Below are 72089 nucleotides of genomic sequence, written 5' to 3' on the forward strand. Positions count from 1 at the left end.
TGTACATGTGGTGAATGCTTGTAATAGATAGCTGTCTTTCCTTTTCCTCTTGTTTTAATTTGCGATCTTGATCCTTACTACATTCAAGAAATCAGGTTGTCCTACTTAAAACATTTATTTTTGGTGTAAGGTTGTCCTTTGAACAAGGTTTGAATCAATTTCTCAATATTATTATAGTTGAGATTTGTGATTAGTTCTGATTTATTTAATCTTTCAGTTCTTTAATTTTTAAATTAGCATAGTCCTATTCACCCCCCCTCTCTCTAGGAATGAGAGCTCACCCTTATCACAGACAGATTGAGGATCAATAGGCAAATGATTAATGCAAAGACTCTGTTCATTAAATCTTCTTAGTAGAGGCATTAAATCGTCAAAAGTGTACAGCTCAGATGGTGGCCTCAACTGGGTGGTTTCAAATTCTATAGTCATATCGAGCAACTCGTCCATCTCTCAAATCATATCATCATTCAATTCAGGGGAGTGGTCTAAACATACCTCACAAAAGTTGGAAGGGTTAGTTGAAAGTGGTTCATCCTCCACATTTAAATTGGTCATGTCAGATGGGTGGAGTAGATCACTATAGTCGACAACTTCATGAACCTCTTGATCATTGATATGGGCTAAAGTTGAGATTGAATCTAGGGGGATTTGAGATATACATTCATGATTGTCATTCCAATACTCATCATCTTCCAATTCAGTGCAGTACACACGTGGAATGGGATCACTTTCCTCACATTCTATTCCTAGATTGGATTGAGGCTCGAATAAACTAACCTCTTCCTCATCATTGGAACCAAGTGTGTCATGTGAGTGAAGTGTGTCAGTATCATTATATTTAAAATACACCCACTTCTCTTGATCATTCCTTTGAACCATCATCGAGATCGACTCTTCAGGAAATTGAACCATATGCTCATTAACACAATCCAACTCTTCATTCTCAATTTCGGTATTCTCCATAATCGCATCACGTGAATTCCACTATTGTATATATTTTATAAGTTCTTGAAATCTTTGGAGTGTATTTTGTTGGATGATTTCTAGAGTGTATATAGAATTCTGAAGTGAATTCTCTTGGATTGTTTCTTGTTGGATCTCAGAGGTATAGGACCTAAGAGAATTATCACTATAGTGCATTGTTGATTCAACTTCCCAATTTTGATGTTTCCACTGATCATAAGTAGAGAGTTGGTAATGAAGAATTGGATTGGGTTGAGGCTGGGGTGAACTATCCTTCATTAGCTTATCAAGGTGCAATTCAAGCGTTTCTATCATTCTTCTGATGCCTAGCAAAATCATCTGTGTAACCTTGAAGTGACTCATCTTGGATCGTTTCTGATTGGGTTTCAAAGGTAGAGGACCCAAGAGAATGTTTACTATAGTGTATCATTGGTTCATCTTCCCAACGTTAATGTTTCCACTGATTATAGTCATATGGGTCATAGGTGAGACAATCTGATGGTTGTTGGTATATATTATCACCCATAATATAATCATGCATTATTTTCTTCTTGTCTGATGGGTGATAATAATTCTCACTCCCATAGTTATGATAACCCCAACACTCACGTACTGTTTTCTTAATCTGTGTGGTGTAACTATTCTCTTGCATATGATCACGTAAGGACTTCTTAACCGATAAAGCATTATATTCCTGTCGGTTCTCAATGATGGTTTCAGAAAAATTTTAAGATGTAGGTTGTTTTCTAACATAATCATCTATCAGCCCTTCACAATTTCTCACATTTTCTAAAACTAGCTCAGCATATTGACATTCCCACTCTTGCATATACATGGTGAAACCCTAATCCTGAACTAAATCCTAAAAGAAAATAAAAGGAAAATACTATAGCAATATGGAAAATAAGTAGAGGAGAAGTTAGAAAGAAGTTACCAGATTGGAGAAGATCTATGTTAGGATCCTGTAAAAGAAAAAGGAAAGTGAATTAGTTTCTCTAAAAAAAAAAAAAGAGATAAGAAAGCAACCTAGTTTCTAAAATGAAAAAGGAAAGTTTCTAAAAACAGAAAATAAAAAGTTTCTAAAAAGAGAAAAAGTTAGTTTCTAAAAACAATTAGGAAAGTTTCTAAACCTAGAATTAGAAAGTAGTTTTTAAAAATAGAAAAGGAAAGTTTATAAACCTAGAAATAGGAAGCAAGGTTAGTTTCTAAAATAATTCAAAAAACCCTAATCCTAAAAATAGAAAATATTAAAACCCTAATCTTAAACTAATCCCAAAACTAGCTAATCTCAGAAAAACACAACCATTAATACTCGACAATGGTGCTAAAAACTTGTTCACATCCCCAAGCGTACGGTCGCGATGTAGTAATAATCTCTGTGAGACTGAGGTCGAATCCACAGGGACTAAACTTGTGTGTCTTCTGAAAGTAACTAGAAGTAAAACTAGAAGAAGATGAAAACCTAAATCTGAAATATTTGAAAAAGTGATTTTGAATAAGGTAATTAAAACTAGTGAATTTAAAGGTGGGAACTAGGGTGCCAAGGATCGACTTGTAGCAATTGGGAAGCTACCTTGCATGATTCAAGGACAACTGGAATCATAGGCCTATCCTATCCAATTGGTAAGAAGAGATTTGTCAGATCTCTGAACTTCTCATGGATCTAATCGTTAATAAATGAGAGTTTTGTGGATTTGGAAGTGATTCCATCACCTAACCATGCCCAGGAGACAAGGCAAACAATAGGATATACCAATTCCACAACCAATCATAAGAGAATTGTGAAGGTTAGGAAGGATTCCTTCATCCTACCATGCCCAAGGGACGATAGTGAACAACAGGATTTTCTAATTTCATAATCTCAATTTAGGAAAAGAAGATATTTCAAGCTATTGCAAATCTATTATAATTTGTCACAACAAACCATTAAAAACTAAAATTATTCCTTATCATCAAACTAGAATCCAAGAGAGTTTAAAAAAAAAACATGAATAAAAATAAAGCAAACATTCCAATCACACTACAAGCTTCACCTCTTAGCCTTATCTAAGAGGTTTAGCCAACCATAGATATGATTGAACTAAGAACTCTTAAACAAAACAAAAAAATCAACTAAGGAAGAAGAAAAACTCTCGGACAGTGCTCCACCCTTTTGTTTCACTCCTCAAACCCTAGAAGATGCCTAGGAACATCTTAGGGACCCCTATTTATAGTTTTGCACCTCCAACTTTTACACCGAGTTGGAAAAATTCAAAAATCTCCTCAAATTTACTCAGTTCATGTGTTGTCTGCGTAACCTTAAATTGGTCGAGAAAAACCTTCAACTGATCGAGGGCACCTTCGACTAGTTGAGGATGACGTGATTTTAAAGGATTTCATTGCTAGAGTTCGAGTCAAGGAATCTTCAACTAGTTGAGGGACTAGTCGAAGGAGGCAGATTATTAGGATTCCTTTTCTTCACTTCAAGTTTTTAATGCTCTTCATTCCTCACTTGGTTTTCGTAGATCTTTGGCATGTGAATTCTTCATTTTTTGTCTCATCAGATCGATCCTTGCTTTGGTGATTCTTAGGCGTTAAATCCATGCTTTTAGCATCCTTTTCAATCCATGCACTTAAATTCATCTTAAACACAAACATGATTAAAATAACATTAAGCATTATCATGTTCATAAAATCAAGATATAACTGGGGAAAAATATGCAATATTTGAGTCTCAACATAGGTTCATGCTATTTAGCATTACACTAGCCATCTCTTGAAGAATTCTATTTTTTTCTTTCAACAATTCCATTTTGTTGAGGTGTTTTAGGAGTAGAAAATTCATTCGATCTACCATAATCATTGCAGTATTTCTCAAAATTGTTATTTTCAAATTCGGTACTATGATCACTTCTAATTTTGACCACAGATAACTTTTTTTTAGTCTGAATACATTTTAAAATGTTTTTTGACTTCATCAAGAGTATTTGATTTTTCTCTAAGAAAGGCTACCCAAGTATATCTAGTGTAGTCATTAACTACAGCTAGAAAATATTTCTATCCGCCTCTACTCTCCATTCTAGTTGGTCCAACTAAATCCATATGGAGAAGTTCAAAAGCTTTGGCCATGGCTAAGGAGTTCATTTTCTTGTGACTACTCCTAATTTGCTTGCCTATTTGACATGCACCACAAACTTTTTCTATCTTTTTCAGTTTAGGTAGGCCACGTAAGTGATATCTTTTGCTCAATTTATATAAATCTTTATAGTTTACATGTCTAAGACATTTATGCCATAGTTCAATCTCATCTGTTTGGACCATGTAACATGAATGGTTTGTTGAGCAAGAGTTATCAATTATATAACAATTTTCAGACGTTCTGTGACCATTTAATATTACACTTCCTTTCTTATTTATAATCTCACATTCATGATCTGAAAATTTTAGACTATGCTTATTATCATAGATCTGGGATATGCTTAGAAGATTATGTTTTAATCCTTTAACATATAGAACATTTTCGAAAAGAGGTAAGTTAGGAAGTTATACATTACCTTGACCAATTATCTTGCAGTTGCTTCCATCTCCGAATGTAACTAAGTTGCCATTTACTTCGTTGATGTTTGAGAATATATCCTTATCGCCCGTCATATGTCTCGAACATCCAATATCCAGGTACCATATTGAATGGCTAATAGCTTTGAAAGTTGTGTGGGTAACAAGACACTTAACATTTGGAACCCATTTCATTATAGTTCTAGGTTTAGTAGGATCTCTTGTTTTACATTGTATTTAAGAGTTAAGATTTATCCTTTTTCTATATACTCCAGTCTTATCTGAGTTAGATTTTAATAGCTCTTTAAGCAAGTCCATAATTTTTTCAGCTAAAGGAGGTTTATTATTCATTTAATGTTTATAAACATTGGTATTATTTATTACATTAGAGACTTGAAAAGATTTTGAATTTTTGAAGTCATTCCTTTTGTAATTAGAATCTCTTAGAGTCTTAGCTTTAAAGTTCGAGGATTCTCCTTTTACAAAAGTAAGAGTAGAATCCTTAGATTTTAAAGAGTTATTTTTAATATAACCTAGACCAAAATTGTCACTACATCGCCTTGATGAGATTAACAAATTTGCAAGTTTTTTGTCACCAAGGGCATATTTCCAAGTATCCTTTGAACTCTGAAGGGAAGAAACCTTAAGCTTTAGTTTCTCATTTTCAGTTTTAAGTTTTTGCAATTCAGAAGACTTAAAATTCAAATCTAATTTTGTATTTTCAAAACAATTGGAAAAATGAGATTTTTCTAAAACAACTTTTTTAAGTTCTAATTTTAGATTAACATAATTTTCTTTTTGAATTTTCAATTTGACAACAATTTTACAACTTTCTTTGTATAAGGCATTATAAGCATTTCGAAGATCATCTTCATTTTCAGGGTCACTTCTTAGAGTTTCATGGTCAGATATATCACAACTATCTGAAGAAGTGACTCTGGTTATCATCATAAAGGCTTTCAAATCGTTTGTATTTTCTTGTTCCGATTCATCAGATTCAAAATTAGTTTCAGACTCTGATGATTCATCCCAAGTAGTTATCATGCCTTTTCTTTTAGATGTGTCCTTTATAGGACATTTAGAGGCTAAATGCTTATATTCGTAATAGCTAGAACATTGATTGTCTGTCACGCCCTAAACTCAGAAACTGAGCTCAAAGAATTCTCGATCGCTAAATCCGGAGCTGACAGCTTCCGTAGTACCCCATTCTCGGCTCTCGACACCCATATGCCAGATTTCGGTCCTAGGATCCTACAAGGAGGATTTTTAGTATGATTTTTTTTTTTAAAAGAGCATAACCACAAGCATAACTAAGTCACAAAACAACATCACCACATATCCACTATAATAAACCATTTGAGTACATTACGAAAGGGAAATATACAAGTATATCAAAACTCCAGAAAGATCGGCACATGCTCCTACCTTCGCATAGCTATGTCCTCGCATCACCTACACGCAACGGTCATGCATAAGCTTACTACGAAGCTTAGAGGGTGGTGTATGTGTGTGCAATGCATGTGTTAATCATACAAATATCAGAGTAAGTGGAAGTATTGGCAAGTCTATGAATGTTGTCAGCCATACCAAGGCTATGCGATGCAAGGCCTACGTGACCAATGTCATATACAAGATGCAACGCAAGCTTGCCAGTCCTCATCAAGATCCACATATCAGTACAATTCATCTCTGGAATATCACCGGGGTCTAGTACACTCCACACTGGCTGCTGCTTCCATAGCCGTATGACCAGCGAATGGAAAAGACCTCACTACCCACCTAGCCAGTAGTATGCCAATACCTACCCGGTTCATCGATAACGGACACATTTACGAGCTGGTCAGATTCAACCTAACTTACACCCCCTCACTCAGGCGATAAGGCTACACCCCCTTCACAACCGACCACAACACAGTGGAAGATGCGGCCTATTGGTATTCGGCACTCGTGTGCTCATGTATCCACTCAGCCTAGACGTTGGAGCATCCTCCTAGTACCATAAGGGTTCAGAGACTTTCACCTAAGGACATCTTAAATGTCCACATTAATAAAACTAAATATTTTCAGTATCCAATCTGACCATCCACGATATGCCTGTGGAGGACACAGCCCTGATATTGCTAGGGCACCAATTGATCATGTTATACAAAATGCGAGATGCATGAGTCATACCATCCAGTCATGTATCAAACCTGCGTGTACCGCGCAATCATATGGGACAACTCCGTCTCACAAGGAGTCCCCTAAATAACTCAGTCCAACGACAATGCTATGATCAATCATTCCTTATAGCAGGCATACAAATGATGTATATGGGTATGTATCATGATGTAATACTAAGTGTGTTCTCAGTGTGTCCTACTAAACTAAGTACACCAACATGATTATTAGATATAAACAATAATCGGCCTAAGTACATGGTGGTGTGCACAGAGGGACGGTGGACTAGCCCAAACATCTAGATAAGCTCTAAACAGTGGTTCACTTGAATAGAGGTAGTATACAAGGCATGCTGCCCAGTAGGCAATGGGCTTGCCCAACGGGCTTAAGAAAGGTTACCATTGTGGGCTTCTCACTCCCCAACGATTTCTCTTAGTGTTAGGCCCACTTGGCCTTAGGGTTGCATCATTTAGATGGGCCCAAGGCCATCTATATCTCAAGAGAACATTTGGACAACAAGATCTGTCCACTAAATATTTTGCAAGTTATACAACACCCATTTACAAAACACGCTAGGTGGTCCTCATTACATGAAAGGTAAGGCCCATATAAGATAGCCCATAATAGATGACTCACTTAAGGTTTTGAGCCCAACAACACCTGAGAGTTATTTTTCAAAGTTTAGATGTTTTATTCAATGCTTTGGAAAAGTGGTGGACCCCACTGACGTGACCCCACATAAATTTTATGTCAAACAGACTTTTGGCGCAAGGTTGGTTCTGGGCCATTTTCAATTCAAATTTATGATCATATGGGACCCACATCTAGTGAAAGGAATGATCCATCTGGTAGATATATGTGTAGACTTTAAAAGGTATAAGGTGGGCCTCATTGGTTGGGTGTATATAATTTACGGTGATGTCCCAAACATGGGTACTTGGAAGAAATGTGCAGGAAACAGTGCAGAATTAGTTTTGGCCCGATTTTGAGTATGTCCCAAGATCACAAGGGACCACCTTTCAGTATGCTGTTAGCTGCCCTTATTAGTACTATACATGTAATTCAAAAATTATAATCTGGGACCAACTAGTAGTGCACACATGATATTTGGTATAAGGCCAAACATGAGTATTTTCATTTTCTGCATAGAATTTTCTGCACAACTGTGCCTTGCCCCATTTTAGGATCCACTACCTGGTCATGTGGGGTCTGATTTAGCCCAATTAAAATATTATTTATCTATTCATTGGTGTAGGTTAAAGGTTCCAAGTGTTGGTCTACTCATATCTCTAGCGTGTGGTCGACTACAGAGGCTAAAGTTGGTACAAAACACAAATAATCAGACAGTTTTCAGCAATGAGGGTCTATCACAACTTAGGGCCCAATTTCTAAACACTTGGGGATCATTCCTGACACAAAGATGGGACAACCCAACTCACTTATATAAGGATTTAACATCCCCCCAAAGTGGTACCCTTAACTACAAAGTGTGAGGCCCACCACAAGGTGTGAAAATTGTCTACATGTAATGCAATTCCGTACTTAAAAATATTTTAGCAAACAGAAAGTGCAAAGATATTTCAACATACACATCCAGTAGCACATGAAATATATTGATCAAATCTCTATAATCAGATTCGCTGTTGAGAAATCCGAGCCAATGGATGGTTTTGGAATATATCATTTAGGCTGTATAAGGGTTTCCAACCATACAAAGCCTTAGATCCATCGGTACAGAGTTTTCTAAATTCTATTATGAAAGATTATGACCATAGGGACCGTACATATGATCAATAACTATCTTAAGTAAGTTAGAACAAATATCAAATACATCTGGCCATTGGAATCACAGATATGGCCCACACAAGAATAGTCATAACAAGCTCCCTAATAGATCTTTCCTATAAGGCCAAGATCTCACCCGTCCGAACTCCGATTGAGGCTTATTATATACCGTTGGAAAGATTGTTCGATTTTTAACAAATCCAATGGAGCATATATTTTTAGTACATTCATTAAAAGAATTAAAAATGGATCCGTTTTAGGTAAATCGAAATCCTGCATATGCCGCTGGACAGCAGCCAAGTAAACTTGATGCTACGGATGATTAGACTATTGGATGGCTACGAAATTTTTTCTAGAGTTAGCTCATATTGTGGTCCATATTGTTCCTAAGTTTCAACTCCGATCTTTGTATACCTGATTTTATACAATTTTTAGGAGTTGCTGTCAAGGTACAAAAATAGGATCCACGTGTGTGACCCACTAGCTTAGAATCAAGCTGACATTTGTGTTTATCCCTTTGTTTGGGCCTATGTTGTCGCACCCCAAACCTAGAAATCGGGTTCACAAAATTCCTGATTGTTGAATCTGGTGCTTACAGCCTCCGTAGTACCCCATTCTCGGCTCCCAGCGTCCATACGCCAGGTTCCCATCCTTGGATCCTACAAGGAGGATTTTCCAACATACATTTGTCTCATAAGAAGCATAACCACAAGTATACCTAAATCATAAAGGGAACATCATCATCATATATCCACTTATATAAACATTTGAATACAATGCTAAAAGAAAAATACATATGTCAAAAATCAAAGCCCAGAAGACCGCTGCACGCTCCAAGCTCAACGTTGCTGCAACTTAACGCCACCTACACGCATCTATCATGCATAAGCTTATAGAAAGCTTAAAGAGTGGTGTAAGTATGTGCGATGCACGTGTCAAGTATCCAATACAATGCCATAATCATACAATATCAAAAATATATGAAAGATCATGAATCATACGATATTAGAGTAAGCAGAATTATACTGGTAAGTCCATGAGTGCTATCAGTCGTACCAAGGCTATGCGATACAAGGCATGAATACTAATGGCCATATCAAGGCTATGCAATGCAAAAAATAATAAGACAATAACAAATACTAAGGATGCAATGCAATATGTAAATCCTGATGAGCCACGAATATCATCAACCTCATCTAGGCCATACATCAAACCTGCGCATATTGCGTGATCATGTGGGGATAACTCCGTCTCACAAGGAGTCCCATAAACATCTTAGCCCAATGACATCTACTTTAATCAATCATCCATCACAACATATATACGAATGATGGGGGTCCATAGAAGGACGGCGGATCTAGTCCAAATATCAAGATAGGCTCACTGATTTAAAACACGTCACGATAGTTAAGGAAAGAATCCAACTTATAGCCACCACAATACCAGACGATGCAACCGATGTAGGACAAAGTTTTGCCTTCACTGTGTGCACAGTAGCCTGCCAATCACTGGTAGCTCGCCCAGCCTCCTCAGGCCCTGCCCACATCAGTGTCCGCCCAGGTACGCTCGCCCGTATGTGATCACAGTGATGGAGTGTCACAATATCCCCCACCGAGGGTAGATCCGAGTCTAAGTACAATAAGTGGGCTTCCTTACCCTCTCTATTGTGTAATAAACTAGACTTTCCTATGGGCCCAATATATACACAAGGTGGCTCCAAGGTGTAGGTATCATGATGTTGTGCTATCACATACTCATAATCGATATCGATAATCAGTATCGATAACCGGCACTGATAATTGGTTTAGACAATCGGCCTCAGTATTCGGCCCCGGTAATCGGCCTTGTTAATCGAAGTCAGCCTTGATAATCAGAATCGGCCTAAGGGAAGGTCACAATGTGGACATTCAACCATCATTGATCCCAAGGCACGGCTTGCCATAAACATCATTATATAAACTATGGTGGAATCACACATCACAATAGACCTTATATACATCAAGGTGGGCCTCAACGGATGGGCCTTATACACATCAAGGTGGGCCTCAACAACGGGCCTTGTACATATCAAGGTGGGCCTCAACAGACGACCACAAATACATCAAGATAAGCCTAATCACAGGGGCCTTATGTATATATCAAGGTTCATACATCCCCAAAAGAATCATATGGAAGGATCATTAGGACCATACCACAAATAGCAATAGAGATAATAATTTTCACGGTTAAATAATTCACAGGGCCCACTATAAAGTTTATTTTCCAACCAATCTAATCATAAGGTCATAAAGACCTGGATTAAGAGGGGAAAATAAATATCATATTGGTCCAAACCCTGTAGTCCAAGGGTTTTTAATGGTGGACATTCAAACTCACTGTTTTCTGTAATGTGGTCCACTTGATCCTAGATTTGTCTTATTTTTAGTCTCAAGCCTAAGACGAGCTTGCAAAAGAGGGTTGGATGGTTTAGATGCAACACATGCATCATGGTGGGTCCGATAAGGATGGACAACATAGATAAAGCACATACCTCAAGGTGGGGGCCACAATAATGGAAGGTGTGGAACACATATAATCAGTGGGTCCCACGTGGGACCCATCATAATGTTTATTTTCCATCCAATCTGTTGATAAGGTCACCAAACCTAGATGAAGAGAAAAAACAAATTTCATAATGATCTAAAACTTCTGTGACAACCCAAAAGGGTTTCAATGGCAGACGCTCAATCCCCACTTTTCCCTACCGTGTAGACCATCTGAGTGCCTCATACGGCTGATTTTTGGAGGGGGCCCACTGCAAGAAGGGGCCCACCAAATGCACGGTGTGGATGTTCTACACACATCACAATGGGGCCCATGGCTGGGACCGTGGTCCCTGCCCGCCCCCCAAACGTAGCAGCATCCTGCTACAGCATCCAGCAGCAGCAGGCGCTGCATGCTATTTTTTTGAAAAAAATAGTTTTTTTTTGTAGTTTTTCGTATGTAGGGCCCGTATTAGGTGAACCACTCCATCCATTGCATTTCATGGCTCAAGACCAACCAAATGAACCCAATATTCAGTATGTTTTGGCTCAAGGTGGGTCCTAGTCGATTTTAATGGTAAAAATCAATATTTTCTATGTTATGGCCCGCCAGAAAATCGAATTGGGTTCATTTTTCAGCTCAACGTCTAAAATGAGTTGGGGAATGGAATGGATGGCGTGGATTGGGTTCATACATTAAGGTAGGGCCTGCATGAGCGGTCACCTAAATACCTTAAATATATAAATATACTATTATTATTATTATTATTATTATTATTATTATTATTATTATTATTATTTTGTTAGTCGGTTAGCACCACGCGGTCAGTGCACACTTCACTGCATGGCCACGTCCAGCGTTCCTAGACAACACATCTATAAGGTAGGCCCCACCTATAGTTGGCTGCCTAGATGGGCCACCAATGGTTGGATGGTGTGGATAAGACATACATCAAGGTGGGGTCCATCCGAGTGGGCCACACAACCAAATCATCATATAAAAATGAAAGAGAGAGAGAGAGGGACACGTGTGATGGAGGGCTCCGCCACTATGAGCCCTCCCTTGCATTCAACCAAACATCAAGTGGGTCCAAATACATATGGGCCCACCAATCAAAGATCAATGGTGGAGATTCCTTCTCCACTAAAATGGAAGGTCTATAGTCCTCTTTTCATGTAAGGAAAATAAACATCATGATGGGATCCATGGAGAATGGCCCCATCATGGAATGATCATGAGAATCAAGGTAGGCCATCGGCCACATCTAGGGTCCAAAATGAGATCCATACTATCAATCGCTAGGACCCACTTGGCTCTTCATAAAAAAATGAAATCTAGGCCTGTAGAAGCACCCCCACCTTTTGTTCTTCTTGGTCCGATGGAACGTCGATCTCCTTGTGTCTCACTTTGATGGAGGGTGATAAGAAATGAAAGGCTAGGATGATAGATCTTTGGTGAAAAGTGGGCCACACACAACATCTCACTTTTCTCTCTTTGGAAATGCTTGGACATCCATCATTTTTATCTCCTTTATTGCTTGGAAAATGTGAAGAGAAAGAGAGAGAGAGAGAGAGAGAGAGAGGGTGGTTATAAGAGAGGTGATGGATGTGAGGTGATAAGTGTACTTGACATGTACGGGTGTGTAAGAGAGAGAGAGGGAGAGAGTTGACTTTGGGGTTGTTCTTGTACTTGACATGAGGTGATTGATTGATTGATGGGACATGTGTAGAGATTATCCAGGGATTGCAAACGCGCAGTATTGTTCTTGAAATAAACACGGGTCCACATCTCCCTGCCAGGGTATCGGATTGGTATGCAAGACGCGGCGTTGGAACCGCGGGGACGGTGCTGTCGCAAAGTACAAGTCTCGAACGAACTGATTCTAGAATACGGGAAGCGACTCAAGGTTGCGCGTAAATATCGATTACAGATTACAGGTTGTCGAAATTCGATTAGGAGGATTACGGGAGTCTACAGAATAATACGGACGAGGATACGAGCCTTACAGCTCTCCCCATCTAATAAAAATTTTGTCTTCAAAATTTACTATCATGTAGGACAAAGCAAGGGAAGAGGAAACATCAACTTATAAAAAATCTATGAACAAATAGCGCTCTCTAATTTGAACCTCGCGCTCTCAGGATGCCTCATCAATGCTATGATGACCCCACTAATCCTAGATCTCGGATCAGAATGATCGAAGCTTGAATACTAAGCAGCCTCACAATCTCAACGGTAGGGAGCTATGTAAGAAAATCTCTAAGTTATTGAACTTGGGGATCTAACCATTATAAGTTCTCAACAATCATATAGTGTAGGCTAGCTATCAACAGATATGTGATATTATCTTCAGATATTCCCAAGTTATGCTCTTATACCATCTTATGTCACACCCCAAACCTAGAAATTGGGCTCACAAAATTCTCAATTACCGAATCCGGTATCGACAGCCTCCGTATTACCCCATTCTTGGCTCTCAGCGTCCATACTCCAGGTTTCGATCCTTGGACCCCACAAGGAGGATTTTCTAATGTACATTTGTCTCATAAGAATCATAACCACAAGTATACTAAAATCATAAAGGTAACATCATCATCACATATCCACTAATATAAACATTTGAATACAATGCTGAAAGGAAAATACATATGTCAAAAATCAAAGATCCAGAAGATCGTTGTACTCTCCAAGCTCAACACTGCTGCAACCTAACGCCACCTACACGCATCTATCATGTATAAGTTTATAGAAAGCTTAGAGGGTGGTGTAAGTGTGTGCGATGCACGTGCCAAGTATCCAATACAATGCCATAATCATACAATATCAAAAATACAGGTAAGATCATGAATCATACAATATCAGAGTAAGCAAAATTATACTGATAAGTCTATGAGTGTTATCAGCCATACCAAGGCTATGCGATACAAGGCATGAATGCTAATGGTCATATCAAGGCTATGCAATGAAAAATATAATAAGACAATAACAGATGCCGAGGATGCAATGTAATATGCAAATCCTGACGAGCCATGAATACCATCAACCTCATCTAGGCCATACATCAAACCTGCGCATATCGCACAATCATGTGAGGATAACTTCATCTCACAAGGAGTCCCATAAACATCTCAACCCAATGGCATCTACTTTAATCAATCATCCATCACAACATGCATACGAATGATGGGAGTCCACAGAAGGATGACGAATCTAGTCCAAATATCAAGATAAGCTCATAGATTTAAAATGCGTCACGATAGTTAAGGAAAGAATCCAACTTATAGCCACCACAATATAGGACAATGCAACCGATGTGGGACAAAGTTCTGCCTTCACTGTGTGCACTGTAGCTTGCCAGTACAGTAGCCTGCCAATCACTGGTAGCTCGCCCAGGCTCCTCAAGCCCCTCCCACATCAGTGTCCGCCCATGTGCCCTCGCCCACATGTGATCACAGTGATGGAGCATCACAATATCCCCCACTGAGGGTAGATCCGAGTCTAAGTGCAATAAGTGGGCTTCCTTACCCTCTCTATCGCGCAATAAACTGAACTTTCTTATGGGCCTAATATATACACAAGGTGGCTCCAAGGTGTAGGTATCATGATGATATGCTGTCACATACTCATAATCAGTATCGATAACTGGCACTGATAATCGGTCTCGATAATCAGCCTCGACAATCGGCCTTGGTATTCGGCCCCGATAATCGGCCTCGTCAATTGGAATCAGCCTCGATAAATGAAATTGGCCTAAGGAAAGGTCACAATGTGGACATTTAACCATCATCGCCCATCAAAGTGAACATTTAACCATCATTGCTCCCAAGGCACGGCCTGCCATAAACATCTTTATATAAACTATGGTGGAATCACACATCGCAATGACCTTATATACATCCCATAGGGCCTCGACCCATGGGCCTCAAATACATCAAATGGGCCGCATCACATGGGCCTTATATATATATATATATATATATATATATATATATATATATATATATATATATATATATATATATATATATATATATCAAGGTGGCCCTCAACGGACGGGCCTTATACACATCAAGGTGGGCCTCAACAATGGGCCTTGTACACATCAAGGTGGGCCTCAACGGACAACCACAAATACATCAAGATAAGCCTAATCACATAGGCCTTATGTATATATCAAGGTGGGCCTCATACATCCCCAAAACAATCATATGGAAGGATCATTTGGACCATACCACAAATAGCAATGGAGATAATAATTTTCATGGTTAAATAATTCACAGGGCCCACTATAAAGTTTATTTTCCAACCAATCTAATCATAAGGTCATAAAGACCTAGATTAAGAGGGGAAAACAAATATCATATTGGTCCAAACCCTGTAGTCCAAGGATTTTTAATGGTGGACATTTAAACTCACTGTTTTCTATAATTTGGTCCACCTGATCCTAGATCTGTCTTATTTTTAGTCTCAAGCCTAAGACGAGCTTGCAAAAAGGGTTAGACGGTTTAGATGCAACACATGCATCATGGTTGGTCCGATAAGGATGAACAACATAGAAAAAGCACATACCTCATGGTGGGGGCCACACTAATGGAAGGTGTGGAACACATACATCAGTGGGTCTAACGTGGGACCCACCATAATGTTTATTTTCGATCCAATCTGTTGATAAGGTCACCAGAGCCAGATGAAGAGGAAAAACAAATTTCATAATGATCCAAAACTTCTGTGACAACCCAAAAGGGTTTCAATGGCAGACGCTCAATCCCCACTTTTCCCTACTGTGTGGACCATCTGTGTGCCTCATACAGCTGATTTTTGGAGGGGGCCCACTAAATGCACGGTGTGGATGTTCTACACACATCACAGTGGGGCCCACGGCTGGGACCGTGGTCCCTGCCCGCACGCCAAGTGCAAAAGCATCCTGCTACAGCATCCAGCAGCAGCAGGCGCTGCATGCTATTTTTTAAAAAAAAATAGTTTTTTTTATAGTTTTTCGTATGTGGGGCCCACATTAGGTGAATCTACTCCATCCATTGCATTTCATGGCTCAAGACCGACCAAACGAGCCCAATATTCAGTATGTTTTGCCTCAAGGTGGGTCCTAGTCGATTTTAATGATAAAAATCAATATTTTCTATGTTATGGAATTGGGTTCATTTTTCAACTCAATGTCTAAAATGAGTGGGGGAATGGAATGGACGACGTGGATTGGGTTCTACATCAAGGTAGGGCCTGCATGAGTGGTTCACCCAAATACCTTAAATATATAAATATACTATTATTATTATTATTATTATTATTATTATTATTATTATTATTATTATTATTTTGTTAGCTGGTCAGCACCACACGGTCAGTGCACACTTCACTACATGGCCACGTCCAGCGTTCCTGGACGCTAGACAGTTTGGACAACACATATATAAAGTAGGCCCCACCTACAGTTAGCTGCCTAGATGGACCACCAATGATTGGATGGTGTGGATAAGACATACATCAAGGTGGGGTCCATCCGAGTGGGCCACACAACCAAATCATCATATAAAAATGAAAGAGAGAGAGAGAGAGGGACACGTGTGATGGAGGGCTCCGCCACTATGAGCCCTCCCTTGCATTCAATCATACATCAAGTGGGTCCCAATACATGTGGGCCCACCAAATCAAAGATTAACGATGGAGATTCCTTCTCCACTAAAATGGAAGGTCTATATGACCTCTATTCATGCAAGGAAAATAAACATCATGATGGGGTCCATAGAGAATGGCCCCATCATGGAATGATCACGAGAATCAAGGTGGGCCATCGGCCACATCTAGGGTCCAAAATGAGATCCATACCATTAATCAGTAGGACCCACTTGGCCCTTCATAAAAAAATGAAATCTAGGCCTATAGAAGCACCCCCACCGTTTGTTCTTCTTAATCCGATGGAATGTCGATCTCCTTGCGTCTCACTTTGATGGAGGGTGATGAGAAATGAAGGGCTAGGATGATAGATCTTTAGGTGGAAAGTGGGCCACACACAACATCTCACTTTTCTCTCTTTAGAAATGCTTGGACGTCCATCATTTTTATCTCCTTTATTGCTTGGAAAATGTGAAGAAAAAGAGAGAGAGAGAGAGAGAGAGGGTGGTTGTAAGGATGGATGTGAGTGATAGATGTGAGGTGATAGGTGTACTTAACATGTACGGGTGTGTAAGAGAGAGAGAGGGAGAGAGTTGACTTTGGAGTTATTCTTGTACTTGACATGAGGTGATTGATTGATTGATGGGACATGTGTAGAGATTCTCTAGGGATTGCAAACGCGCGGTGTTTTTCTCAAAGTAAACATGGGTCCACATCTCCCTGCTAGGGTATCGAATCGATATGCAAGACACGGCATTGGAACCGCGGTGACGGTGCTGTCGCAATAGTACAAGTCTCAAATCAAGCCAATTCTAAAATACGGGAAGCGACTTAAGGTTGCGCACAAATATCGATTAAAGATTGCGGGTTGGCGGAATTCGACCGAGAGGATTGTGACAGTCTACGGAATAATACGGACTAGGATACGGGCCTTACAGCTCTCCCCATCTAATAAAAATTTTGTCCTCGAAATTTACTATCACGCAGGACAAAGCAAGGGAAGAGGAAACATCAACTTATAAAAAATCTATGAACAAATAGCACTCTCTAATCTGAACCTCGCGCTCTTAGGATGCCTCATCAACGCTATGATGACCCCACTGATCCTGGATCTCGGATCAGAATGATTGAAGCTCGAATACTAAGGAACCTCACAATCTCAACGGTAGAGAGCTATGTCAGAAAATCTCTAAGCTATTGAACTTGGGGATCTAACCATTCTAAGTTCTCAACAATCATAGAGTGTAGGCTAGCTATCAGCAGATATGTGATGTTATCTTCAGGTATTCCTAAGTTAAGCTCTGATACCGTCTTATGTCACACCCTAAACCTAGAAATCGGGCTCACAAAATTTCTGATTATCAAATCCGGTGCTAACAGCCTTCGTAGTACCCCATTCTTGGCTCCTAGCGTCCATACGCCAGGTTCTAATCTTGGAATCTTACAAGGAGGATTTTCTAATGTTCATTTATCTCATAAGAATCATAACCACAAGTATACCCAAATCATAAATACAACATCATCATCACATATCCACTAATATAAACATTTGAATACAATGCTGAAAGGGAAACACATATGTCAAAAATCAAAGCTCCAGAAGATCGCTGCACTCTCCAAGCTCAACGCTGCTGCAACCTAACGCCACCTACACACATCTATCATGCATAAGCTTATAAAAAGCTTAGTGGGTGGTGTAAGTGTGTGCAATGCAGGTGCCAAGTATCCAATACAATGCCATAATCATACAATATCAAAAATACTGGCAAGATCATGAATCATACAATAACAGAGTAAGCAGAATTATACTGGTAAGTCTATGAGTGTTACCAGCCGTACCAAGGCTATGCGATGCAAGGCATGAATGCTAATGGCCATATCAAGGCTACGCAATGCAAATCATAATAAGACAATAACAGATGTTGAGGATACAATGTAATATGCAAATCCTGACGAGCCACGAATACCATCAACTTCATCTAGGCCATACATCAAACCTGCGCGCATCGCGCGATCATCTGGGGATAACTCCGTCTCACAAGGAGACATATAAACATCTCAGCCCAATGACATTTGCTTTAATCAATCATTCAACACAACATGCATACGAATGATGGGGGTCCACAGAAGGACGACGGATCTAGTTCAAATATCATGATAAGCTCACAGATTTAAAACGCGTCACGATAGTTAAGGAAAGAATCCAACTTATAGCCACCACAACATAGGACGATGCAACCGATGTGGGATAAAGTTCTGCCTTCACTGTGTGCACTGTAGTTTGCCAACACAGTAGCCTGCCAATCACTAGTAGCTCGCCCAGGCTCCTCAGGCCCTGCCCACATTAGTGTCTGCCCACTTGCACCTGCCCACATGTGATCACAGTGATGGAGCGTCACAATATCCCCCACCGAGGGCAGATCCGAGTCTAAGTGCAATAAGTGGGCTTCCTTACCCTCTCTATCGCGCAATAAACTGAACTTTCCTATGGGCCTAATATATACACAAGGTGGCTCCAAGTTGTAGGTATCATGATGCTATGCTGTCATATACTCATAATTGGTATTGATAACCGGCAGTGATAATCGGTCTCAACAATCAGCCTCGACAATCAGCCTCGGTATTCAGCCCTGATAATCAGCCTTGTCAATCGGAATCAGCCTCAATAATGGATTTGGCCTAAGGGAAGGTCACAATGTAGACATTTAACCATCATCGCTAATTAAGGTGAACATTTAACCATCATTTCTCCCAAGGCATAACCTGTCATAAACATCATTATATAAAACTATGGTGGAATCACATATCACAATAGACCTTATATACAGCCCAATGGGCCTCGACCCATGGGCCTCAAATACATCAAATGGGCAGCATCACATGGGCCTTATATATATTAAGGTGGCCCTCAATGGATGGGCCTTATACACATCAATGTGGGCCTTAACAACGGGCCTTGTACACATCAAGGTGGGCCTCAACGGACAACCACAAATACATCAAGATAAGCCTAATCATATAGGCCTTATGTATATATCAAGGTCGGCCTCCTACATCCCCAAAACAATCATATGGAAGGATCATTTGGACCATACCACAAATAACAATGGCGATAATAATTTTCACAGTTAAATAATTCACAGGGCCCACTATAAAGTTTATTTTCCAACCAATCTAATCATAAGGTCATAAAGACTTAGATTAAGAGGGGAAAAACAAATATCATATTGGTCCAAACCCTGTAGTCCAAGGGTTTTTAATGGTGGACATTCAAACTCACTATTTTCTTTAATGTGGTCCACCTGATCCTAGATCTGTCTTATTTTTAGTCTCAAGCCTAAGACGAGCTTGCAAAAAAGGGTTGGATGGTTTAGATGCAACACATGCATCATGGTGGGTCCGATAAGGATGAACAGCATAGATAAAGCACATACCTCATGGTGGGGGCCACACTAATGGAAGGTGTGGAACACATATAATCAGTGGGTCCCACGTGGGGCCCACCGTAATGTTTATTTTCCATCCAATCTGTTGATAAGGTCACTAGACCTAGATGAAGAGGAAAAAAAAATTTCATAATGATCCACAACTTCCGTGACAACCTAAAAGGGTTTCAATGGCTGACTCTCAATCCCCACTATTCGCTACCGTGTGGACCATCTGAGTTCCTCATACAGCTAATTTTTGGAGGGGGCCCACTGCAAGAAGGGGCCCACCAAATGCACGGTGTGGATGTTCTACACACATCACAGTTGGGCCCACGGCTGGGGCCATGGTCCCTACCCACCCACCAAACGCAGCAGCGTCCTGCTGCAGCGTCCAGCAGCAGCAGGCATTGTATGCTATTTAAAAAAAATTAGTTTTTTTACAATTTTTCATATGTGGGGCCTACATCAGGTGAATCCACTCTAGCCAATGCATTTTATGGCTCAAGACTGACTAAACAAGCCCAATATTCAGTATGTTTTGGCTCAAGGTGGGTCCTAGTCAATTTTAATGGTAAAAATCAATATTTTTATGCTATGGCCTGCTAGAAAATCAGATTGGGTTCATTTTTCAACTCAACGTCTAAAATGAGTTGGGGAATGGAATGGAAGGCATGGATTAGGTTCATACATCAAGGTGGGGCCTGCATGAGCGTTCCACCCAAATACCTTAAATATATAAATATACTATTATTATTATTTTTTTAGCCGGTCAGTGCACGCTTCACTGCATGGCCACATCCAGCGTCCTTGGAAGCTAGACAGTTTGGACAACACATATATAAGGTAGGCCCCACCTATAGATGGCTGCCTAGATGGGCCACCAATGGTTGGATGGTGTGGATAAGATATACATCAAGGTGGGGTCCATCTGAGTGGGTCACACAACCACATCATCGTACAAAAATGAAAAAGAGAGAGAGAGAGAGGGACAAGTGTGATGGAGGGCTCCACCACTATGAGCCCTCCCTTTCATTTAATCATACATCAAGTGGGTCCCAATACATGTGGGCTCACCAAATCAAAGATCAATGGTGGAGATTCCTTCTCCACCAAAATGAAAGGTCTATATGACCTCTATTCATGCAAGGAAAATAACCATCATGATGGGGTCCATGGAGAATGGCCCCATCATGGAATGATCATGAGAATCAAGGTGGGCCATCGGTCACATCTAGGGTCCAAAGTGAGATCATACTATCAATCAGTAGGACCCACTTGGCCCTTCATAAAAAAATGAAATCTAGGCCTATTGAAGCACCCACCGTTTGATCTTCTTGGTCCAATGGAACACCGATCTCCTTGTGTCTCACTTTGATGGAGGGTGATGAGAAATGAAGGGCTAGGATGATAGATCTTTAGGTGGAAAGTGGGCCATGCACAACATCTCACTTTTCTCTCTTTGGAAATTCTTAGACTTCCACCATTTTTATCTCCTTTGTTGCTTGGAAAATGTGAAGAGAAAGAGAGAGAGAGAGAGGGTGGTTGTAAGAGAGGTGATGGATGTGAGGTGATAGGTGTACTTGACATGTATGGGTGCGTAAGAGAGAGAGAGGGAGAGAGTTAACTTTGGGGTTGCTCTTGTACTTGACATGAGGTGATTGATTGATTGATTGATGGATGGGACATGTTGTAGTGATTCTCTAGGGATTGCAAACGTGCGGTGTTTTTCTTGAAATAAACGCGGGTCCACATCTCCCTGCCCGGGTATTAGATCGGTATGCAAGACGCGGCGTTGGAACCGCAGTGACAGTGTGGTCACAATAGTACAAGTCTCGGATCGAGCTGACTCTGGAATATGAGAAGTGACTCAAGATTGTGTGTAAATGTCGATTACAGATCATAGGTTGCCGAAATTCGACCGAGAGGATCGCGTGAGTCTACAGAACATTACAAAATAGGATACAGGCCTTACATGTGTGACCGGCCGGTCACACGGGCCACAACATGGCAGCAAGGTTGGCTAGCCAGGCATCCAGCAATTTGGACAGCAAGGTTGTCCCACTTGTTGGACAATCAGGATCGTCCGTGCACTCATCAGGTGGGCAACAAAAAGATGAAAAGAGAGGGAGAGGGAGAGAGAGAGAGAGAGAGAGAGAGAGAGAGAGAGAGAAATGGGTGGTGGGAGGAGCTCTGCCACTATGAGCTCCTCATAGATCTACAACACATACATTAAATGTGTCCCAAAATAAGTGGGCCCTAAATCAAAATTTAGGGTGGAAATCCCATTTCCACCACCAAGTTCAAGGTTTAGATGACCTTCTTGCAATAGGATATCAAAATAAACATCATGGTGGGGTCCATGGATAATGGCCCCATCATGGAATACATACGCATATTATGGTAGGCCATTGGCCACACCTTGGGTCCAAAATGAGATCACTACCATTAACCAGTAGGCCCCACTTATCCCATGAATAAAATGAAGATCTAACCCTATAAACAACCACCTCTTGTTCTCATTCTTGGTTCCTTGGAATCCTTGGCTCTTAAGCTTCCTCTTTAATGGTGGAAGATGGGATTTGGATGGTTGGGATGATGAGATTGGGGGTAGGAAATGGGCTGAGCTTGGGTTCTCCTTCTCCCTTAGGATTTTCTCTACAATGGTTGCTAGAGAATGGGTAGAGAAATAAGGGAGAAGAGTAAAGTGAGAAGGCATGGGATGAGAGTTATGATGGGTTATGTAAGAGATGTAAGAGGAGTGATGATGGTGGTGTAAGAAGCATGCATGGATATTTGACTTTGGATGAGAGAGAGGGAAGCATGGTTGCTAACAATGATGGGGGATAGGCATGTGTGGCTAGGCTATGATGACCCATAGGCTAGGCATAAGCTATGTAGTATACAGATTCTCTCCCAACTGGAATCTTTTGTATTTCATAATGCACGACGATTCCTCGAAATACACGCGAGCCCACAACTCCCAGCCTAGGCATCACATTGTTGCGCAAGACGCGGCGTTGGAACTGCGACGATGATGTGGTCGCAATGGTACAAGTTTCGAGTCGAGTTGACTCAGATCTTCAGGATGCAACTTAGGGTCATGCGCAAATGCTGTTTATAGGTCCCAGGTCACCGGAATACGATGGGGAGGATCGCGAGAGTTGGACGAAAGGTATGGTACTGGGATACGGGTCTTACACCTCTCCCCTCCTAATAAAAATTTTGTCCTCAAAATTTACACTATCATGTAACTAGATAGAACTCATAAAGAAAGGGAAGAGAAATCATATCACTATATAAAATCAAACACAATACAAAATATAATCAATCATCGAAGAGATGGGGATAGTACTCGCGAATCTCAGCCTCTCGCTCCCAAGACGCCTCATCTACACTATGATGACCCCACTGAACCTTCACTAAGGGGATGACCTTGGTCCAGAGGACGTGTTCCTTCCGATCAAGGATACGAACCGGCTGCTCAACATAAGAAGCATCCTCACGAACCTCTAATGGTTGCCAATCAATCACAGGAACGATGTCTAACCACACTTCTGCAACATAGAAGCATGAAGAACGTTGTGCAGGTCAGACAACTGAGGTGGCAAGGCAAGCCGATAGGCCACGATGCCAACACTCCTTATGATGTCGAAAGGTCCAATAAATTTCAGGGCAAGCTTACCCTTCACTCCAAATCGAACCACACCCTTCATGGGTGAGACCTTGAGATATGTATGGTACCCAACTGTAAATTACAAGGGACAATGCCAACGATTTGCAAAACTCTTCTACTAGCTCTAAGTTGTGCGCATCCTCTGCCTACTGATATCAATAACCTCTGATGTTTGTTTCACAAGCTCGGGAGCTAGGAGATGGTGTTATTCAACCTTAGTCCAACAACTAGGGGATTTACATGGTCTGCCATATAATGCCTCAAAGGGAGCCATGCCAATAGTCGTCTGGTAGCTTTTGTTATAGGCAAACTTAGCCAAATGAAGGTGATCATCCCAGCTACCTGAGAAATCGATCACGCAAGCCTGAAGCATGTCCTCAAGGATCTGGTTGACCCTCTCGATCTACCTTTCAGTCTGTGGATGATATGCGATGCTGAACCGCAAGGCAGACCCCATCGCCTTTTAAAAGCTCCTCTAAAATTGAGATGTGAACCTTGGATCTAAGTCAGAAATGATCAAAACTGGAACACTGTGTAGTCTCACCATCTTATCAATGAATAATTTGGCTAGACGGTTCAAGGGCCAGGTCGTACGAATCACAAGAAAATGCGCTGACTTTGTTAGACGATCAATGACAACCCAGATGGCATCATGACCAAGCTAAGTCCTCGACAAACCCATGATAAAATCTGTGGATACGTGCATCTACTTCCACAATAGGATGCTTAATGGTTGCAAGGGATATGGGGGTCTCTGATGATCGGCCTTGACACGCTGGCAACAAAACTGACAATCTGGCATTTCATCCCCACCCAAAAATACTGCCTTCTCATGTCGCGGCACATCTTCGTAGAGCCAAGGTGGATAGAAAACCACGATCGATGTGCCTCAGTTATAAGATCTCTACGTAACTCTAGAATATCCGAGACACACAATCAGCCTTTAAAATGAACTCCACCATCAGACCCAACCTGCCAATCCGACTGCTCCTCATATTTGGCCTCTGCTTAGCAATCCTACAATGACTGATCTATCTGTTGAGCCTCGATTACCCTTGCAACAAGAGAGGGTTGAATCAACAAGCTCGATAATTGAACGATGGTAGACTACAGACCAAACTTGAAGTTGAACTCAGTTACATCCTCGAGCATCCTCCACTCTTGGACCATCATATGTGTCACCGGGCCCTGTGGGTTAAAGCATCCGCCACCACGTTCGCCTTACCAGGGTGGTACTGAAGATCGAAGTCATATCCTTCAGGAGCTCCATCCAGCGTCTCTGCTTCATGTTCAACTCGAACTACGAGAAGAGATACTTCAAGCTCTTGTGGTCAAAGAAGAGCTCAAACCTAACCCCTTAACGATAATGCCTCCACACCTTCAGTGTGAAGACCACTACAGCCAACTCTAAATCATGCGTGGGGTAGTTCTGCTCATGGACCTTGAGCTGGCGAGACGCGAAGACTATCGACTTCCGGTGCTGCATCAGGACAACACCCAAACCAATATGCGAGGCATCGGTAAAAACCATGAATCCTTCACTCCCACAAGGGAAAGTGGGGATAGGTGCGGGCGTAAGATAGTCCTTCAGCTCTGGGAATGCTTGCTCACATGCGTTGCTCAAAACAAACTCAATGCCCTTCCATGTCAACCTGGTCAACGGAGCTACAATACGGGAGTATCCCTCAATGAAGTGTTAGTATTAGCCCGCCAAACCAAGGAAACTGAGAATCTCAGACGCGTTCATGGGATGGCCCTACTGACGCACAACATCAATCTTCGACAGGTCCACTGTGATGCCCTACCTCGTTACCACATGACCAAGGAACTTCACCTCCTCCTGCCAGAACTCTCACTTCTCCAACTTTCCATAAAGCTGATGTGCACGAAGGGTCTATAAGGCGATCTCTAAATGCTGCTCATGCTCCTCACAAGTCCTTGAATATGTCAGAATGTCGTCGATGAATACTATAATAAACTGATCAAGAAACGGATAAAAGACCTCATTCATCAACTGCATGAATACTACAGACGCATTGGTTAGTCCGAAGGACATGACCTGAAACTCAAAATGATCATAATGCGTCCTGATTGATGTCTTCGGGATATCCTCCTCTCGAACACGAACTTGATGATAACTGGATTGCAGTCTATCTTCAAAAAGAATTACACCTACCGTAGCTAATCAAATAAATCATCAATCCTCGGAAGCGGGTACTTGTTCTTAATCGTGACCTGGTTAAGCTTACGGTAATCCATGCAAAGCCTCAATGAGCCATCCTTCTTCTTTATAAAGAGTACCGGTGCTCCCCACGGTGAACTACTTGGACGGATAAAGCCCAACTCACACAACTTGTCCAACTGCTTCTGCAATTCCCATAACTCCAACGGTGCCATATGATATGGGTCCTTTGAAATAAGCACGATACCGAGCACGAGATCGATTTGAAACTCAGTGTGCTGACGAAGTGGTAACCTCAAAATATCCTGAAACACATAGGGAAAACTATAGATGACTGATAGCTAGTCGATACATAAGGCGACTGGCTCCTCAACGTCACAAGACATGAGGCAAGAAAGCTACTCTCCTCTGGGCTCAGCTATGAACTGGAACTACAGCATGTCGGTATACAAAACATGACTGTCCTTGCGGAGCAGTTCAATATGGCATGATACCTGGTGAGCCAATCCATGCCCAGGATGATATCAAATTCGGACATCGGCAGAACAAATAGATCAACAGGCAAAAAGGTCTCCCCTACCAAAGCGGGACAGGACGAGCAAACCTGGTCTAACACTACGATCTTCCCTAAGGGCGTCGATACTGACAAACCCTCACAAGCAGACTCTAATGACAAATAGGTCAATCGGCAGAAATCCTCAGCCATAAAAGAATGCGATGCACCAGAATCAAATAGTACATGATCTATGCATGACGAAATGATGAGTGTACCTTTAACAACCCCTCTTGATGACTGAGGGTTCTGCTAGGCTGCGTAAAATCTGCCTAAGCCTGCTGGGGAGGTACATGTTCCCCCTATGGTTGCTACCACTACTGCTGCTACTGTGGTGGCTTGAACTGTTGCCTTTGCTGCTATGGGGGAGGTCTCGCTGGCTGTTGTGGCTACTGCCTCTATTGGGGCCTCAGCGGTAGGTGTTGGTGTCACTGCTGCTTCGGATGGGGACCTCATACCTACGATGTCCTATCGTACCGCATCTAAAGCAAGCACCTGGGAACTGTCACGGTGGCGGTGCTATTAGTACTCAGAAGGCTGGGCGAGCCACGTGCCTCTGCTGTGGTCGATGCTGCTACTGCTGGGAGCTACTAAAGGGGGCCTTCCTCTTCTGGTCTCCTCTTTGCTCATGGACCCTCTGCAAATCGACCCAATCCGCCCCATATATCTGGGCTCGCTGCACAACCTTCTCAAATGTCGGGAGCATGTGTCCAATGACATGGCTCCTGAGGTCAAAACGCAAGTTGTTCTCAAAACGGCAGGCCTTCTGCCCCTCATCATCAATATGATATGTCACGAATCTCGACAGTGCGATGAAATGAGCCTCATATTGGGACACTGACATGTCCCCCTGCACAAGAGTCTTAAACTCAAGCGTGCGCTACTGACAGACGTGGTCGAGGAAGAACTTTCGGTCAACAAAATCCTCCCAAGTCTACTCAAACTCGGCCCTTACCGCTTGGGAGCCCGATGCCGACAAGTGCTCAACCTCACCTTGAAGAAGGAACATAGTCAACGAAACCCACCGCTGGGTCGTGCACCTCATAGTATCAAAAATCTTCTTAACCTCCCATCTCCATCGCTCTGCTATCACCGGGTCGGGCTCTCCCTGGAAACAAGGGGGATCGAGCCAGTAAAGTCATGTAGAAGGGAGATAAAGCGCTCTAGCTCAGTCTAGGTTGGTGTAGCAGTGGGTTGCCTACCTTACCTCTGAAGAATAATGGTCATCGCCTGCAGCATCTGTTGAAGCTGATCAGCGCTCACAGATTCGGTCGAGGCCACACTGGTCTCAGATGGGGGAGCGGGAGTCGCTTGGGTCACTCTCTTAGGCGCCATGTCCTACATGAAGGAATAAGGGGCCAATTAGCCATGAGGACTCTCGAATGCTCACGCATTAGGGGGCAATATCAAAGAGTTACTATGTTATTGATCTAGAGGACCTAATCATTCTATGTTCATAGTAGATATGTGTTGTTGTCCTCAGGTATTCCCCAGTTATGTTCTAATACCAACTCTTATCATGCCCCAAACTCAAAAATCGAGCTCATAAAATTCCTAATCGCTGAATCCGGCTCTGACAGCCTCCATAGTACTCCATTCTCGGCTCATAACACCCATATGCCAGATTCTGATCCTGGGATCTTACAAGGAGGATTTTCAGTATGATTTTTTTTGTAAAGGAACATAACCACAAGCATAACCAAGTCACAAAACAACATCTCCACATATCCACTATAATAAACCATTTGAGTACAATGCGGAAGGGAAATATATAGGTATATCAAAACTCCAGAAAGATCGCCACACGCTCCTACCTTAGCACAGCTACATCCTCGCATCACCTGCACACAACGGTCGGGTATAAGCTTATTATGAAGCTTAAAGGGTGGTGTATGTGTGTGCATTGTATGTGCTAATCATACAAATATCAGAGTAAGAGGAAGTATTGGCAAGTCCATGAATGCTGTCAGCCATACCAAGGCTATGCGGTGTAAGGCCTACGTGGCTAATGTCATATACAAGATGTAATGCAAGCATGCCAGTCCTCATCAAGATCCACATATTAGTACAGATCATCTCTGGAATATCACCAGGGTCTAGTACACTTCACACTGGCTGCCAACTCCCTAGCCACACAACCAGTGAGTGGAAAAGACCTCAATGCCTGCCTAGCCAGTAGTCTGCTAATACTTACTCGGCTCGTCGATAGCGGACCCATTCACAAGCTGGTCAGACTCAGCCTAGCTTACAACCCCCTCACTCAGGCGAATAAGGCCATACCCCCTTCACAACCAATCATGACACAGTGGGAGACGCGGCCTATTGGTATTCGGTACTCGTGTGCTCATGTATCCACTCGGTCTAGACGTTGGAGCATCCTCCTGGTACCATAAGGGTTCTGAGACTTTCACCCAAGGACATCCTAAGTGCCCACAGTGCTAGAACTAAATATTTTTTATATCCAATCTGACTATCCACGATATGCCTGTGGAGGCCAAAGCTCGTGGAGGCCAAAGCCCTGATATCGCTAGGGGGCTAAGTGATCATGTCACACAAAATGTGAGATGCGTGAGGGGGTTATCTATCCATCACAAGATTAGACACCACTCGAGATCCACAGAATTAATTGAAGTTATGGTTATCAATCAACCAGTCAATCAACCTCCAAATCCACCTCAACCTAGGGTTGAGGAAATCCACGATGAGAATAAGGTGCATCATGCACCCCCGCCTCGTACTTTACAACATTATTTACAACCGGCGGGGGTGAGCACACCTGCATATATGGTTTTTCTACAAAATACAAGACATATGGATATCAAACTAAGGGTGATCCAACTCCTTCCAAAATTTCATGGACTTGAATCTAAAAATCTATATTTACACATGAAAGAGTTTGATGAGATCATAACCACTCTATATTTTCCGAACGTGTCTGAGGACACGGTTAGGCTGAAACTCTTTCCCTTCTCCTTAAAAGAGAAAGCTAAGACGTAGTTGCATTCATTACGTCCATGATCTATTGGCAAATGGAATGACATGACAAGATAGTTCATAAAGAAAATTTTCCCATATCATAAAACGAACACCCTTAGAAAATCGATCATGAACTTTGCCCAAAAGGAAGATGAAACATTCTTCCAATGTTGAGAGCGGTTCAAGGATCTTGTCAATTCATGCCCACAACATGGTTTTGAAACTTGGCAAAGTCTTTTTTTACAATGGGTTGACTTCTTTCATGCACCAAATGGTCGAGGCAATGTGCAATGAGGAATTCATGAACAAAGAGGTCGATGATGGATGGGATTATTTTGACAAGCTTGCTAAAAACACACAATCATGGAATATCTCCCCAAAATCAAGCGCCACTTCTAGGCCTACTCAATTAAAGGAGAGGGGCGGAATTTATCTTCTGAAAGAAGATGATGATATAAATGCTAAAGTGGATAATTTCACAAGAAAACTCGAGGCCATGGAACTAAAGAAGGATAAGGCTACGGAAACTGTTTGCGTTATTTGTGTTTGCAACATTCACACAACTGAAAATTGTCCAGCAATACTTGCTTTTTAAGAGGTACTGAATAAGCAATCTAATGTCGTGAATAACTACCAAAGACCTTTTAGTGGATCCACTTTAAATACATAAAATTCTAGTAGGAGAAATCATCCAAATTTCAGTTGGAGGAATGGACAAACTGCTATTCCTCAAGGATTCCCTAATCGAATTCTAAATTAAGGGAAACCTCAAAAGGATCCAGTTTTAAAGCATCTTCAAAATCAAGACGTTTCAATCAGGGTATGCTACAAGCCTTTCAAGACCTTACAAAGGCCATACAAGGACTTGAGACAAAAAATGCGATTAGGGGAAAGGGAAACCTTCCAGCTCAACCTCTTCCCAATCCAAAATAGCAATATGCAGTCAGCGACCATAGCTCTTCAAATCAAATGGAGCAAGCTAAGTCTATCACCACTCTTAAGAGTGGGAAAACAATTGACAAATCTATTCCGGTAAGGGCTGAAAAGTCTAAGGACCTGGAAATAGATGAAATTTATAGACCTAACAACACTCCACATGAGTTAGAACTAGAACGCAAGCTGATTGCTACATTTCCCCAACGGTTGATTGCACCAAAACCTCTTTCTAACTCTTAGGACATTTTAGAGGTGCTGAAACAAGTGAAGGTCAATATTCCTCTATTGGATGTTGTTAAACAACTACATTCATATGCCAAATTTTTAAAAGACTTATGTATGACCAAAAGATAACAAAATATTCAAAAGAAAATTTTTTTAACAGAAAAAGTGAGTGTCATCCTGAAGCAAAATGTGCCACAGAAATATAAAGATCCAGGTAGCCCAACCATTGCTTATGTAATTGGGAATTACCGGATTGAGCATGCACTTCTTAAATTAGGAGCGAGCTTAAATCTGATCCCTTAATTAGTCTACGAACAATTGGGTCTAGGTGAATTAAAACCCACCTGGACCATATTACAACTTACCGATCGCTTATTTCGGGTACTGAGAGGGATAATTGAGGACGTGTTGGTCTAGTTTGACAAATTACACTACCTAGTAGATTTTATCATCTGGACACTCAACCCATCATGGACATGAGCACTCAAATTCCCGTCATTCTTGGTCGCCCATTCCTTGCCACATCAAATGCAATCATTAATTGTAGGAATAGAGTCATGAGTTTATCTTTTGAAAATATGGCATTAGAGTTAAATATCTTTTTCAATACAGGCAAACAATCAGAGGAAGATGACGATTCCCACGATATTAACCTGATTGACTCTTTCGTGGAAGATAGAACTTTTCTGACCTTATCCTCTAAGCCTCTAGAGATGTGCTTGGCTCACTCTCATGATTTAGATGATGATGTGATTAGGGAGATGGGAACCATGCTGGACACTATGCCGGTACTTGAAGTTAACCAATGGAGGCCACAATTTGAAGAATTACCCCAAACTGATGTAGTGCCTCTACCGTCTCAAGGCACCGAAGCTTGACCTAAAACCTTTGCCCTCAAATTTGAAATATGTCTATTTAGGTCAAGATGAGACATACCCAGTGGTGATTTCTTCCCACCTAGAGCAAGAACAAGAGAGTATGCTTATCTCTACTCTCATTGATCATAAAGGAGCCCTTGGATGGTCGATTGCATAACTCGAGGGAATTGACCCTTTAATTTGTACTCACCGCATTCATCTCGAGGATAATGTGAAGAGCTCTCGCAACCACAATGTAAACTAAATCCAAACATGAAGGAAGTGGTTAAGGCCGAGGTTCTTAAGCTATTAGATGTAGGTATCATATACTCAATATTCGATAGTCAATGGGTGAGTCCAACTTAGGTGGTTCCTAAAAAGTCAGGAATCACCATCGTAGCCAATGTCGAAAACGAACTCGTGCCAACTAGGATCACTACCGGTTAGAGAATGTGCATTGACTACAGGAAGTTAAATACTGTCACGAGGAAAGACTACTTTCCTTTGCCCTTCATCGATCAAATTTTGGAAAGGCTAGCTGGTCATTCCTATTTCTGTTTCCTTGACGGATATTCGGGCTACAATCAGATCGAGATAGCCCTTGAAGATCAAGAAAAGAAGACATTTACATGTCCTTACGGCACCTTTGCTTACCGAAGGATGCCATTCGGACTATGTAATGCTCACGCCACTTTTCAGCGATGTATGTTGAGTATTTTTTCTGATATAGTGGGGCAATATTTAGAGGTATTCATAGATGACTTCTCGGTCTTTGGTCATCCTTCAGCGAATGTTTTAAAATTTTGAAAAATGTACTAAAGCAATGTGAGGAAAAGAATTTGGTACTTAATTGGGAGAAGTGTCACTTCATGGTTCGTAAGGGAATTGTCCTTGGACATATCATGTAACGTCTCGAAAAAATCCGTACAAGGACCCGAGTACCACCTCAAGTAGAAATCACCCAGGACCAAAACCTTTAGAAATTAGGTTAATATTATCAAGTGCTAAACTAGAGTACTTGTGAAATTAGCACTAATCACTTTAAATATGATCTGTAAGATCCAAAACGTGCAGAATCATTGACGCTACATTACCCTGAAATCTAGAATCTATCTCAAAATCCAATTGCTCTCGGGAGCATCTTGAAACTTCGTATCGGACCTGGACCGTACATCGAAAGTTCGATGACCACAAAACTATACAGTTATGACTGCATTACTGGACTTGACAATGCCCTTGGAAATCAAGTTTTAATTGTGTCTAGAAATGCGTAACTTGAGCCCGGAACAAAGTGTGTGAGAAACGTGAAAATATTTAGAAATAAAATTTGAATTTAAGTAATCTAAATCATGTCGCTTACAGGCCAAATATAAGGATTCAGACTGTCAGAATCTGACCCAAATATACCCTCAGATCAGGAGAAATGTCCCACACATGTCGGTGTACTTGTGACCCTGATCGAGTGACCGTGACCGTTGAACTGAAACGGGTTCGCCACGGTCGATCTGTAAACCCGATCGGAATGAAAACTCAACCTGACCTGGATCCAATGTTAAGGAGCTTAAGTCCGACCGTACGTAGAAAAGGAGCCACCAGAAGTGCTCCGTTGGGCTGAAACAAACTCCCTTTGGATATAACCTAAGTATACCTTGGCCCTGGGGCCATTCCCATCAAACCTGGGCCTATATAAGGACCTTAAACACTCTCTCCCATATTCCATACGAATTTGAGAAACCCTAGGAGAGAGAGAAGAGAAAAGAGAAGGGAAAAGAGAGAAAGTGAGAGTGAGAGTTGGAGATTCTTCCTAGGATTCGATCCCGTTATTCCACGCACTCAACCACCATATCTGTATCGCTATACAGGCAATTCCGACTCCATACCTGGGTAAGAAAACCTAACCCTAACTTGTCTTAGGGTTTCTGACTAGCATATTAGATGAATTAGCTAACTTATTCCCTGTTATAGGTTATTGTGGTGCCGTAGACAAAGACTTAGCTTTAAAACTGAGTTTGTTACGAGTCTACCGGCGAAAGGTACGGACTATAAACGTATAGGTTATGGTTTTAAAGGCTTTCAATTCGGTTAATGGTTTATTACTGATGTGGGTGCTATTTCACATGCCAAATGCGATGTTGTTTTGCGTTTCAGATATTTATGAACTATATGGAGTTTAGTGTATTCCATGTAATTGTAGAAAGGGTCGTATACGTATGGAATTTGAACATGTGTTTGCCATGATTAATTGTCGTGTCTTCATGCTAGTTGTATGTGTAACAACTCCTTGGTGAAAGGATTTGCCCTAAGACGTGCTATCACCATCATACGTCATGTATGTTGGAATATGTAGTCTAAGTGTTTGTAGAAATGTCTGAATGAACAAATGTGTAATAAATTGTACTTTATATGGGCGTTGAGGAGAGATTCTCAACTACCTTAATGATGTATATGATTTCCTCCATGTAACTTATATTCTTTGTCTGTTTTGTTTAGGGACTGGATGTGTGAATTCATGTTTAAGTTGAAATCCATCAAATGCTCACATGCTTGTATGATTGGAATTGTCGATCCATTACTGTTCTGACTATCTTGTATGAGTATCTGTTATAATTGAATGTGTTTGGGACTACGAAATAGTCCAGGCAATCGGTAACAGGTATTGAATAGGTGGCTAAGGTTGTCTCGCCACATAGGACGTGATTGATAAATCCGAGCTGTAGTTGGGATGTTGGCAGTGGTTAAGCCACACAGAGTGCTTACGCACTTCATGTCGATCAACTCAACGTGTGCTCATACTAGTCGAGCTCGTCAAGAAACCTGATTGACCCGATGTATGTTCACCATATATGGATGCTACTGCTTGAATCTAAGGTACCAAACTCACCAGTGAAAATCCTTTTAAACCTTGGTACCTCGATCCGCTAAGACTCATGAGCCGGGCATGGTGGTATGGGACACCGTGGTCGAGCTGTCAGCCTATGTTAGGGTGACAGCCTCCCCGTAGTGTCCAGTGAGCAACACAGCCTCGTGAGCCGAATACGGTGGTATGGGACACTGTATTCGAGCTGTCGGCCTACACTGATAAGGTGACGAGCCCTTTGTAGTGACCTCGAGCGTATCCTAAGACTGTGTAGAGACGACGAGCCCTTACATAGCAACAAGAGTACATACTAGGCCTGCACTGATAAGGTGATGAGCCGTTTACAGCGACCTAGAATCGTAACATCGTATGAGACTTACTAAGATTGACGACCCTAAAATGGATCATTGTTTGGGAATTGATATAAGGGAGGTACCTTAGCTTCTCAATCCTGGTGCATGAAAGGACTAATAAGAACTTGGTAATCACGTTCATGCACCGCACTACATGTGCCATTTGGCGTTGGGCAGATCACTGAGGAAGTGACTGACATGCGCGACCGTTAGATGAAGATTGCAAAGGGAGTGCAAGAAAGGGCATCCATCATTTATTCATACCATTCTTGCATTAATCAGAGTACTAAGGGATGTTTGATTGTATTACTTTATCATTACTGCTTAACTGATTTGATAACATGTTAACCTTTACTTTATTGTTCCACTGAGTTGATCACTCACTCCTATATTACGGGACGATGTTGTACACACTAACTAGACTCTGTCTTAGCTGCAGATGGAGACCCGATTGATGAGGCAGAGGCGGACTTCGTAGACGATGAGGATGCCTTCTCTTATATGCAGTATTCAGGCGGGTTTGCATAGACCATTCTGATCGCCGGGGCTTCAGGGTTATACTTGTAGTGGACTATTACATTTTTGACATTTTGTAATTTGAAACAATACATGTAATTATTGACCTGGCAATGCATACATACTTTGGGGACTTATACTGGTTTATAAAGTTATACATATTCATTTCAGTCTTCCGCTTGCATATTACAACTGTCACTAGGTTATGTTTTGTTGATTTGGCTTAATCTTATTCATGTTTTATACACTAATACAGACAACATTTAATCATCATTAAATATGTTGTATAAGTGATGCGTTGGAACTCGGGAGTTGGACTTCTACTCGACCCTCGATTTTCAGGGCATTACAAGTTGGTATCAGAGCATGATTTGGATTAAATTGGACCTGGGTTATAGCCACACGATGTGCGCTAATGCATTTAGACTTAGGTGGGAGCAAGGAAGATGTAGAGACAAGCTTAGGATTTTCAGTTTCCCCAATTGGCGAAAGTTACCGAAAATGATCGCTAAGATCGGGTTCGTACACATCCGTGATCGCTTGAGATGACCCCGGATCATCCCTAGACTGTCAATCGATGAGTTTAGACCATGATTTACCCAATCCCACCTTCAACTTTCGAGAAATGAGAATGTACATCAGAAATTACACGAAATGACCCGAAATGACTCAAAACGGAGTCGGGGGCCAAACGAAACATTTTCAGGGGGACCAAGGGTAGGTCCCACATGTTTTTGGAGTCCAGGGGGTAGGAGGACTGATCAGGGTCAAATATTGCATATCAGACCCCAGTAATTGCCTAAATTGACGTACATGATGAGGCTTAATGGAGTGTTTTACTCGTGTTTTTATTACAGGATGAAATCAGGAGTGTGTATTGAAAATTGATGTTAAAGGCATGGATTTCATGATCCAAAGTCTCCAGAGCACGGGATGGACTCCAGAGAACCAATAATGAAGATTTTACACGCCTGGGATCTGAGGAAAGCAAGCCAAAGGGGCCCGAAAAGGGTCCAGAATGTAAGATCACATGGTTCCCGCTATCCGATCAGTTCGAAACTTAATACATGGGATGAGGGCCGTAAATTAACCGTACATATTAAATTTCAGCCATTGAAGATCTCGGGAAGTGGTCCAACGGACAGATCAGTCTATTAATCTCCAATTTGGGGCCCACCTGATATTTGGAACTGCCTCAACCTTGGTATTGACGGCTAAATTACCATGATAAAGAGGATGGACGGATTGGATTTCTCGAAATCATCACAGTGGACCCCATATGTATAATGTATGTACATAGTGCACATGTGCACTATCGGAGCACCGAACGAACTAAAGTCGGTCAGCGCCGCTAACCCGACTTTCCTTTTCAAAAATGGAAATTTCCGTTTCCAGCGTCTCCGCAAGCCGACTGCGGTCGTCGGTTGTGGGGCCCACCTAGTGTCCAAATGGACAATCCAAATCGTCCATCCGCTTCCTGGGGCAGTTATAACCATCGCCTAGATGTCCGTTTGGTTCCATACATATGTACGGACGTTGATCGCTGAAAAATGCAAAACGGACGGTGAGTTCAAAACTCTGTGGGCCACCGCAACTCTAACTCGAAATTGGGCATTCCTAGCCGTTTTTTTCATCCTCCATGCAATGGACGGAGTGGATTATTGAAATGATTATCAAAATGGGTCCCACTATCACAACAGCAGCGGGTTTCGCGTCCGCGTAACGGACGGTCGCTGCGTATGGCCGATCTGATCCGTCCATCTTGTAGAGTGGTTCGAGAGCTTCAAAACCATGCTGATATTCTTCTCTCATGCGTGCACACGTGCGTGATACAGAGGCCACAAACAGGCCGTCTTGTGACGTTCAAAACTGATCTTTTTGTATTTTCTTCTCTGGGCCTCATGAATGGACGTTCAAAACCACCCATTCTTGATCGAAATTTCATCCTGAATCCAATGGACGGGGTGGATTTCTTCGAAAATGCCTGTGGGGCCCACCGATCACGGCTGCGAAAAATTGCACTTCGAGTCCTTCTACGACTCTGCCACCGACCCCAGCCATCCAGCAGCTATAAAAGGGGAGTTTTGGACGTGGGAAAGGCATGGAGAACCAGGGGATTCCAGATCTGGAGCAAGGGAGAGAAGAAAGAGAAGAAAGAAGAGAGAGAGATTGTTTGGTTTGACGTTTCTTTTATGAATTTTATTTAATATTTTTTATGGATTTTATGGGTCACTAATCTCTCAGCTAGGGCTGAGATGAAGCCCCTAATTTGATTAGCTCTTGTATTGGTTGATTTACTTTGAATTTCAATTAATTTGTTTCTTTCTTTAAGTGGGCTTTATGGGTTTAAATTCTATACTTCTCCATCTATGAACTTGATTAAAGTATATATATGGATGTTGTTTGGATGCTTATTATAGGTGCTTGTGTCTGATCAAGAACAAGTTTCCTATAGAGGAAGAAACAGGGTGCTTTAATTAATGTACATTCCATGTACCCGACCAAGGATATGGGATATGTCATTCATGGCATTGCTTAAAGGAATTAGACAGTTTGTATGCCCGATTAAGGACACAGATTGTGCTTTCTCTGTATAAGTGATATCAATCTAGATCAAGGTGAATCAACAGACAAAACAAGGGTTAGGATAATTAGGGGTGGATTCGAAAGTCCTAGTGTTCTCTCTCTGATTGAATTTTCTTCCCTGTTCTTAATTAATTGTTTTTCATAAAATTGTGCTTAGTAATTTATTCCATTATTTGTTGGATTAGTTAAGGAGAATCATAGATTTGAATTGTGATGACCAGTCCTCATGGGAACGATCTCGTAATACGTACCGTATCTGCATCTGATTCGTATACTTGCGAGTTTAAAAATCATTTAAATCGTGTTGGTTTAAATAAAACATCAAGTTTTTGGCGCCGTCCAATTAGATTTAAGATTCTCTCTTATCATAATTCATAGTCTTAGGTTTTTTTTTTTTTTTTTTTTTTTTACTAACTTTAGGTTAAATTTTTATTTTTAGAAACTAACCTATTTCCTGATTTGTAGGGACCTGACATAAACTACTCATTTGGTAATCTCTTTCCAAATTTTCTATTTTTTTTTTTTTTTTTTAGATTCTGATTCTTCTTTCAAGTAACTTTCTATTTTCTAGTTTTAGAAATAATTTTTTCCCTTTTTAGAAACTAACTTAGTTTTTATTTCTAAGATTACAAACTTTCTTTTTTAGAAATTAACCGTTGCTTAGGTTTTTTCTAGCATTATTTTAGGAAATTCAATTTATTTTTTGTTATGTCTACAGGAATTGAGGAAGGAAACTGCTAAATAACATTGTCTTCAAAAGGAGGAGCTCTCAAATCTTCAGACATTCATCATCTCCTTTTCTCGGGTTCTTCTTTCCAATTCTCATTTACATAGCTTTTCTTGTTTTAGAATCTCATAGTTTCTAGGTCTAGTTTTATTTCTCTTAGGTTGCTTCTTAGTTTAGTTTTCCTTCTTACATTGCAATAACATAGTTTATGCTAGGATGTAGATCTCTGAATATAGAACTAGCACCGTTTGATCCTGAGATTGAAAGAACAATTCGTGAAAGATTGAGAAATAATCCTGTTGAAATGGCGAATGAGACTGAAGTTAAAGCTCTCAAAGATTATTCAGCTCTTGTCCAATTTAATGCGCCTTCATGCATAGTGTTGCCAACCACTACGGCAGCACACTTTGAACTTAAACCTGGAGTCATACAATTGTTGCCATCCTTTTATGGATTGGACAAGGAGGACCCATATCATCATGTGAAAGAATTCTTAAACATTTGCTCCACCTTTAAGTTCCAAAACTTCTCAGACGATTCGATCCGCCTACGCCTGTTTCCCTTTTCTTTGAAGGATAAGGTGAAAGCATGGTTGAATTCTCTAGAAGTTGGATCTATCACTACATGGGACCAACTGTCTAAGAAGTTCTTAAACAAGTTCTTCCCCGTTCACAAAACCAATGCCCTCCGTAGAGAAATTACTAACTTCACACAAAAAGAGGGCGAGCACTTTCATGAATGTTGGGAAAGATGGAAGGACTTGCTTCTTAAATGTCCTCACCATGGTTTTGAGAAGTGGCAACAAGTTTAATACTTTTATGACGATCTGACACCACCGCATGGTTGATGCCACCAGTGGAGGGTCATTCATGACCAAAAGTGATGTCGAAGCGTGGAACTTCTTTGAAACCTTGTGCGAGAATTCCCAGCAATGGGATTATTCAAATAGAGGTGACAGAAGTCCCCAACCACAAAAGAGAGGTGGTATATATGAGATAGGAGTCATGCCAGAGCTGAGCGCCAAGCTTGATAACCTGGCAAAGAAAGTTGATGCTCTGGTATTAAATAATGGACCACCACAAACAGCTCAAGTCGAGGCATATGCCACATGTTCTAGTCCTGCCCATCCTATGCAGTCTTGTCCATCTGGTGCAGCATTCCCAGAACTTCTCTCTGAACAAGTTCATGCTATGAACACTTTTCAAAAATCTGGGAATGATCCTTACTCGAACACATACAACCCAGGGTGGGCTAGACATCCAAATTTCTCTTGGACAAAAGGACCACAACAAGGAGGACCATCTGGAAATCCTCTCATGCAACCGCACCTCCAAGTTGGCAGTCAACAACCTCAACAGTTTCCACAATATCAACAACTGCCTACACAATCAAGGAAACCATCTCTTGAGGATACACTCCATCTTTTCATGCAGAGTTCTCTCCAAAAAGACACCCAACAAACCTTACTGGCCAACCAGCAAAGCTTACATGCAAATGCACAATCCATTGCCAAGCTGGAAGTACAAATGGGTCAACTAGCTGCCACATTGAGTGAGAGAGAGAAGGGCAAGTTCCCTAGCCAACCTGAGGCTAATCCAAAGGGACAGTATGAGATTGGCTCTAATTCCAACCAAGGGCAATATCATGAACAGGCCAAATCGATCACTACCCTTAGGTCAGGCAAGCAGATTAATAATGGAATAGAGATGCCTGGGGATGAATCAAATTCTAAAACAGAAGATCAAGATGAAGCAGAGAGCCATACCAATGCATCCAAAGTCCAAAAGCTCTCTGACTCCAAGAGCCACTAATGTGCCACCTTATGTGCCCAAAGCACCCTTTCTTCAACGTCTGGCACCAATAAAGAAAAGAAATAACTTTGATGAAATCTTAGATGTGTTTCAAAAAGTGCAAGTCAACATCCCGTTGCTTTATCAAGCAAGTCCCTGCTTACGCTAAGTTTCTTAAAGATTTATGCACTCAAAAGCGTAAGCAAAATGTTCATAAGAAAGTCTTCCTTGCAGAGCCAACATAACACCCCTCCTAAATTTAGGGATCCAGGAGCTCCCACCATTTCTTGCGGCATAAGAGATCATAAGATCGGGAAGGCATTACTTGATTTAGGGGCGAGTGTCAATTTGTTACCATATTCGGTTTATGAGCAACTAGGACTTTAACATTACAACTAGCCGATAGATCTGTCAAGGTGCCCCGGGGTATTATTGAAGATGTGTTAATCCAGGTTGATAAATTTTATTTTCCAGTGGATTTCATAGTTATAGATACTCAGCCTGTCCAGAATCTTCATAGTCAGATCCTAGTCATTTTGGGTCGTCCATTTTTGGCCACATCTAATGCTATTATCAATTGCAGGAATGGAGTTATGAAATTGTCCTTTGGTAACATGAATATTAAACTTAATGTTTTTAATGCAGGACAACAATCCTCATATTTGGATGACATATTTGAAGTGGACATGATCGAGAGCCTTGTGCAGGACTCCTTCCGTACATCTTTTGAAGATCCTCTTGAGACCGGCTTAGCACAATCGGGCATGGATTTTGACATTGATAGTCCCATCCATGAAGTCAATGCATTGCTCGACTCTACTCCTATATTGGAGACTGAAAAATGGAGAGCGAAAGTGGAACCTCTTCATCCCTCTGAGACTCTTCCTGACAGCACAGTTTGTAACTCTGAGAAGAAGGCTGCTTAATGTTCTTAGAGCATATAAGGCAGCAATTGAACGGAAGATAGAAAAAATCCAGGGAGTATGCCCCACTGTATGGATGGATCATGCTGTGGTAATATCGCATAACATGCAAAGGAAGCGTGATCCTAACATAGAAGAAGTCGTTCGAGCAGAAGTCCTTAAATTATTTGACGACAGTGTCAGTTGCCTTAGCACAGTTCATGGGAACTCACATCACTTGTCTGATTTCACTTTTCTCATTCATTAGTTCAATGTTTGTGGGTAGCATTGCCGCAAACCCTCACGAGACTACAACTCGTCCACTAGGGGTAACCTAGGGGTTTAAAGGCTTGTTGCATGCGCTAAATGCAATCGAGAGCACCTACGAAAGTGGTATAGGTAGGATCTTCTTTTATTTTTCTTTTTGTTATTTTTGCTTATGTTGATTTCTCTCTTGTGCTAACTCGCTTTTACGTTGAAATTTTTCACGAATTTTGAGAAAGCTTCTTGATTCTCCATCCAGGTATTATCTTTTCATCACTCCTCTTTTATTCTCGTTGTCCCATATGCCTTGCTTGTTTCTTTCTTCTACATTGAGGGCAATGTAGATTTTAGGTTGGGGGTGGGAGATTAGGGTACCTAATCAGTATTTTCTTGGTCTTGAGCAACATTTGTGAAAATTTTAAAATTTTTTCTGTTCTATTGAATTCAAAGTGATTTTGAAGGATAGTTGTGATTTTAACATTATAAGATACATGATGTTGGTAACTAATGACTCTTGGATTCGGCCTTCTGCTTGATTTCACAGTCAATTTGGCATTGTTAATCCATGATTAGACGTTGTAAACATTGATTGAGTCATGATTTCACATATCACATCTCGCTTGCACATTAAGTTTTGGTTCGATAACTGAATGATTAACTTGGTAAAAAGAAGAATTAAAAGGCTAAGTCACATAATCTTCACCATAGGTTTGCTCCCTATAGGTGTAGATTTGATTCTCCATAGTTGACTTATAAAAAATGAGGCGACGGGTTTTCACCATAGGTTTGCTCCCTATAGATGAGGATTTGATTCCCTTCCTTGGCGTACTGTTCATAAAGAAAATCAAAAATATAAAGGCTGAAAGGTTAAGCTACCATGCTAGTGTTGGTTGTCAGGAATTCTGTTGTTAATTACCAATTTTAGCATGAAATTGACAAATTGGATCTTTTAATGATTGTAAGCTGAGATGATACTATACACTCATGGAACTCAATGGTTACAATTGTTCAAATTAATGGATTAATATTTTAAACTTGATTATGAAGTCTGCTGAGAGCTTGATTCCAAGAGAAAAATTCCACACACCAATCATGAATCTTAGAATTTTCACATCTCAGCTATCTGTTCACAAGTCACTTGAGTTTACAGGAATTGTTTTTATTTCTAAAATTATTTTTCGCATGTTTTGCTCGGGACTAGCAAAATGCTGGTTGGGGGTTGTGATCAGGGTCAAATATTGCATATCAGACCCCAGTAATTGCCTAAATTGACGTACATGATGAGGCTTAATGGAGTGTTTTACTCGTGTTTTTATTACAGGATGAAATCAGGAGTGTGTATTGAAAATTGATGTTAAAGGCATGGATTTCATGATCCAAAGTCTCCAGAGCACGGGATGGACTCCAGAGAACCAATAATGAAGATTTTACACACCTGGGATCTGAGGAAAGCAAGCCAAAGGGGCCCGAAAAGGGTCCAGAATGCAAGATCACATGGTTCCCGCTATCCGATCAGTTCGAAACTTAATACATGGGATGAGGGCCGTAAATTAACCGTACATATTAAATTTCAGCCATTGAAGATCTCGGGAAGTGGTCCAACGGACAGATCAGCCTATTAATCTCCAATTTGGGGCCCACCTGATATTTGGAACTGCCTCAACCTTGGTATTGACGGCTAAATTACCATGATAAAGAGGATGGACGGATTGGATTTCTCGAAATCATCACAGTGGACCCCATATGTATAATGTATGTACATAGTGCACATGTGCACTATCGGAGCACCGAACGAACTAAAGTCGGTCAGCGCCGCTGACCCGACTTTCCTTTTCAAAAATGGAAATTTTCGTTTCCAGCGTCTCCGCAAGCCGACCGCGGTCGTCGGTTGTGGGGCCCACCTAGTGTCCAAATGGACAATCCAAACCGTCCATCCGCTTCCTGGGGCAGTTATAACCATCGCCTAGATGTCCGTTTGGTTCCATACATATGTACGGACGTTGATCGCTGAAAAACGCAAAACGGACGGTGAGTTCAAAACTCTGTGGGCCACCGCAACTCTAACTCGAAATTGGGCATTCCTAGCCGTTTTTTTCATCCTCCATGCAATGGACGGAGTGGATTATTGAAATGATTATCAAAATGGGTCCCACCATCACAACAGCAGCGGGTTTTGCGTCCGCGTAACGGACCCCGTACGTCACCCGTATGGCCGATCCGATCCGTCCATCTTGTAGAGTGGTTCGAGAGCTTCAAAACCATGCTGATATTCTTCTCTCATGCGTGCACACGTGCGTGATACAGAGGCCACAAACAAGCCGTCTTGTGACGTTCAAAACTGATTTTGTTCTGATTTCTTCTCTGGGCTGCGTCCACGCACATTCAAAACCACCCATTCTTGACTGAAATTTCATCCTGAATCCAATGGACGGGGTGGATTTTCCAGAAAACACCTCTGTGGGGCCCACCGATCACGGCTGCGAAAAATTGCACTTCGAGTCCTTCTACGACTCTGCCACCGACCCCAGCCATCCAGCAGCTATAAAAGGGGAGTTTTGGACGTGGGAAAGGCATGGAGAACCAGGGGATTCCAGATCTGGAGCAAGGGAGAGAAGAAAGAGAAGAAAGAAGAGAGAGAGAGATTGTTTGGTTTGACGTTTCTTTTATGAATTTTATTTAATATTTTTTATGGATTTTATGGGTCACTAATCTCTCAGCTAGGGCTGAGATGAAGCCCCTAATTTGATTAGCTCTTGTATTGGTTGATTTACTTTGAATTTCAATTAATTTGTTTCTTTCTTTAAGTGGGCTTTATGGGTTTAAATTCTATACTTCTCCATCTATGAACTTGATTAAAGTATATATATGGATGTTGTTTGGATGCTTATTATAGGTGCTTATGTCTGATTAAGAACAAGTTTCCTATAGAGGAAGAAACAGGGTGCTTTAATGAATGCACATTCCATGTACCCGACCAAGGATATGGGATATGTCATTCATGGCATTGCTTAAAGGAATTAGACAGTTTGTATGCCCGATTAAGGACACAGATTGTGCTTTCTCTGTATAAGTGATATCAATCTAGATCAAGGTGAATCAACAGACAAAACAAGGGTTAGGATAATTAGGGGTGGATTCGAAAGTCCTAGTGCTCTCTCTCTGATTGAATTTTCTTCCCTGTTCTTAATTAATTGTTTTTCATAAAATTGTGCTTAGTAATTCATTCCATTATTTGTTGGATTAGTTAAGGAGAATCATAGATTTGAATTGTGACGACCAGTCCTCGTGGGAACGATCTCGTAATACGTACCGTATCTGCATCTGATTCGTATACTTGCGAGTTTAAAAATCATTTAAATCGTGTTGGTTTAAATAAAACATCAAGGACCTCGTCCCATCAGTGAGGCATCGCCGAAATGTCCAGCAACCATCGCGGACCTCGCCAGTTCCGCGAGGCCTCGTCGGCTAGCGGGCCGGTTCGGGCCGACACCCCTAGGGTGTTGTGTGGCCCACTGATGTGTGTTGGGTCAGTTTTAAACCCTCCAAACACACCTCCCCTTCATAACCTACCCCTCCAAGCTCTCCTTTTTCTTCAAAAACTTTTGTATCTCTCTCAAATCTCTCCTCCATCCACCCATTTCATCATTTTCCTTCAACACACATACCCCTCCACCCTTTACATCGAAACCCACGTTCCATCTTCTTATTGTTCTCATTTGTTGAGCTTACAAATCCTCTTTGTAGCTCAACATTCCAAAGCCTAACAATCCCTTTCCTATTTTCTTCACTCCTTCTCATTTTGAACACACAAATACCATTGTGTGCTTCAACAAGCAGTGGGAACCCATTCAACCATCCCATTTTCTTAATTTTTTCCTTCTTTTCATGGCCTTATTCGAGCTTGTGACGGCCATCTTCTTGATTTCTATGCTTCTTTCTCTCATAGGGAAGAAGAAGACTCCTATGGATGAGGCCGGGCCTAGTCGCCCTACTCGTTCAAGGAGGCCTAGAGGCGCCGCTACTAGTGCTAATGTCGATCGGGAGATACGGACCAAGCGGGAACTTGATCCCAAAGCTCCCCTCGAAAGGATTCTCCTGGCAAACATGTCCCATGGGAGATTTCAGGGCCGTAGTGTCCTCTTTGAAGCTCATGTGGATGAGAGGCTCTTTGGGCAATATCTGGTGATGGATCGCCTGGTTAAAGCTGGGTGGGGTCCTGTGTTCGAGGGTAAGTACCGTGTAAATGTGGGCACAGTCCGAGCCTTCTACGTCCACATTTAAGAGCCTACGCTGGAGCCTTTGCAGTTCAAGATCCCAGTGGGTAGAGATTGGGAGGCCACAATTGATGCTGGGTTGATAGTTCGGCTTATGAAGATGCCGCTTGGCGAAGTGCATGCAAGCGAGAAAAATTTGAGGAGCACACGTAAAAGGGATCGCCGCACGCGATTCCTTTGTGGACAACTGGTCCACTGGAATCCAAACAACAGCCTCCTAGAGACCAATATGATGGATGACTTCCGCCTGCTCCATCACATCTTCATGTACAATGTGTATCCTAGGTGGAGCAACTGCAGTGAGTGTACCCGTCTGATGGTAGATTTCCTGTACCAAGTGGGGTATGAAGAGAAGTTATGCGTGCCTACACACATTCTGCGGCAGATAGTTCTTACCGCACTCTCCACTAGAGCATCTGATTCGCTCCTATTCGGTCGACTCATATGCAAGATTGCACGTGAGTTTGGCTATAGACTTGGGGTGGAAGTGCCGGTGCCGACCCATTACATCAACAAAACTACTCTCAATCAGATGAAAATTGGGCCACGACAGCGACAAGCCCGAATCGATGAAAGTGAGGACGAGACGGCCAGCGAGGAATATAAAAGCGAGGAGGAAAGCAGAGAAGAGATAGAGGAAGAATAGGAAGAAGAAGTGGAGGCTCAGGATACGAATGAGAGCTCCCCTCCGACGGCAATAGGGCATGACCCTGATCGGGCTGCTAGGGAAGCCCGCTTAGCTCGACTTGAGGAGGGCCAGGCTGCCTTGCAACAGGAGATTATCGATGTCCGGGCCCTTGTGAAGCACAAGTTTAAGAAGGTGACCCGCACCTTGAAAGCTATCCTATGCTGCCTGTAGGATAAGGGCACCCCTCCTCCATCGCCAGACTCAGATGTCTAGTCATCCATGTCATTGCCCAGTAGTTTGTTTTGTTGCTGATTTAGAATGTTTACGTTTTAATGTAGATGGACCTAGTAGTATAGTAAGTAGGAAGTGTGTTTGTGTTTGGCAGTTACTCTACGTTTGTGGTCTTGCTTTGTAATAGCTTATATGCATTTCCTGTCATAATTCATGTAATATGTATTTCATGTATTGTGACAATTTTGGTAAATAAAATGCATGAAGTTTCTTTAAACTGTGTGTAAATGCTGTGTGGTTGAGATTATGGGCATGCTGAATCTGACCTGGGTTGCACCTTATATTGTATATAGGGAATGCCACCTAAGGCCACATGGAGTACGGCATGGCTCACTCCTAGCGATTCGTTTGACGGGGCACCTCCCCTAAGCGATAGCTATACGGACCCTAGTTCGGGCCCGTCTCCCTCTGAAACCATGCCGGACTCTCAGCCGGCCACTAGCCCCACTAACAGGCCTACACCTGTTGTGCCACCGGTTCCACAGTAGAACCGCGCGTCCTCCTCGACGCCATCTGTACCTCAGTCGGCTCCCCCTACTGATAGGTTGGAGCAGATGATGTTGTTGATGTAGCAACAGTAGGTACAGTAGCAGCACCAACAGGCACATCAGCAGCACCAGCAGCAAGCACAACAGCAGCAGCAGTTTTTGGCCACCATGGCAGGAATTTTTGCCCAAAGCATGGGTGTGACTTCACCTGCTCCATTTACACCCCTGCTGGGAATGCAGGTGCCAGCGGCCACTTTGAGCGATTTTAGCACTTACGGCCCCCTACCTTTGCGGGTACTCATAGACCCGAGGAGGCCGAGTATTGGCTTGACCGCATCTCTAAGATGCTAAGGCCATTGCACTACACAAAGCCCGAGCAGGTGGAGTTAGTCACCTTCATGTTCAAGAAGGAGGCCAGCTTATGGTGGGATAGTGTCCTCCGTACTATTGCGGTTGGACACGTATGGACGTGGGTAGATTTTGAGACCCGCTTCCATGGGAAATACTATCCCGTCACCTATCACCACGAGAAGGAGGGTGAGTTCCTTCGCCTTTGACAGGGAGGGATGTCAGTGGCAAAGTATGAGAACAGGTTCACAGAGTTGGGCAGGTACGCTCCGTTGATTCTGGCAGATGAGCCGATGCGTATGCGGCATTTCTCTGAGGGCTTGCAACCAGATATTCGCTCGAAGATGTGCTGCGCTAGCATACCTAGCTATTCTGAGCTAGTGAGCATGTCCATGAGAGCTGAGCAGGACGGGGACAGGCAGTCCCGTATGCGAGCACCGATGACTCCTAGGCCGCGACCAGAGATTTAGAGCAGACCATTCCTCTGGAAGAGGCCACAGTCAGATTCACCGCCGAGGCTGATGGCTTCACCTGCCCCTGTGAGGCGACCTAACGTGTGGTGTGCCTACTGCAAGAGGTAAGGCCACACAGAGGTGAACTGCTTCACCAGGATGAGGGATAGTGGCTTCTCACCGCCCCAGAGGGTTAACCACCCGCTTCCCTAGGTTATATCGGCACCACCTCTACGCACGACACTAGCTCATCCATCATTCCGGCCACCTGTACCTCGATTTAGGCTGCCTCAACGGCCTATGGTACCTTAACCTAACCGTTTTCAGTAGGCTCGAGTACACTCACTTACAGCTGAAGCATCAGAGGCAGCACCTACACCACCCATGGCTTTTAATGTTACGGCACATATCCAAGGTACTCCAGTATTTTTATTAGTGGACACCAGGTCCACTGTCTCTATCATATTGTGGACAGCAGTCAAGCGGCTAGGGTTAGAAACTAGTCCTATGGTTGGGGTGAGAATCCTTACCACCACGGGAACTTTCTCGAATGCCACCAAGATCTGTAGGGGATGTTCGATAGATGTAGGGAGCGGGACAACGCTCCTCGACTTGATTGTCACCCCATTACATCATTATGATGTCATTCTCGGGATGGATTAGCTCACCAAGGTGAAGGCAGAGATCGACTGCGATACTAGAGTGGTGATAGCCTATGGATCAGAGGGCACGACCTTTACATTCCCAGTACAGGTCAGTTGGCCCTATCGCATTGATTGTTATGCTTCTATGCTAAATGATGCTCATGGTCTAGTGCTTGAGGGCACTCCTGTGGTCCAACAGTTCCCAGACGTATTCAAGAAGATACCTGGACTACCCCCTCAGCGCGAAATTGATTTTACCATCGACCTAGTGCCTGGTACGACACATGTATCTCTTCCGACCTATTGCATGGCTCCGTACGAGATGGAGGAGCTGAGGAAACAGATCGATGATCTGTTGGATACAGGCTTTATACAACCCAGTGTGTCTCTATGGGGAGCGCCCGTGTTGTTTGTAAAGAAGAAGGATGGATCTCTGCGATTATGTATTGATTATCGCAAATTGAACCAAGTAATGGTAAAGAATAAGTATCCTTTGCCCAGGATAGATGATCTATTTGATCAGTTGAAGGGGGCAAAGTATTTCTCGAAGATTGACTTGCAGTCGGGGTATCACCAGTTGCGCATCAGGGATGAGGACGTGCAGAAGACAGCCTTGAGGACCAGTTTTGGACACTATGAGTTTCTCATAATGTTGTTCAGCCTGACGAACACTCTGGCTGTGTTCATGGACTTGATGAACAGGGTATTTCGACCATTTCTGTTCTGATTCATCATTGTGTTTATCGATGACATCCTAATATACTCTAAGAGTCAGGAAGAACACGAGGAACACCTGCGAGTAGTCTTAGATACTCTAAGGAAAAACTAGTTGTTTGTACAGTACAAGAAATACGACTTTTAGAAAGAAGAAGTCAAGTTCCTGGGACATGTGGTGTCCAAGGAAGGGATAGTTGTGGACCTCGCTAAGGTAGTCACAGTTCAGGACTGGAAGCAGCCCGGTTCGGTTATCGAGGTGAGGAGTTTCCTTGGTTTGGCAGGTTACTATCGACGATTCATTCAGGATTTCTCAAAGATAGCTAGACCTTTGTCTTAGTTGACACAGAAGGATCTGAAGTTCACCTGGAATGAAAAGGTGGAAGCAACCTTTTAGGAGTTGAAAGACAAGTTGACGTCCGCCCCTATGCTAGTATTGCCAGAGCAAGGGATCAAGTATATGATATACATGGACACGTCTCGCGTCGGATTGGGCGGTGTTTTGATGTAGAAGGATAGGGTTATTGCCTACCTGTCATGACAGTTGAGGAAACACGAGGAAAACTACCCTACGCACGATCTGGAGTTAGTTGCCGTCATCTTTGCCTTGAAGATCTAAAGGCATTACCTCTCTGGAGAGGAGTTCAAGCTCTTTTGCAACCACAAGAGCCTCAAAAACATATTCACTTAGCGGGACTTGAATATGAGGCAGCGGCGATGGATGGAAACCTTGAACAACTTCAAGTTCGAGGTTTCTTACCATCCGGGTAAAGCCAACCTTGCGGCAGATGCATTGAGCCGCAAGAAGGCATTGGCATTTACCGCTCCATTAATAGTAGCAGAGTGGGACATGGTAGAGTTCGTGTGAGACTTCGAGTAGAAACTCACGGTGGAGGAGTCGTATGAGGGTATCGCACATATTTGAGTACAGCCCCTCATTAATGACAGGATTATCGCAACTCATGCAGACAATGAGCTATTGGCAAAGATGACAGAGCAGGTTAGTGCAGATGAGGACTCAGAGTGGAGAGTTGGCATGGATGGGGGCTTACGTTACCGAAGCCACCTATGCGTCCCGAACCTCCCTGACTTGAGGAAGGAAGTTCTTGAGGCTGCTCACGATTCAAGGATGGCTATGCATCTAGGTAGTACAAAGATGTATCGTAATATGAAGAGGTCGTACTGGTGGGACAATATGAAGGCTCACATAGCAGATTACGTGTCCCGTTATCTCATATGCCAGTAGGTCAAGGTAGAGCATTGCCGACCTCCTGGACTACTTCAGCTCATGCCCATAGCAGAATGGAAGTGGGATTTCATCTCTATGAATTTCATCTTAGGGCTACCGAAGATGAGGAAGGGGCATGATTCCATTTGGGTGATCATGGACCGGTTGACAAAATCGGCTCATTTCCTCCCTATCAGAGTTTTGAACTCTGCAGATAAGTTGGTCAGGCTATACATCAAGGAGATCATACGTCTGCATGGGGTTCCTTTGGACATCGAGTTGGACCGAGACACACGATTTATGTCCATTTTCTAGACTCGCTTCCAGGAAGCGATGGGTGTAAAGTTGAAGTTCAGTACCGCGTTCCATCCACAGACTGACGGGTAGACGGAACGGGTGAATCAGATTCTGGAAGATATGTTGCGGGCCTGTGTGCTGGATTTCAAGGACAGTTGGGATGGCTGTCTTCCTTATGCAGAGTTCGCTTACAACAACAGTTTTCAAGCGAGTATTAACATGGTTCCCTATGAGGCCTTGAATAGGCGCCCGTGCAGAGCGCCGCATTGCTGGGCAGAGGTTGGCGAGAAGAGCTTGATTGGCCTAGAGATAGTTCAGGCGACTTCAGAGAAAGTCGTCATTATCAAGCGCCGACTTCTGACAGTGCAGAGCAGACAGAAGAGCTACGCCGATAAGAGGCGGCAACCGCTAGAGTTCGAGGTCGGAGACCATGTATTCCTCAGAGTTTCCCCTATGAAGGGAGTCCTTCAGTTTGATAGGAAGGGGAAGCTTACACCTCGATTCATTGGCCCATTCCATATACTAGATCGAGTGGGTGTGGTGGCGCACCGCCTTACTTCGCTCACTCCACTTACAGGTATGCATAACATGTTTCATGTATCTATGCTGAAGAAATACGTTCCCGATCCTTTCCACATTATCATATTGGAGCAGGTACAGTTGAACGAGGATGTTACTTATATACTGCGACTAACGCGTGTCTTAGACAGGAAGGAACAAGTGCTGCATAGCAAGGTTATTCCACTCGTGAAAGTGCTGTGGACGCATCACATGGAAGAAGAAGCTATTTGGGAGACAGAAGTCGAGGTTCGAAAGAACTACCCTCAGATTCTCGAGGAGTACGAAAAGGTACTAATTTCAAGGATGAAGTTTTTCTTTAAGGGGGGTAGATTGTAATGTCTCGAAAAAATCCATATAAGGACCCGAGTACCACCTCAGGCAGAAGTCACCCACGATCAAAACCTTTAGAAATTAAGTTAATATTAGCAAGTGCTAAACTAGAGTACTTGTGAAATTAACACTAATCACTTTAAATATGATCTGCAAGATCTAAAACGTGCAGAATCATTGACGCTACATTACCCTGAAATCTAGAATCCATCTCAAAACCCAGTTGCTCTTGGGAGCATCTTGAAACTCCGTATCGAACCTGGACCGCACATCGAAAGTCCGATGACCGCGAAACTATACAGTTATGACCGCATTACTGGACTTGACAACCCCCTCAGAAATCAAGTCTTAATGGTGTCTAGAAATGCACAACTTGAGCCCGGAACAAAGTGTGTGAGAAACGTGAAAATATTTAGAAATAAAATCTGAATTTAAGTAATCTGAATCATGTCGCTTGCAGGCTAAATATAAAGATTCAGACCGTCAGAATCTGACCCAAATATACCCTCGGATCAAGAGAAATGTCCCACACATGTCGGTGTACTTATGACCCTGATCGAGTGACCGTGACCGTTGAACTAAAACGGGTCTACCACAGTCGATCTGCAAACCCGATCAAAACGAAAACTCAGCCTGACCTGGATCCAATGTCAGGGAGCTTAAGTCCGACCGCACGTAGAAAAGGGGCCACCAGAAGTGCTCCGTTGGGCTGAAACAGATGCCCTTTAGATATAACCTAAGTATACCTTAGCCCTGGGGCCATTCCCATCGAACCTAGGCCTATATAAGGACCTTAAACACTCTTTCCCATATTCCATATGAATTTGAGAAACCCTAGGAGAGAGAGAAGAGAAAAGAGAAGGGAAAGGAGAGAAAGTAAGAGTGAGAGTTGGAGATTCTTCCTGGGATTCGATCCCGTTATTCCACGCACTCAATCACCATTTCTGTATCGCTATATAGGCGATTTCGACTCCGTACTTGGGTAAGAAAACCTAACCTTAACTTGTCTTAGGGTTTCCGACTAGCGTATTTGATGAATTAGCTAACTTATTCCCTATTATAGGTTATTATGGTGCCGTAGACAAAGACTTAGCTTTAAAACTGAGTTTGTTACGAGTCTACCGGTGAAAGGTGCGGACTATAAATGTATAGGTTATGGTTTTCAAGGCCTTCAATTCGGTTAATGGTTTATTACTGATGTGGGTGCTATTTCACATGCCAAATGCGATGTTGTTTCACGTTTCAGATATTTATGAACTATATGGAGTTTAGTGTATTCCATGTAATTGTATAAAGGGTCGTATACGTATGGAATTTGAACATGTGTTTGCCATGATTAATTGTCGTGTATTCATGCTAGTTGTATGTGTAACAACTCCTTGGCGAAAGGATTTGCCCTAAGACGTGTTATCACCATCATACGTCATGTATGTTGGAATATGTAGTCTAAGTGTTTGTAGAAATGTCTGAATGAACAAATGTGTAATAAATTGTACTTTATATGGGCGTTGAGGAGAGATTCTCAACTACCTTAACGATGTATATGATTTCCTCCATGTAACTTATAATTTGTCTGTTTTATTTAGGGACAGCATATGTGTGAATTCATGTTTAAATTGAAATCCATCAAATGCTCACATGCTTGTATAATTGGAATTGTCGATCCATTACTGTTCTGACTATCTTGTATGAGTATTTGTTATAATTGAATGTGTTTGGGACTACGGAATTGTCCAGGCAATCGGTAACAGGCATTGAATAGGTGGCTGAGGTTGTCTCGCCACATAGGACGTGATTGATGAATCCGAGCCGTACTTGGGATGTTGGCAGTGGTTAGGCCACACGGAGTGCTTACGCACTTCATGTCGATCAACTCAACATGTGCTCATACTAGTCGAGCTCGTCAAGTAACCCGATTGACCCGATGTATATTCACCATGTATGGACGCTACTGCTTGAATCTAAGGTACCAAACTCACCAATGAAAACCCTTTTAAACCTTGGTACCTCGATCCGCTAAGACTCATGAGCCGGGCATGGTGGTATAGGACACCATGGTTGAGCTGTCGGTCTACACAGGGGTGACGAGCCTCCCCGTAGTGTCCAGTGAGCAACACAGTCTCGTGCGCCGAATACGGTGGTATGGGACATTGTATTCGAGATGTCGGCCTACATTGATAAGGTGATGAGCCCTTTGTAGTGACCTCAAGCGTACCCTAAGACTACGTAGAGGCGACGAGCCCTTACGTAACAACAAGAATACATACTAGGCCTGCACTGATAAGGTGATAAGCCCTTTGCAGCGACCTAGAACCGTAACATCATATGAGACTTACTAGGATTGACGACCCTAGAATGGATCATTGTTTGGGAATTGATATAAGGGAGGTACCTTAGCTTCCTAATCCTGTTGTATGGAAAAGACTAATAAGAACTTGGTAATCACGTTCATGCACTGCACTGCATGTGCCGTTTAGCGTTGGGCGGAGCACTGAGGAAATGACTGACATGCGCGACCATTAGATGAAGATTGCAGAGGGAGTGCAGGAGAGGGCATGCATCATTTATTCATACCATTCTTTCATTAATCAGAATACTTATGGATGTTTGATTGTATTGCTTTATCATTACTGCTTGACTGATTTGATAACATGTTAACCTTTGCTTTATTGTTCCACTAAGTTGATCACTTACTCCCACGTTACGGGACGGTGTTGTACACACCAACCAGACTCTGTCTTAGCTGCAGATGGAGACCCGACTGATGAGGCAGAGGCGGACTTCGTAAACGATGAGGATGCCTTCTCTTATATGCAGTATTCAAATGGGTTTGCATAGACCATTCTGATCGGTGGGGCTTCAAGGTTATACTTGTAGTGGACTATTACATTTTTGACATTTTCTAATTTGAAATAATGCATGTAATTATTGACCTGGCAATGCATACATACTTTAGGGACTTATACTGGTTTATAAAGTTATACATATTCGTTTCAGTCTTCCGCTTGCGTATTACAACTGTCCTTGGATTATGTTTTGTTGATTTGGCTTAATCTTATTCATGTTTTATGCACTAATACAGACAACATTTAATCATCATTAAATATGTTACATAAGTGATGCGTTGGAACTCGGGAGTTGGACTTATACTCAACCCTCGATTTTTATGGTGTTACATATCATCTCTTCCAAAGGAATTGAGGTAGATATGGCTAAGATTGATCTTATCTCTAACTTACCTCTACCCAAGAATATACATGACGTACAATTCTTCTTAGGACATGCCAAATTTTACAGAAGATTCATAAAGGACTTTAGTCACCTCTTTCGTCCTTTATGCAATCTACTTCAAAGGGATGTATCATACGAGTGGACCGTGCAATGCTAGGAAGCTTTTTCTAAGCTTAAGTACATGTTAACCACCGCACCTATCATATAGTCATCCGATTGGAGCATCCCTTTTGAACTTATGTGCGATGCATCTAACTATGCTCTTGGAGTGGTATTAGGTTAGAGAAAAGATAAGAGGCCCTACGTTATACATTATGTAAGTAAAACCTTAAATCTTGCCGAAGTGAATTAGACTATTACGGAAAAGGAACTCTTAGCCGTACTATTCGCTTTAGACAAATTTAGGTCCTACTTGATTGGATCCAAGATTGTTATCTACACGGATCATGCGGCGCTCAAGTATCTTCTTTCTGAGAATGATGCTAAGCCCCCATGATAAGATGGATGCTTCTACGTCAGGAATTTGATTTATAAATAAAAGATAAAAAGGGAGTAGCAAATGTAGTGGCTGACTACCTTTCCCGCCTTGATCTCTCGGATTCCCTTGAGACGACACATATAAGCAACATGTTCCCTGAGGAACAATTGTTTAAAGTCTCTCAATCACCTTGGTTCATGGATATTGCTAATTATCGGCTCATAGGTTCCACGCCGACACATTGGACTGTGCAAGATAAAAAGAAATTCTTTGCCGAGATACATAAATACTTTTGGGATGATCCATTTTATTCAAATATTGCATAGACCAAATCTTAAGGAAATGTATGCCAGACATTGAACACCAAAGTGTCATATCCTTTTGTCACTCTCGGGCCCGTGGTGGTCACTTTTCTGCTAAAAAGACCACGACTAAGATTCTGTAGTGTGGCTTTTACTGGCCCACTATGTTTAGGGACACTCATGAGTTTGGCAAAGCTTGTGAGCATTGTTAAAAATTGGGAGCTTTGTCCCGTTGAAATATGATGCCCGTAAACCCCATTCTTATCATAAAAGCATTTGATTGCTGGGGCATCGATTTCATGGGACCATTCCTCCAATCCTTTGAGAATTTATAAATTCTGCTGGCGATAGACTATGTCACTAAATAGGTCGAAGCGATTCCATGCCGGAACAATGACCATCAAACGGTTATTAAATTCTTAAAAGAAAACATCCTTTTCCCGATTCAGAATAATCATTAGTGATGGGGACTCACATTTTTGTAATAGGCCATTTGCAAACTTAATGAAGAATTATGCCATCTCTCATAAGGTGAGCACTCCATACCACTCACAAACAAGTGGGCAAGCTGAGATTTCCAATGGGGAGATCAAACATATTTTGAAGCAAACGATTAACCCTGATCGAAAGGATTAGTTAATCCGATTGACTGATGCTTTATGGGATTACCGTAATGTATTTAAAACCCCTATTGGAATGTCTCCCTTTAGACTTATCTATGGGAAGGCTTGCCACTTACCTGTGGAGTTGGAACATAGGGCCTACTGGGCGATTAAAAATCTGAACTTCAATTTAGACAATGTTGGCTCACTACATAAACTCCAGTTGAATGAACTCAAAGAAATTCAGAATGATGCATACGAGAATTTGAAATTTTACATGGAAAGAATGAAGGTGTTTCATGACAAGCACATTCTCAGAAAATCATTCACACCATGTCAGAAGGTCCTTTTGTACAATTCTTGTTGAGGGTCAAATATTGCATATTATCCCCCATTTATTACTTGGTTTTATGAATATGTTAAAGCTTAATGTTCTATTTTAATCATGTTTTTGTTGCAAGGTGAATTTAAGAGCTTAGATTGAAAAGGATGCTAAAAGTATGGATTTAACGCTCAAGAATCACCAAAGTCAATGATAGAACTTAGGAGACCAAGATTGAAAAATTCACGTGCCAAAGATCTAAGGAAACCAAGTGAGGAATGAAGAGTCCAACATTTGAAGTGTCGGTCGGCTGTTAAGGGCCAAATATTGCATATTGGACCCCATTTATTACTTGGTTTTATGAACATGATAATGTTTAATGTTCTATTTTAATCATGTTTGTGTTGCAAGGTGAATTTAAGAGCTTTGAATGAAAAGGATACTAAAAGCATGGATTTAACACTCGAGAATCACCAAAGCCAAGGATGGATCTTAAGAGACCAAGAATGAAGAATTCACATGCCAAAGATCCAATAAAACTAAGTGAGGAAGAAGGAGCATTGAGGACTTGAAGTGAAGAAAAGAAACCCTAAAACTCTACTTGATTCGACTAGTACATGCCCATCCTCGACCAGTCAAAGGATCCTACTCGACCAGTCGAATGGTCATGCTCAACCAGTTGAAGATTCCTCTACTTGAACTCCAATGACAAATCATCGAAAATCAGGTCATTCTCGATAAGTTGAGGATGGTCCTTGACCAATCGAAGGTGACCCTCGACCAGTCGAGGATGGTCCATGACCAGTCGAGGATTGCACAAATTTTGCGCGAACTGCGTAAATTTGATGTGGATTTCAAAATTTTCCAACTTAGTGCGAAAGGAAGCGATGCACAAATATAAATAGGACTCCCCAGGGCATCCCTAGGCATCTTTTAGGGTTTGAGGAGTGGAACAAAAGCATGGAGAAACCGTCACAAAGAAATTTTCTTCCTTTTCCTTAATTGGCTTTATGCTTTTCTTAAGAGATTTTAGTTCAATCATGTCTATGGTTGGTTAAACCTCTTAGGTAGGGCTAAGAGGTGAAGCTTGTAGCGTGATTGGGATATTTACTTTGTTTTAACTCATGTTTTGTTGAACTCTCTTGGATTCTAGTTTGATTATAAGGAATGTTTTTAATTTTTAATGGTTTGTTGTGATAAATTACAATAGATCTGCAATTACTTTGAATATCTTCTTTTTCTTATTTGAGATTGTGAAGTTAGTAAGTCCCATTGTTCACTATCATCCCTTGGGCATGGTACGATGATGGAATCCTTCCTAATCTTCACAATTCTCTTATGATTGGTTGTGGGATTGGTAAATCCTGTTGTTTGTCTTGTCTCATTGGCATGGTTAGGTGATCGCACTTCCAAATCCTCACAACTCTCATCCATTGATGATTAGATCCATGAGAAGTTCATAGATATGACAAATCTCTTCTTACCAATTGGATAAGATAGGACTCTGATTCTAGTTGTGTCCTTGAATCAAGCAAGGTAGCATCCTGAGAACTTACAAGTAGATCCTTAGCACCTAGGTCCCACTTTTAAATTCACTAGTTTTATTTACTTTAATCACAATTATTCTCTCAATTATTCCAGATTTAGATTTTCATCTCCTTCTAGTTCTACTTCTAGTTACTTTCAGAATTCACACAAGTTTAGTCCCTGCAGATTCGACCTCATTCTCATCGAGATTATTACTACATCGCGACCCTACACTTGGGATTGTGAACAAGTTTTTGACGCCGTTGCTGGGGACTAACGGTTGCATTTTTCTGAGATTAACTACTTTTGAAATTAGTTTAAGATTAGGGGTTTTCTATTTTTTATTTTTAGGATTAGGGTTTTTCTGTTTTATTTTAGAAACTAACCTTACTTCCTATTTCTAGGTTTAGAAACTTTCCTTTTCTGTTTTTAGTAACTACTCTCTGATTCTAGGTTTAAAAAATTTCCTAATTTGTTTTTAGAAACCAAATTTTTCTCTTTTTAGAAACTTTCTATTTTCTGTTTTAGAAACTTTCCTTTTTCATTTTTAGAAACAAGGTTGCTTTCTTATTTATTTTTTAGAAACTAATTCACTTTCCTTTTCTTTTGCAAGATATTAATATAGAAACTTCTAATTTGGTAATCTTTCTAATTCTCTTCCTTTCTTTTTTAGATTTCCTATTTGACTTAGGTTTCTTTCTTTTTAGGAATAAGTTAGATTTTTCTTATTTTTTGAATTTTTTTCTAATCTAGGGTTTTAGATTTTATTTTTTTTAAAGGATTTTTCCTGTATTTATTATTATTGTTGTTTATTTATTTATTTTTTAGAAACTAACATTGTTTTCTATTTTATAGGATCCTAACATAGAACTCTCCAATCCGGTAACTTCTTTCTAATTTCTTCCCTCTCCTCACTTTTCCATACTTGTTGCAGGAATTAGAAAATAAAATCAAAATTTGAGTGGTTCATGCCCTTACGGGTAAGGAACCGTACTATGAGATCTTTGAGAAAGGGAGTTTTGGTTGAAAAGTCGATTGACAAGTTGGAAAATCCTCAAATATTTTTGAAAAATCATCTGAGAACATGGCTTGAGAACATCGGATTGATGAAGACCCTATACATCACACACCACCTATTAGGATGGTGCGTGATGAGAACGAAGTGCATCGAGTTCCCTCGGTTCGAACTTTATGAGATTATTTACAACCGATGAGAACAAGTTCACCTTCATGCATAATTCTTCCAAACAATATAGGAAATGTGAACTTCAAGCCTGAGATAATCCAATTACTTCCTAAGTTCCATGGACTTGATTCAGAAAATCCATATATGCATATTAAAGAATTTGAAGAGATTGTTACAACCATACATTTTAATGATATTCCTCCTGATACAATTAGCCTTAAATTATTTCCATTCTCTCTAAAAGAAAAGGCCAAATCATGGTTTCATTCATTAAGGCCTAGATCCATTGTCACATGGACAAAGATGAGCCAGGACTTCCTTAAAAAGTTCTTCTCGACTCATAAAACCAATGCTCTTAGACAGTAAATAATGAACTTCTCCCAGAAAAATAATGAGACTTCCTTTGAATGTTGGGAACGGTTTAAGGACTTACTTCTCGCCTACCCACACCTTGGTTATGAAACTTGGTGGAAAATTGATCTTTTTTATGATGGACCCAGTCTAAACATGCGCCAATTCATATAGATGATGTATAATGGAGAGTTCATGGATAAGAACCCAGAAGATGCATGGGATTACTTTAACATGCTAGCTGAAAATGCTCAATCATGGGACACATCAAACCAAGCTAGTACCCCCAAGGAAATGCCACGAGAGATAGGAATACATGTGCTCAAGAAGGAGGATGATATTAATGTACAGTTGGCAATTCTCACATGAAAATTTAAGGACTTGGAACCTAGGAAGGAATCAACTCAGCCCAAAGCGGTCGTCCGTATGTGGAATTTGTGAGAGTGAGGTACACCCAATCAAAGATTGTTTTACGATCCCAGCTTTTCAAGAGGTGTTTCACGTTCAAGCAGAAACTACAAATATATATCAATGACCACTTAATGCACCAAATTCTGATGTGCACACTCCCTATGAGTGGAACATTAATTGGGGAAATGAACCAACTACAAATGTAACTAATTATCCGCAAGGGCTATTTAGTGGACTTTCACAAAGGAGAATCCTTGAAGATACATTAGATGCATTTAGGCAAGAGCAACTGTAGGCCATGAATGAGCTTAGAACTTTGCTTGTAAGACTTGAGACACAACTGAATGTTAGGGAGACTAGGATCTTTTTGGCCCAATCGCAACCTAACCCAACAAGATAATGTGAGATATGTGATCTCAACTCTGCAACTCAGCATTTGGAACATGTTAAGACCATCACCACCTTGGAAAATGGAAAAAAATAGATAAAGAGATTCCAAGGAAGGTTGAGAAACCCAAGGAATCCAAAAATTCAAAGGATAGTGGTGAATCTAGCAATGCTCCAAATGACAAAGAACCAATGCAGGGATACAAACTCGTGTCCCCATTTCTGCAACATCTTATCACATCAAAAATGTTAAGTGAGAGCCAAAATATTCTAGAGATTTTTCAACAAGTCAAGATCAACACCCTCTTGTTGGATGAAATTAAACAGTTTTCATCTTATGCTAAATTCCTAAAAGATATGTGTACGGTAAAGCGGAAGCTAAATGTACACAAAGAAGCATTTTTTAATAAACAGGTGAGCGTCCTAATCAATCGAGACACTCCCCCAAAATATAAGGATCCTAGAAGTCCTACGATCTCATGTGTGATCGGAAACTTCAAGGTGGATAATGCACTTTTAGACCTTAGGGCAAGTATTAATCTGATACCATACTCGGTATACGAACTATTAGGCTTTAGTGAGTTCAAACCTACCAAAACAACATTACAACTAGCCTATCACTAGACTAGAATACCGAGAGGTAAGATAGAAGATGTGTTGGTCCAGGTTGATAGATTCTACTACCTAGTAGATTTCATCGTCCTAGACACACACTCAGCTTCAAATATGGGCACTCAAATTCTGATCATATTAGGTCGGCCATTCCTGGCCACTGTCAATGCCATCATAAATTGCAGGAATGGAGTAATGAAAATATCTTTCGGGAATATGATGGTAGAATTCAATGTGTTTCATTTGCATAAGCCACAAGAGGATGAGGACATGACCTATGAGATGAACTTGATAAATACATTTGAAGATAATGAGTCTCTTTTAACTGAAACTTCTGAATCTCTAGATATCTATTTGGCTCACTTTGTGGATTCAAATGATCATATTAGCAAAGAAGTTGTTGCCACTCCTTCCACTAACACTAAAATCTTACCATTACAGGTGGAGGAGATAGATTCTAAACCGGAGCCTACAACTTTAGATTTTATAGGGGCCACAGCGAACAACTCTTTTGTTATTCAATTGCTTATGGTCTCTCATTGACCTCAGCCCACTAATATTGAGAAATTATCTTCTACAGGTGAATCATATATTCTCTGGAAAACTCTAAATTCTAATTGCAAATATGATGCCGATGTTCATAAATTTTTGTAGACATTCATGCTCCAGGATATCCAAACCTATTGCAAAAAAGGCTTTTGGATGATCTTGTTAAGAAACTTACTGAGAAATTTATCAAGATATTGGCCGGAGGAGGAACATTGTTGCATGACTGAGTAGCTTCCCCCTGTTTTCCTAGTTAGGTTTACTGCTTTCAACGAATTTAGGATTAGGATAGTTTACTTTCCTCTGTTTTAAGATAGTTTGCTTTCTGCTATTTTAGGATAGTTTTCTTATCGTCAGTTTTAGTCGTTAGCTAACCCATCTGCACTTTAAGACCCTTGGAAAAACCTCTAAATTTCTTCATCAGCTATTATCTTTTCATCACTTCCCTTTTTCTTTTCATTGCCTCTTTTGTATTACATGCTTATTTCTTTTAAATTGAGGACAATGTAGATTTTTTTGGTTAGGAATGGGGGATTAAGCGAACTAATTAGTGTTCTCTCAGTTTTGAGCAAAATTTTTGAAAATTTTTAATGTTTAAAGTTGACATTTGTATGGGAAGTGAAGAATTGTGTACTTAAGAATGCTTTGGGTATGATAAGATAGAGAATGAATTTTGAATTGCTAAAGTCTAATCATCTAAGTAATTTATCACCTAAGTTCTTACACTCAATTGATTAAGAGGAAGTTTGAATTAAATCACAAGACACATTCAATTTGCTGTCACACCCCAAACTCGGAAACCGGGCTCATAAAACTCCCGATCGCTAAATTCGGCATCGTTCTGATCTTGGGATTCTACGAGGGTTTCTAACATAATTTTGATTTATAATGAGCATAACCATAAGCATAACCCACAAATAATTACCATAAGAACACCATCACAAAATCCACTATAATAAAAAAAACTTTGAGTACAATGCCTATGAAGGGAAATACAAGATAGTGATAATAACGGAAACTCCTGAAGCTCGACTGTACGCTCCTACTGTGGCAAGGCTACTGCTGTGTCCTGGCATCACCTGCATGCATCAATCGTGCATAAGCTTACAGAAAGTTAGAGGGTGGTGTAAGTGTGTGCATAATATAAGCGTGCTTAGAATGCAATGTCAAAATAATGCGGAATCATGCTAATGAGTACATGAATGTAATCAGCCGTACCAAGGCTATGCGGTGCAAGATATGAATCATATCGGCCATATTGAGACCATGCGATACAAGATGCAAATCAAGCATGCTAATCCTCATCCAAATCCACATATTAATACAGCTCATCCCTAGAGCATCAAATATTAGTATAGTTCTCATTCTGGATAATCACTAAGGTTTAGTACACTCCAAATGGCATTGCCTCTTTCCCAGGCACGTAAACCAAGTGAGCGTAAGAAACTTCACCATCCACATGGCCAATAGTCTGCCAATACCTATCCGGCAAGTCAATAGTGGACCCATTCATGAGCTGGTTAAACTTAGCCTAGCGATGCCCCCTACGCTCGGGCGGGTAAGGCCACACCCCTTTCCAACTGACCACAACACAGTGGGAGACGCGACCTCCTGATATTCGGCCCTCCTGTGCTCATGTATCCACTCGGTCTCGACGTTGGAGTCATCCTCTGGTACCATCAGGTTTAGGAATTTTCACCTAGGGACATCTATGGTGCCCCAATGCTTAGTAACAATATTTTCGGTGTGCAATCCTACCATCCACAATGTGCCTGTAGAGGTCATAGCCCTGATGTCACTAGGGCGTATAGAAATCATGTCATACAAATGCGAAGTGCATGAATCACACTACCACTTATGTAACAATCCTTCTCATACCGTGCGCTCATGAAGGGCAACTCCGCCTATCAGGGAGCCCATAAACAATCTGTTCGAAGGCTTATGCTATGATCAGTCACTCCTCATATCAAGCATACAAATGATGCATATAAGCATGGATCATGGAACTATACTAAACATGTTATGTGGTGATGGATCCTGTTCATAACGAAGAGGGGCCTAGACTGCATACACACTACAAGTATGGGCCTATCAATGGGCCCTAGGGAGTGTTACAATGCGGACATTTAACCATCATTGCTCCCAAGGCACGATCACTAAAAACATCATTACATACATCATGGTGGAGTCTCACATCGCAATGGGCCTCATATACATCATATTCGGCCCACACAAAGGCCTCACATACGTCTCATTAGGCCTCATATAAATTAAATCGGTCGATCGAATAGCCGAATCAAATGGGCCGAGTCAAATGGCCGAGTCAAATGGGTCGAGTCGAATAAGCCGAGTCAAATGGTTGAGTCGAATGAGCCGAGTCGAATAGGCTGAGTCGAATAGGCCGGGTCGAATGGGCCGAGTCGAATAGGCCAGGTCGAATGGGCCAGTCGAATGGGCCAATTCAATGGGCCGAATCACATGGGTCGAATCAAATGGGCCGAATCACATGGGCCGAATCAAATGGGCTTAATCAAATGGGCCGATCAAATGGGCCTAATCAAATGGGCTGATTAAATGGGCCAAGTATATCACAATGGGCCTCTACCCATGGGCTCCAAATACATCATAATGGGCCTCTAACCATGGGACCTAAATGCATCATATTAGGCCTCTCAAATACAACAAGTGGGCCGCACTACTTGGGCCGCACCATTCATCCATCTATAGAGATCATTTTAGAGCATTATCTAAATAATAAATCAGATCAAAAGATCATCTGGACCATACCACAAATAACAGTGGTGATAATGATTTCCACTGTTAAAATTTAGAGGGATCCACCATAGCGTTTATTTTCCATCCAGTCGGTTCATAAGGTCACCAAGACCTAAATTGGGAGGAAAAACAAATATTATTTTGGTCTAAAACTTCTGTAACCCAAAAGGGGTTTCAATGGTAGACGTTCAACTCCACTATTTCTGCAGTGTGGTCCACCTGATAACTGGATCTATCTTATTTTTAGTCCCAAGCCTTGAGACAAACTTGCCAAAAGGATGGACGGTTTGGATGGAATTCATCCATTAAATGGGCCCCACCCGTCCGGCATGATGGATGGAGTGGCCAATACCCATATATCACGGTGGCCCCTCAAAATAGGATGGACGGTTAGATATATCACATACCTAGTGGGGCCGCTGAATGAATGGACGGTCAGGACGTCCAGCCTGCTGCATCGTCCAGTAACTGGACGATGCAGATGCACCCATACATCACAGTGCAGTCCACGTAGTGGCCCACTGTATATATATTATATAATATAATGTAATATATTATCATATAATATAATATATTATATTATGTTATATTATAATATACATAATGTATATGAATTACAAAAGGCCATCATCCAGACCCCAGGGTGCTCTGGATGGTGCTGATTTAGTGGATGAAATCATGGTGGGTCCACACGCAGTTGTGGCCCACTCATTGAATATTATATTATATTATATTATATTATATTATATATATGTTATATATAATATATAATATTATATAAATATAATCAACCATTTGGACGGACAGTTGATGAAACACCCACATTTGGTGGGTCCCCTGCTGACGTGGCCCACTATAGTTTGAGTTTGGCTGATATTTGTATTTTCCCTTCAACTGGGACTATCTAGACAAGCAGGCCAGCGGCTTGCCACTAGACAGTCCAGCAAGGTGGGCTCATTATATAGATGGCATGGATATAATACATTCTTCATGGTGGGCCACACATACATCAGGTGGGCCACACACCTCTACATCATACAAGAGAGAGAGAGAGAAAGAGACGTGAAGGGGAGGGACCCCGCCATTATTGGGCCCTCCCTATATAATGCATACATCAAGTGGGTGCCACAACAAGTGGGCCCTTAAAATAGAAATCAGCGGTGTATCACCCACCTATCGGCCTCCTTCTTTTAGCTCCTTGGACTCCTATGCTCCTTGCCTTCTATTTTAACGGAGTTTAATGGAGAATGAATGGTTGAGATGGGAGATGAGAGGGTGGGAAAGTGGGCCACACTTGGCTTGGGAGACTTGGAGAGCTTTTGACATTGGGTGTTGCTTGGGAGGTTTTAAGAAATGAGAGAAAGAGAGAGAGAGAGAGAGAGAGAGAGAGAGAGAGAGAGAGAGAAATAATGGATGATAAAGAATGGTGCGATGGGTGTTATAAGGAATGGGGCTGGAAAGGTATGGGTTTAGTTGAAAATTGTGTAAAAGAGGAATGGGTGCGTGGGGAGAGAGAGTTGACTTAGGTAAGGGAAAGGGATGGGTTGCTTGTACTTGAGGTATGGAGTGTACTTGACTTGATTGATTGATTGATTGATGAAACATGTTGTAGAGATTCTCTCAAAATTCGCAACGCGCGGCGTTTCTTCAGAATAAATGCGGGCCCACATCTCCTGGCCTGGGTATCGGATTGGTGCGCGAGTCACGGCGTTAGAACCACAACGATGGCGCGGTCGCCAGGGTATAGGTTTCAGTTCGAGCTGACTTTGGTATGCAAGACTTGGCTTAGGATCACGCATAAACATTGATTACAAGTCGAGGGTTACCAAAATTCAACTAGGAGGAACACGAAAGCCTACTAAACGGTACGGTCTAGGATACGAGTCTTACAACTCTCCCCTCCAAATAAAAATTTCATTCTTAAAATTTATACAGTCATTGCAAGTAAAGATAACTCATAAAGAAAGAAGAAACATAGCATCGCATATAAAATCAGAGACAACATACAAGATAAAACATATAATCAATCATCAAAGAGATGGGGATAGCGCTCTCGAATCTCGGCCTCACGCTCCCAAGACGCCTCATCAACAGCATGGTGACCCCACTGTACCTTTACCAAGGGAATGACCTTGATCCGAAGGACCTACTCCTTCCGATTGAGGATAAGAATTGACTGCTCAATATAAGAAGCGTCCTCACGAACCTCCAGCGACTGCCAATCAATAACAGGAACTATGTCTGACCCACACTTCCTTAGCACAAAGACATGAAAAATGTTGTGGATGCTAAACAACTGAGATGACAAGGCAAACTGATAGGCCATGGCACTAATGCGTCTAGTGATCTCAAAAGGTCCTATAAATCTCGAGACAAGCTTGCCTTTGCTTCAAATCGAATTACGCCCTTCATGGGTGAGACCTTGAGATACACTCTATCCTCAACAGCGAACTCCAAGGGACAATGCCGGCAATCAATAATACTCTTCTTCCGGCTCTGAGTTATGCGCATCCTCTGCCTGATGATATCGTTAGCCTCTGACGTCTGCTGGGACCTAGGAGACGCCGCTCTCTGACCTTGGTCCAACAACTCAGAGATCTGCATGGTTTGCCATATAATGCCTCAAAAGGAGCCATATTAATGATCACCCAATAGCTGTTGTTATATGCAAATTTAGCCAATCATAGATGCTCATCCCAACTACCCCCAAAGTCAATCACGTAGGCCAGAAGCATATCCTCAAGGATTTGGTTGATCCCATCGGTCTGGCCATTGGTTTGCGGATGATACGTGGTGCTGAGCTGCAAATCAGTGCCCATCGCTCTCTAAAAGCTCTCCCAAAACTGAGACGTAAACTTTGGGTCTCGGTCTGAAATGATTGAGACGGGAACACCGTGCAGTCTCACGATCTCATCAACAAACAGCTTGACAAACCAGTCCGAATGCCAAGTCTCACGAATTGCAAGAAAATGTGCCAACTTTGTCAGATGGTCCACGACAACCCAGATGGCGTCATGACCGCACTGAGTCCTTGGCAAACCCATGATGAAATCTGTTGATACGTGCTCTCACTTCCACGTCAGGACTCTCAATGGCTGCAATGGACCAGGGGGTCTCTGATGATCGACCTTGACACACTTGCATGTGTCACAAGCGGCCATAAAACTAGCAATCTGGCACTTTATCCCTGCCCAAAAATACTATCTCCTCATATCATGATACATCTTCGTCGAGCCAGGGTGGATAGAAAACCACGATCAATGTGCTTCGGTCATAAGATCTCGACGAAACTTAGGAATATCCGAGACACACAATCATCCTCTGAAGCGAAGTCCACCATTAGAACCAATCTGCCAATCTGTCTGACTCTTAGATGCTACCTCTGCTCGGTAATCCTGTAACGACTAGTCTGTCTGCTAAGCCTTGATCCCCTTCCAATAAGTGAGGGTTGAATCGACAAGCTTGATAGCTAAACGATAGAAGACTACAGACCAAACTTGAAGTCGTACTCTACTATATCATCAAGCATCCTCCACTCCTGAATCATCGTGTGTGCCACCAAGCCTTGTCGCTGACGACTGAGGGCATCCGCCACCACATTCACCTTGCCTAGGTGGTACTGGAGATCGAAATCATAGTCCTTCAGGAGCTTCATCCAATGTCTCTGCCTCATGTTCAGCTCAGACTAAGAGAATAAATACTTCAAGCTCTTGTGGTCAGAAAAAAGCTTGAACTTGATCTCATAGAGATAGTGTCTCCACACCTTCGGTGCGAAGATGACTGCTGCCAACTCCAAATCATGCATGGGATAGTTCAGCTCATGAACCTTGAGCTGGCAAGATGCGAAGGCCACTGGCCTCCCATGCTACATCAGGACAGCACCCAAACCAATATGTGAGGCATCGATAAATACAACAAATCCATCACTTCCAAAGGGAAGAGTGAGGATAAGAGCGAACGTGAGGCGGTCCTTCAGCTCCATAAATGCTAGCTCACAGGCATCGCTCCAAACAAACTCTGCACCCTTCTGAGTCAACCTGGTCAACGAGACTGCAATATGGGAGAAGCCCTTAATGAAACACCAGTAGTAGCCTGCCAAACCAAGAAAACTGTGGATCTTGGACGCAGTCGTAGGCTGCTCTCACTGACGTACTGCCTCAACCTTTGAGGGGTCCACTGCAACACCCTCCCTCGGCACCACATGACCGAGGAACTTCACCTCCTCCTTCCAAAACTCGCACTTCTCTAGGTTCACATACAGCTGGTGGGCATAGAGGGTTTGCAACACAATCTCCAAATGTTGCTCATGCTCGTCACGGGTCCTTGAATATATCCGAATGTCGTCGATGAATACCACAACAAACTGATCGAGATACGGATGGAAGACCTCGTTCATCAAATGCATGAATACTGCGAGCGCATTGGTCAGTCCAAAGGACATGACCTAAAACTCAAAATGACCATAACGCATCCTGAAAGCCGTCTTCGGGATGTCCTTCTTTCGGACCCGAATCTGATGATAACCGGAACTCAGGTCAATCTTCAAAAAGAACTGTGTACCCTGCAGCTGATTAAACAAATCATCTATCTTTGGAAGCGCGTACTTGTTCTTAATCGTTACCCGGTTGAGCTCGCAGTAATTCACGCAGGGCCTTAACGAGCCATCCCTCTTCCTGATGAAGAGTACTGACGCTCCCCACGGAGAACTATTATAAGTGCTATGGTCTCATGCTCCTTTGATTGTCAAATTTTGTTGTGCCAAAACCTCTATCTGTGTCTTGTGTTTGTATGTTGATATATATATATGATCAAGACACTGCATCACAATGGTTCAAGACATGTACGGTGCTCTGCTTCAAGAAATGTAAAGTCATGTACTTTAAGCATCAATGTTCAGAGCTACATCAATAAGAAGAGTACATTTCAAGACTTAAGTACATTTCAAGACTCAAGTACAACTCAAGATGAAGTTTAAGTTCAAGCTTTCGAAGATCTTAAGATCAAGCTACATCGAGATAGAGATCTCAAGCTTCATAAGGTTCAAAGGTCAACCTACATCTTAAAGGATGAAGTTCAATGTTCATACTTCATGTCCCAAGTATGATAGACTTTAGATTGACCTTAGGGTGGGTCATTTTGTATACATAATTCAAAATGAATTTATTTATATGAATTGGTCTATTCTAAGACTAGTCCTGGACCTTGTTCGACTAGTCCTAACATTGGTTCGACCAGTCCAAGAAATTCCACGACCAGTCCTAAGTGGTTGAAGATTTTTAGAATTTTTTGGTTACTCTACGACCAGTGCTGGAGACTGTTCGACTGGTCGTAGGGAGGTCACGACTCGATCTTCGACCAGTCCTAGAACTATGACTCAAACTCTAGCAACCAAACCTAGTTGTCTACAACCAGTCTTGGGTCAGCTATGACCAGTCGTAGGTGGTCCACGACCAGTCGTAGACTCCCTACGACCAGTCGTAAAACGGTTTTTAAGATCGCGCTCAAAAATTTCAAAATGCCATTGGTTCTACGACCAGTCGAAGGGTTCCTAAGACCAGTTGTAGACGTGATCTTTTCATCTATAAATTGAACATGAATTTCAGAGTTTTTCATCGATTAATTTCAAGAAAATTCAAGCCTCCACTCTGAGATAAGTTTGTTCATTTTAAGCTACACTGTGCATATTTAATATTCTTTTTGTTAGCTTTTCTTATTTGAATTTATTCCTATATTCCAATCTTATTTGAAAAGAGGAATTATTGTATTCCTTCTTCTTGGAATCAAAATCAAATAGAACTAAGCCCATTTGATTTAATTTAAAATCAATTAGAACTTAGAACCATTGTGAAGTGAGTATTGGACATTGAGCGTTGATTCGAACATCTATTCCGATTGGTTCATCAGGCTACTACAAAAAGGAGAAATCTAGGTATTTTACTTTTATGTAATTTACATTCTTTTGGTTTCTTTTGAGATTGAGCCAAAAAAATCTCATTGTGTTGGTTATCTGAGGAGAGCCAGAAAACTCAAAAAGTGTGGGTTTTTGGATTGTATAAGCCCAAATTAAAAAGACACAATTGTTAAGGTTTTAGGTGAACCTGTGAAACCTATTTTGTTAGTGAACGCTAATATCACCTATGTAAGGATATTAGGAGTGGAGTAGTATTCTGTGTGGCTGTTGTGAAACAGTTGGTGTACACACAGGCGAACCACTATAATTCTTTGTCTTTTGGTTTGAATGCTTGCTTAAGTTTTATATCTTTTATCATTCAAGTTTGTGGGATGTATGTGTGGATGTGAATGTTGTAAAATTTACATTTCAAGCAAGTGTGTAGAATGTTGTAATAATTTATATTTAAATTCATGTAATTTATTTCAATTCTATGATATTTATTTATTTCTCTTCAGATTGAGTTTTTGATACAATGGACGTTCTAGAAATAAGGTTGTCCTGCCATAAACCCTTGGTTTTTATGGTGTAAGGTTGTCCTTAGAACTGAATTCGTACCAACCTCTCAATACTTGTTTATTGAGGTTGATTTTATTTCAGCATTGTGAATTGATTTATTTTATTTGGCTATCTCTTTATTTTATTCCGCTGTTATAATTATAATTTGGCATCGTCCTATTCACCCCCCCTCTAGGACGTATAGCTAGGTAGTTTCAACTGCTCGGGCAGATGAATCCCAACTCATGCAACTTTTCCAACTATCGCTGCAGCTCCCTCAACTCCATTGGTGCCATATGCTACGGGGACTTCGAGATAGGCATGGTACCAGGCACAAGATCAATCTGGAACTTAATATGCTGATGAGGCAGCAACCTCGGAATCTCTTGGAACATGTTGGGGAAATCACAGACAATCGGCAACTGATCAATACATGCGGCAATAGGCTCCTCAGTGATGCATGACATCAAACAAGACAACGACTCTCACCTAAGCTCGCCAATAAACTGAAACTGCGGCAAGCCTGGTATGCAGAACGTGACTTTCCTCGCAGAATAGTCCAAGATGGCGTAGTACTTGCAAGCCAATCCATGCCCAAGATAACGTTAAAATCTAACATTGGCAGTACGTACAAGTCAGTGGGTAAGAAAATCTCTCCCATTAACATGGGGCAAGACAAATAGAAGCGGCCTAATACTATAGTCTTCCCCAAGGGCATCGATACGGTTAACCCCTCTCAAGCAGACTTTGTCGGTAATCCAGTCAAACGGCAGAATCCCTCAGACATAAACGAGTGCGAAGCACCAGAATCAAATAAAATTCGAGTGATGCATGCAGAGACTGAAAGTATACCCTCAACGACTCCTTCGAAGGTTTGCAGGTCCTGCTAAGCCGCGTAGAATCTAGACTGAGCTTGTTGGGGAGGTGCATGTCCCCTCTGAGGTCCCTAGTGCTGTTACTACCTCTGTGGTGCCCTATACTGCCGTCTCTGCTACTGTTGGGGCCTCGGTGGCTGCGGTCGCTACTGATGGGGTCGCTGCTATAGTGGAGGCTGCTGATGCGGTCGCTGCAACACCGGAGGCTGGTGTGGCCCTCTCGACTATTGTAGATGAGGGTGGGGGCAATCATACACGTGGTGCCTTGTCTCACCACATCCATAACAAGTCCATGTAAATGGCTACTGGGGTGGTGCAAGAGGTGTCGCTGGTGCTGTTGGTGCTCTGGCAGATGGGTGGATC

General features: G+C 41.8%; 3 non-coding genes across 3 annotated transcripts; all 3 read right to left on the reverse strand.

Annotated features, from left to right (window-relative positions):
* Positions 1-29516: 29516 nt before the first annotated feature.
* LOC131235956 (small nucleolar RNA R71) lies at positions 29517-29623 on the reverse strand. Its single transcript, XR_009166466.1, has one exon. It is a non-coding gene; the product is annotated as a small nucleolar RNA R71 (small nucleolar RNA).
* A 9521-nt stretch (positions 29624-39144) lies between these two features.
* LOC131235743 (small nucleolar RNA R71) lies at positions 39145-39251 on the reverse strand. The gene has a single exon (XR_009166265.1). It is a non-coding gene; the product is annotated as a small nucleolar RNA R71 (small nucleolar RNA).
* A 20421-nt stretch (positions 39252-59672) lies between these two features.
* On the reverse strand, positions 59673-59779 carry LOC131235886 (small nucleolar RNA R71). Its single transcript, XR_009166403.1, has one exon. It is a non-coding gene; the product is annotated as a small nucleolar RNA R71 (small nucleolar RNA).
* Positions 59780-72089: the final 12310 nt, after the last annotated feature.

The sequence above is a fragment of the Magnolia sinica genome, chromosome 19 (assembly GCF_029962835.1).
Source record: "Magnolia sinica isolate HGM2019 chromosome 19, MsV1, whole genome shotgun sequence".
NCBI classification, from domain to species: domain Eukaryota; kingdom Viridiplantae; phylum Streptophyta; class Magnoliopsida; order Magnoliales; family Magnoliaceae; genus Magnolia; species Magnolia sinica.